General features: G+C 39.8%; 1 long non-coding RNA gene across 2 annotated transcripts; it reads left to right on the forward strand.

Moving 5' to 3' along the window:
• The first annotated feature begins 6,717 nt into the window (after window positions 1-6,717).
• Window positions 6,718-38,952, forward strand: LOC113913036. Of its 2 annotated transcripts, none has more exons than XR_003517073.1 (4): window positions 6,718-7,119; window positions 20,664-20,800; window positions 35,669-35,733; window positions 38,193-38,952. It is a non-coding gene; the product is annotated as an uncharacterized LOC113913036 (long non-coding RNA). The 2 variants fall into 2 exon arrangements; XR_003517074.1 differs by lacking the exon at window positions 38,193-38,952 and adding an exon at window positions 37,973-38,152.
• Window positions 38,953-72,089: the final 33,137 nt, after the last annotated feature.

The following is a 72,089-nucleotide window of genomic DNA, read 5'->3' on the forward strand; positions in this document are numbered from 1 at the left end:
AGACGCAGAGGCAGCTGCCCAGCTGGGGCCAGCTTCAAGTGCGGACCCACAGAGTATAGGTCACATACTTGGTTACTTTAAGCCATTAAATTTGGAGGTAGTTTGTTACACGGTAATTAACAGAATATGCTACCCATGAGAAGTTGCCCATATCATAGGTAGCTATAGATCAGTTAATTACATAGTGGACATATTTGAGCCTTCTAGGATAGATCTTACTGTATTATTAAAAGTGTTCTAATACTGTAGTATCTTACTGGGCTATTATATTGAATTATTATAGATCCTTTTTCAGAGTGCACAGATATTCCTGGGGAAGCCAGGTCAGTGGTGGGGATAAAGTGGCAAGGAAGTCATTACACCTAGATGCACACTGAGTCAGAACACATGGTTCCTTCTAGCAGCCAGGGCTTGCTGCGCAGTCCAGCCCACCTTGCTAAACTTCATCCTCTCACAATTTTTCTCCAAGTTCCTCCTGTCCGGCTTTTACTAAGGCTCCAGTTCTTTCACATGTATCTTTCTATACTTTTATCACTTAGGAGGCCTACAGATGTAAGCACCTAAATTGGCTATTGATAGCACGAAAACGTATTTTCTCATATACCAAGAAATCCAGATGTGGAGTTCCAGGTTTGCTTAGTTCAGCAGCTCTAAAATATCACCAGGAATTTATCTTTCCACACAACTGTTTAAGACATCGGCTTGGTCCTCAGAATAGCTCCCAGGCACCAAACAGTTGCCACGAATACAGACCTCAGATCTAGACATGGTGACCGCTCTTCCCAAGTACATCTTTTTAAGAGCCAGAAAGTGTTTCCCAGAAGTCCACTGGGAGAACTCCTCTCAGATCCTATTGGCTAGAATTGTGTCCCATGCCTTTTTCTAAACTAGTCATTGGCACCCGGTATGGTATAATCATGATTAGCTCCAGTGAGCATTAACCCCGTTAGCAGTGTTTACTAAAATACTTAACCCCTCTGTAGGCATGATCTCAAATCATCTTTGTGGTGTTCAGAGGCTCTCTGAATTTGGCACATTTGGCCTAAAAGCCTGCTTTCTGCTCATTTGAGGACTTTGGGGACAAAATTTCTCCCTTCTCTGCATCCACACAGACAGTATTCCCTATTATGTGTGGCTTTAGAGAAGCACTACTCTGTGATTGGGGTCAGATCCCCACAATTTCACTCCCCGGTTCTACTCTTCTAACTCAAATTCAGCTCAAATTTGGTCCCTGGACCAGCAGCATCAGCAACACCTGGATTTTTTTTTTTTTTTTTTTAGGGCCCCATCAAAAAATCCGAGGGTAAGACCCAGCTGTATTTAACAAGTCTTTCAAGTCCTTCAGATGTTCCCTAAAAGTGAGAACCACTGCCTATGTATTAGCAATGTGGCTTTGGGTAAGACACTTAGCCTCAGACTGTCCATCTTTAAAATGGGGTAGTAAGATCTCTTGAAGGGTTATTGCAAAAATTAAACTATATATAAAATACTTAGCACAGTGTCTGACATGGACATGTAAGTACGGTGCCAACACATACAAACAGAATAGATGTTAGCACATCTTCACATAAAGCTTTGTATTTAGATCTATATACAGCCCTAAAGAAGGTGTGTAAATACATTAAATGCATTATAGATTTAATATATACATGTTATTTTGATTTTCTAGCTTTTTAGTTTTATTCATACAGTGCATAGGTCAAAAACAGAAAAACCTTATAAAATAGCAGCTCCTCACCACTTAGCTATGTTTTAGCTAACTTATTTTCATATCAGACACACGGGATTTCTTAATTTCAGACAATCCTATCATGAGGATGAGGATTTCATTTTCTATAGTATCATCTCCAGTTCCTATTGCTTCACCTTCTTAGTCTTGTCTCCTTATATAGCTAATATTCTTCATACCAGGACTCTGTAAACGTAGTTATTTAAAAAAAAATTTACCATGACAATGTTTGTTCTATACTTCCTTTGGAGGCTATAATTGCTCAATATTCCACAGTTCAACTGATTCAACAGCTTGGGAAAATGCTTCTCAATACTTCCTATGCAAATACAGCAGATAAACTATCTGTTCCCTTTTTCCCTAGAGAACACCCTCCTGGAGTTTGAATCAATTGCTGAGATTCCCCCCAATTCTTACCGTGTGTTGGAGGGACTCTTTCCTGACCCTCAGCTCGTTGTCTTCACTTGATGCTATAGGTCTTCCAACAGCTTCCTGAGAAAGTGGACAGCAGAGGTAAAGGGTTGGAGTTCTTGCACATTTAAAGATTTTTCACACTTGAGGGTCCACTTGATTGTGACTAGAATCCCAGATTAAAAATCATTTCTCATCAGAATTAGAAGGTATCTCTTGCACTTACTACCTTCTAGGGTAGAATTCTAGGTTTTCCCCCCAGTTCACTATACTTGCCCTTAGTTTTCTGTAAGTTTTCATCTTTGGTGTTACTACTGAGCGATAGGTTTTCATAGGAGTCTTTTATTCACTGTAACAAGCACTCTGAGGACTCTTCCCTTTTGGGAAGTTTTCTAGCATTTGGGAATTCTCTCTCCTCTGGTTTTTGTTGCTATCTCAACATTTCCCCCTCCTTTTTAAAATTATCAGATCACAAATTTGTCTTTCAGGTTTTTTTTAAAAAATGTTCTCAGCATTGCTCCTACCTCCAATTTTCTCCTGTGTTTCTTTTGGTTGGTTTTCATGTTGGAGGCTTTCTTCAAATAGCTCATGGTCCTTTGATAGCCTTATATAATTTAGAATGAGGCAGTAATATAATGCTATTTTGGTGGGCTTTGGCCAATTTTTGAGACTTTGGATTTTACTTGTAAGACCATCAGAATGACAGCTGGAGAATTCTTTGTAGACAATCCAAGCGTCAACAGCTGTTTCCTATGGCGTTTCTTAGGTGGGAAAAAATTTTTAAATCTTCCAATTTTCTGCCCAGGTGTACAGGTTCCAAAAAAAAAAACAGATGAAGGGAATACCTAAAACTAATGTAACCGTGTGTGTCAACTCTACTTCAATTAAGATGCACGCCCCCCCCAAAATTAGATGGAGCTAGAAAAGCCGCCATTCAGTATGTAAATTTATACTTAATCTCCAACTGTTCAAGACAAAAACCATCAAGAAGATTGCCCATTGCACAGAAGTGTGACCAATATTCTGTACTGACCCACGTTACACAAGCTACTTTGGGATTTGGAAAAATCTTTGATTTCCTTAGCACATCTAATAGCACCTGTTATGTACTGAATGGTCTTCTCCCAAAATTCCTATGTTGAAGTCCTAACCTCCAGGACTCAGAACTGAACAGTATCTGGAGAGAGGGCCTTTAAAGAATTAAGGTAAGAGGAGGTGTTTAGGGTGAGCCTGAATCCAATCTGTTTTTAACAAAGGAGAAACATTAGGGATTCTCCCGCACAAATGAAAAGCCACCTGAGGACACACGGAGAACATGGCCATCTGCAGGCCAAAGGGAAAAGCCTCAGGAAAAACCAACCCTGCCAATACCTTGATATTGGACTTCCAGCCTCTAAAGCTGTGAGGAAGTTTGTTTTTAATTCACCCAGTCTGTAATGTTTGGTTATGGCAGCCCTGGCAAACTATTATGGTACCCACCTGTACATAAGGTACTAATCGGTATTCATTACTGAATAACTGATTTGACTGATTGGTGCCCTGCCCATATGCTCTCATCTACTATGATGTTATCATCTACAAAGTGCTCCCATACATAATAATAGCTTCCCTCATCCCTGGAGGCCAAGGGAGTGAGGAGGGCAGGCAACAGTTCATGCTCCTGGGGCCATACTCAACCAAGGGACCACAGTGATGGTCTGGCTTCCTCACCCCTAAATGGAACAATTCCAGCATGTGTCTCTCAGATTCCCAGCACAGCTGAGCACCCGTTGCCCACTACTCTCTCACTGTTGGATCTTAAAGCTGAACATTACATGGGGAGAAATCCAAAGGAAGAAAAATGCAACACTGATTATTTCAAAATACATTATCCTTTATCCCTACTAGATTAATTAAATTTTGATCTGCAGCTGCTCCTGCCTTTTCTAACAGGTGTCAGCTGTAAAGGGCTGCTCTCAAATCAGACTTAAGTCACATAGAAGGTTTGCATAAGGGCTTGAAAAGAATTAGAAATATATTCATTTTATTATACAGTAAAATATTAAAGTTTCCACTATCTTATTAGATTTAGAAATTTAAATTTTATCAGCATAAGACATTTTGTTACACCAGTGACTCATATCTGTTAAGGTGGTTGTGGAGTGCCATTCTTCTAATAATTCGAAACATGAAGCCTGTACGATTAGCATGGATTTTTGTACAACTACAGGTTACAGAGAGGACACTACTATCAGGAAGGTATGGCAACGAGAGGACATAAAGTTCAAAGAAAACAGTATCACGATGGGAATTTTAATTCCACTTAGGCTGAATCTATAATCTCCTTCAATCTAGAAATTCTTGCTCCTGGTAATTCACTGTTCTTATACCTGGTGTCTTAGTTTCAGTTGCCTCTAAAGCAAATTGAATTCAAGTAGCTATTTGGGAAGCTAGAAGTATTCCAGTGGAATAAAAAGGGTAATCCAGATCTTCCAAAGATGGGATATTTCCATAAGAGACCACGTTTAAAGAGTATTAAACAAGAAGAGACCAAGATCTAATAGGCAAGACATTACACAGGTGTATACACTAGTAGAAAAATTATAACCAAGAACAAAGTTTCACACCACTAAATGTGGTCTGAGAACAGAAGTCTAAAGTGGTGCAGGAAGGAAGAGAACTTGAGACGTCCAAGGGCAGGCTTGGTGCCTTGTGTTCAATGCTGTACACTCCATGCCTACAAAAGTGCCTGAGACAAAGGAGTCAACAGGAATCTACAGGAGAGATGATTCGATAGAATAAGGACAGAGTTCCCAACAACCTCTTCATTAGGAAGTTAAAAATTAAAAACCAGATCTTTTTGAAACTGACAGACGTGGCAAGAACAAATTGGCAATATATCCAGTACAAGCAGTCCTCAAAAAGGTCATGGGTATGTGAGTGCACAAGAGTATTTCTGGGGGCACCTGGGTGGCTCAGTCATTAAGCGTCTGCCTTCGGCTCAGGTCATGATCCCAGGGTCCTGGGATCGAGCCCCATGTTGGGCTCCCTGCTTGGCAGGAAGCCTGCTTCTCCCTCTCCCCCTGGTGTGTTCCCTCTCTCGCTGTCTATCAAATAAAGTCTTTAAAAAAATTCTGAATAGGAAAAAAAAAAAGGGCAGGGGAATCCCCCACTCTGAAATGTGAAAAATAATGTGAGAATACCAAGTAAAGTATTACTGGAGAACAACTTATTTTTGTTAATATTTGGAAGCTAAGTCTTTTTAGTCCACTACGGTCCCACTCTAAAATTAGAACATTAACAGATTTTAATTACATACTAATTAAAAGCATAAGTCGGCTTGTATATAAAGGAGAAGCCCTATATTTGGATAAAGCAACAAAATTCTGGAATCGGAACATTCAAAATGACTGGGGTCTTTAAGGACCCACTCCTGGAGTCTGAATGCCCAGGTTTGGAACCCAGCTCCACAACGCATTAGCTGAATAACCTGGTGCAAGTTCCCTAACATTTCTGTGGCTCCATTTTCTCATCTGTAGAATGGGAATAATAGCCCTTCACCACCAGGTTATCATTAGGATAAGAGGGGATTCTTGTAAAGCATGTAGTAAATGTCTGACACATGGAAGTATGAGACAGGTGTCTCCCATTCACAACGGGGACTTTCCCTAGTTGAGATCCAACTCAGTAGCAGCTGATAATTTAGCATTTACTTTGGAGCTGGTCACTGCGCAAAGTGCTTTGTGTGTATTAACCAATTCTAATATGTACTACATATCAAAATGCCTAAAATGCCATCATTTTCTTTGACAGCCATATGTTGAACAAAGAACGCAAGCAATATCATTAGTTTTTAGGATTTTTTAAAATAGGAGTTGCTATCTTCAGGTTTCTCAATGCTATTTTTGAAATGGGTGCTTTTCTTTAACATATGTGCAGGCAAATATATTTAGTTGTGATTAATTTCATGTTCTTAGTCCTGAACCATCATTGCAGCTAACTTGGGTCTGTTTTCTATCAGCAGTCTTCCAAAATATTAAAAAGCATTTGCAACTCTGGGTTGAAGAATACTGAAAGCAAAACTGAAATCCAATGGTTTACTATCAGTAACCTTCCAGTTAACCTATAAACCAATTGTTTTAATGTCTTATAGACCTTAAACTTACCCAGCTGACCAGTCACTTAAAATCTTTCAGCTTAAAAATGACATCTACAAAACGGGTAGTCTTACAGTATTGTAAGGATTAGGTGAAGATATGTTAAAAATACTGAGTATTATACTCTGCTAGTAGTGGGCACTCAAAAGCTAGCTTTCCTTTCTCTCATTCAATTAATAGTGATGTGTGTTTGGCTTGCTGGCTGGGGCCCCCTCGCCCCATGACTTTGTCATGATGCTTTCACTTCCCTCAATAGGCTGGGGCCTAATTACCTGAAACCTACAGGCAAAAGCGCAAGCCGGTTATGATACATCAGTTTAGGTCACAATGCCCTGGTAGAAACATAAAAGTGTGACTGGCTTTTACCTCAGTACTTCAAAAGGATCAGCGTGTTACTCGCGCTTAAGCAACAATTCCCAGCGTGCAGGGCCGTGAGACCGACCCCGACGTGCACACCCGAGGACCTAAGACACGGCTCCTACACCTGCCGCGTGCGACACCCCCGCACGGAAATCCCGCTCCTCGGCTGACCTGGTGACACAGGCCGTCACCCCTACCCCCACTTCCCCCCCTCCACCCCACTCTCTGCGTTGCTTCCGTGAGGTCAGCACTCACCTTCCCTGCAGGGATGAAAAGGGCAATTCGCGCCTCCCGCCAGCCAAGGAGTCTGCCCTTTCTTCCCCCACGCCGGGCGCTTAGAGAAGAGGAAGGACAGCAAGCTTGCTTTTGCTTTACCCTTACCTTATAAAGCACCGCTCTCGTGGTTCTGACTCAGAAGACCCCGGGGGCCCAATAAGCCAGGCCTGAGCAGCAAGCAAGCGAGGCCCGAGCAACAAGCGAGTGGTAAGTTGGTCTCAGGTGTGGCCCTGGGTAGTGTAGTCATGGTTAGAAGGCTATTGTGGTGTCCCGCGAGCATTGAAATCCATGGCTTCAGGCGGCCGACAGCCTGCTCCGAACTCCACCTCTGGACCTACCGAGTAACTCCTCATTCAGAGAAGGGTTCCTGCTCCTTCTTCTGCTCCTCTTTTTCTTTCGCTCACCCCGCAGACTCGAGGAACCTGCGGCGTCTCAGCAGTTTCTTATGAGTGTTAATGGGGGCGAGGGTTCTACTGAGTTCTTTCTGCTTACCATACCCTTAACTAACCCCCTCTCCTAAACTTGACTCCACGCTGGAGCAAAGCTAAGCACCAGCTTGAATCATTAGCATTTAATTGTCATAAACTCAGTTAATTCGATTTCACAGAGAGAAAGCAAGATATCAGTTCAGCTGGTTGCGTCCGGTATATGTGCAAAAATAGAACCATTTTCTAAATGACTTCTTTTCTTACAACTGTCAGTTTTGGCAACATGCACATATAACTCCACAAACACCTCAATTTTTTTTTTCACCAAAACATAACAACTGAAAATATCACCCAAAAATATTTCCTCGGAGGCCAGTTTGAACAACCCAGGCCCCATTTTTAAAATATTATTTATGAATCGGTGGATTAAAGAACAGCCATGGACATGCTATTCTTTCTTCATTCTCAAAGAACACTCTATATGTATTTTTTCAAGAAATATCTGAGAAATAAAATGAAATGGTACATTTTTTTTTTCCAAAGAGAAATGATTTGGTAAACAGCATTATCTTGAAAGCAACTAGTTCTTTTTAATGCTTATCATGCTTTCCTTGTATTCAGTTTAAATGTCACACATCACCATCTATAGGTGGGCTATTGTCAGTGACCTTTATATTATGTTGAAAAAGCACCAGGAATTTTTTTTTTTTTTTGGTCCCTGTATTTTCAAAGAAATGGGAAAAAAACCTTCAGCTCCACTCTTTCACTGCCAGAAATGTGTGCGGAACTAGGGTTCCCTGTTGTATGACATCACAATTGTAATCAATAAATATTGATGACAACTTCAACAGAATTCCTTGGATCCCTTCAGCTAACATCCAAATGCAGGAGAAGGGGTGGGGGCTTTTCTTAATAAGTTTTGTGTGTGCTTCTGCCTCTGCACAAGATGGTAACCTTAACCTAAGCTCCCATGGATTCATAAATAATGCAAGAGAAGTATTTATGCCAGGACATAAACTTGGGTCCTAAAGGGCTTTTTTAAAAACGTGTGTGTGTGTGTGTGTTTGTGTATACATATATACACATATATACATTTATTTATATTTATATCAAGAATTTACCTTGCATTGTAAACTAACAATAGAAATTGTTAGACAATTAAATGCTAATGATTCAAGCTGGGTGCTTATGTTTTGAATTACTTAATAGGGTTAGCATTTAAATGGTCAGTTTTGAAGTTAACAAACAGCCATTAAGATGCATCAGGGGATTTGGCAGGGCTGTGGGGGGGGGCGGTTAGCAGCTATTGTTTTAATCTGGCTGACTACAGACTCACCAAAACGGCAGAAATGGGACTCACATTAGTGAAGGCTATTTTTGTTAGTGGGAGGGACGAAATCTTTTCTTCAAAATAAATTAATAAAAGGGATGGTCTTATGAGACTCACATGTGGGAAAAACTAAATCTTCCATCCAGTCTCTGCCAGCCTGGAGATTTGCATTGTCATTCCTTCTTTGCCCTCGAAGGCTTCTATGCAAATATTTTAGTTCCCAAGCATTTGCCTTGCATGTTGCTCACGGCACCTCGGCCCCTCTCAAAGGATTCCTTGGATACTGAGCCAACTGTCTGTGAGATTCATTATTCTGGACTTTCTGGGGTTAATACCCAAATCGTCTCCCATGCCAGTACAAGTCAGAGGAGGAATGGAAGGGGAAAATTACATGAAAATTCCTAAAGGCATTGTCTGTTGAAAAGAGGGCAATAATTAAGAGATAATGTGAAAGGGGAGAGAACATTCTCATAGGATAATGGTCTCCTGCTGCTAAAAGAATGCCAACGCAAAGCCAGCACCATTTATGGAAAATAAATGTCATGGCAAGGGAGGTTAAGACATTTACTTTCAAATCAGAAGAGCCTGCCCCTTGACAGAGTCTTGTTATTCCAAATTATCAAAGCTGATTGTTTTATCCAATAGGTGACCGTGTAGCACAGGGCTGCTCACTAAGTCATTAGCAGACTACAGAATTAGAGGCCCTCTGATAGATGGATGGATAGATAGATAGGTAGATAGAAAGATAGATAAATAGATAAAACAATGGTTGTCTTGGGCTGGTTAAGAGAGGTGCAAGCACAGCGTAATTTTTAACAAGGTCTTCACCAAGCTGTGCTCAGAGTGATTCCAGCTGCTTAGCATCAGCATGCATTCTATAAAAGCTTTCTAAGAGCGATGCCCTTTCCTTTGCTAAATGAGAATAAAATTGCTCCAGAGGTGCAAACTGAAGGATAAAGGATCTGGGTAAAGGTAGGGAGGAGGCAGTCTTTAGAGTGGAAATATTTTAGGGCAAGCAGGGGCATTTCAGTACCCTCAAATCACACCCATAAGACTAATTGCCGCACCATTGTTCACAGAATGAATGCCAAAGGAATTGTAAGGTTGTTTCAAATGACTAGAGATGAAACTCAGACTACAACATGGTTAAGTGTTTTTGGCCATTGATGGAATGGCACATGGATGTATTGCTTCAAAAAAAACCCCATTAATACAGGCGAATTTTTTCATATAAATGATGCACAAGTTTTATTCAGTCATGTCAAAGAATCATAACAATATCACTTGTTCTGCACTTGTGTGATATTCTGTGATCAGATTCACCATAAACAAAGTTGAAAAGTTATATAAAAACTATATAAAGATATAAAGTTATATAAAACTATAAAGTTATATAAAATATTTGGTAAATGTCTTCTATATACAGAGTTTACATTGGATATCTCTGGACACATAAATATGAACAAGGTACCCTCAAGCTATTTGTAACCAAGGGAAAGGAGAAGGAAAATTGTATCTATTTTTATCAAAAATAAGGGAAGTGTGCCAATCCAAAAGAAACACTAAGAAAACCCAGGAGGGATCAATCAATTCTAGTTAATAAAACTGTGGACAGCTTCATGGAGAGGCATGTGGCTGCCAGGAGGGTGAACAAATCAGGACCTTAACGCCATTCAAAACCCCAGGTGGCTTCCCACACCACTCAGGGTAAAAGCCAAAGTCCTTCCTGTAACCTAGGAGGGCCTACATTGATATCCTACCATTCTTTTCTTATTCATTCGAGATATGCTGGCCTCCCCAGGACCTTTACACCTGCTCATGCCTAAGCCTCAAAGACTCTTTCCCAGATAGACTCAACTCCATGGCTTGCTTCATCACTCTTCTCAGGTCTTAACTCATAATGTTCCCCTTCTCAGTAGGATCTTTCTTGGCCACGATTCTTGACATTGGAATTTCTCTCTGCCCACCCCACCCCCCAACTCCCGTTCTGTGCTCTTTTCTTCTTTTTACTATTTACCATATTCTATGCTACTACATATTTTGCTTATTTTCTGCTCCTTCAGTTAGAATGTAAGGGCTATATAATCTAATCAAAGAGGCAAAGGATCTGTACTCAGAAAACTATAAAATACTCATGAAAGAAATTGAAGAAGACACAAAGAAATGGAAAAACGTTCCATGCTCATGGATTGGGAGAATCAACATTGTGAAGATGTAAATGCTACCTAGAGCAATCTACACATTCAATGCAATCCCCATCAAAATACCATCCACTTTTTTCAAAGAAATGGAACAAATAATCCTAAAATTTGTATGGAACCAGAAGAGACCCAGAATAGCCAGAGGAATACTGAAAAAGAAAAGCAAAGCTGGCGGCATCACAATTCCGGACTTCCAGCTCTATTACAAAGCTGTCATCATCAAGACAGTATGGTACTGGCACAAAAACAGACACATAGATCAATGGAACAGAATCGAGAGCCCAGAAATGGACCCTCAACTCTATGGTCAACTTATCTTTGACAAAGCAGGAAAGAATGTCCAATGGCAAAAAGACAGTCTCTTCAACAAATGGTGTTGGGAAAATTGGACAGCCACATGCAGAAGAATGAAACTGGACCATTTCCTTACACCACACACAAAAATAGACTCCAAATGGTTGAAAGACCTAAACGTGAGACAGGAGTCCATCAAAATCCTAAAGGAGAACACAGGTAGCAACCTTTTCGACCTTAGCCGCAGCAACTTCTTCCTAGAAACATCGCCAAAGGCACGGGAAGCCAGGGCAAAAATGAACTATTGGGATTTCCTCAAGATAAAAAGCTTTTGCACAGCAAAAGAAACAGTCCACAAAACCAACAGACAACTGACAGAATGGGAGAAAATATTTGCAAATGACATATCAGATAAAGGGCTAGTATCCAAAATCTATAAAGAACTTATCAAACTCAACACCCAAAGAACAAATAATCCAATCAAGAAATGGGCAGAAGACATGAACAGACATTTCTCCAAAGAAGACATCCAAATGGCCAACAGGCACATGAAAAAGTGTTCAACATCACTCGGCATCAGGGAAATCCAAATCAAAACCTCAATGAGATACCACCTCACACCCGTCAGAATGGCTAAAATTAACAAGTCAGGGAATGACAGATGTTGGCGGGGATGTGGAGAAAGGGGAACCCTCCTACACTGTTGGTGGGAATGCAAGCTGGTGCAACCCCTCTGGAAAACAGTATGGAGGTTCCTCAAACAGTTGAAATTAGAGCTACCGTTCGATCCAGCAATTGCACTACTGGGTATTTACCCCAAAGATACAAATGTAGGGACCCGAAGGGGTACGTGTACCCCAATGTTTATAGCAGCAATGTCCACCATAGCCAAACTGTGGAAAGAGCCAAGATGCCCATCGACAGATGAATGGATAAAGAAGAAGTGGTATATATACACAATGGAATATTATGCAGCCATCAAAAGGAATGAGATCTTGCCATTTGCAACGACGTGGATGGAATTGGAGGGTGTTATGCTGAGTGAAATAAGTCAATCAGAGAAAGACATGTATCACATGACCTCACTGATATGAGGAATTCTTAATCTCAGGAAAGAAACTGAGTGTTACTGGAGTGGTTGGGGGTGGGAGGGATGGGGTGGCTGGGTGATAGACATTGGGGAGGGTATGTGCTACGGTGAGCGCTGTGAATTGTGCAAGACTGTTGAATCACAGTTCTGTACTTCTGAAACAAATAACGCAACATATTTTAAGAAAAAAGAAAAAGAAGAAGATAACAGGAGAGGAAGAAAAAGGGAGTATGTCAGAGGGGGAGACGAACCATGAGAGATGATGGACTCTGAAAAACAAACTGAGGGTTCTAGAGGGGAGGGGGGTAGGGGGATGGGTTAGCCTGGTGATGGGTATTGAGGAGGGCACGTTCTGCATGGAGCACTGGGTGTTATGAACAAACAATGAATCATGGAACACTGCACCAAAAACTAATGATGTAATATATGGTGATTAACATAACAATAAAAAAATAAAAAAAAAAAAAGGAGGGCACATATTGCATGGAGCACTGGGTGTTATACGCAAACAATGAATCATGGAACACTACATCAAAAACTAATGATGTAATGTATGGTGACTAGCATAACATAATAAAATAAAATTTAAAAAAAATTTTTAAAGTTAAAAAAAAAAAGAATGTAAGGGCTATAAGGATAGAAATGTTTTTATACTTTATGCTATAGACCTTAGAAGGTCTATAGTAGGTATTCTTTTTTTTTTAAGATTTTATTTATTTATTTGACAGAGAGAGACAGCAAGAGAGGGAACACAAGCAGGGGGGTGGGAGAAGGAGAAGCAGGCTTCCCACTGAGCAGGGAGCCTGATGCAGGACTCAATCCCAGGACACTTAACGACTGAGCCACCCAGGCGCCCCTGTAGTAGGTATTCTTAATTGAATTCTTACATGAACAGTTTCATTGTTTTCACATTTCATGGGAGGATTTTATTGTAGGAGCTCTACTTCTATACCTGGCAAAGTAATGCTGTTCCTATAAAATGTCTCCTTGGAACATGATAAAATGTCTTTAAGCAATATGGTTTCTCTGAACTATTCCATCAGACTAAAATAGAAACTGTCTCATAATATAAATAAATCATTGAATTTTCCCATCTGAAAATAAAGGTATTCAACTAATGATAATCATAATTTGAATAATATCAACCATTTAATCAGCACATACTATGTGCAAGGCACAGTAGTCAATCAACAATGAAGCAATTACTTACGGAGTTTTTAATATATGCTAGCCACTGGAAGGATATAGTGAATAAGAAATACAAATTATGTTGTTTGTCTCTTATGTCCCTCCGATAATCTGGTCCACCTACGTATTCAATTACCAAATATCTCTTGAGCACCTACTATGTGTCAGGTATGGTGCAATGTATCTTCCCTTTCCTACAGTATTTTCTTCCACTTTGCAAAGTGAGCTTTCAAAAATTAGCTTTCTCATGTCCTTTTAAGTTTCCATTCATTCCCATAGCTGCTGGTGCTCTTCTTCCTGGCAATTTGTCTTCTTTACTTGTTTTTTTGCCCCTTCTGAGAGGTGTCCCAGTTTCACACAGTCTGATCTCCTTTCTTGAGCCACCTTAATCCTAAATTCATTTTAGCCCTTAATACATCCTCCTGCATGCCATCTTGCCAGTCTTCCTCTGTACTTGACTTCACATCAGAATCACCTGGAAAGACTTTTCTTAATAATAAATTATTCCCAGAAGTGACCCAAGAATCACTAATTTAGACCCAAAGTTGAAAACAAATACCTTTATTCAAATAATAAGCCTAAATTTAATAGGGATGTTGATATCATTTGCTTCACATTACAATGTTGAGTATAACAGGAGGGGATCATTCGACAAAGTGGCACTTTTCATCTTAAATATTTGTTGGCCACCCATTTAGACAAAACCCTGGGAATATTAGCTAAAACTATGTCAAATGTCTGTTAAAGGTTTTCACTCCCTGTTTGTACTACAAGATAATGAACTACATGATACATGAGTACCCACTCACCTATTTCATTCATACTTCCGTTATTTTTGGATGGCAAAGACTTTTAAATTAAGTTAAAGGCACATAATGAATAGGGACTTTTAGCTGTAACTTGCTACCTTTCCTCCAGTGTGGCAGGTTTTTCATGAAAATGATCAGAGTTTGAGGAACTTATGACCTTTAAGTCTTAATTTTTATAGCTGTCCTAAGGATTTCTGGATGAATAGATGTCTTTTCTGTTAAAAATGTTTTTCTTTGTGTCCTCTGCAATTTCTTTCATAAGTGTTCTATAGTTTTATCAAACTCAACACCCAAAAATCAAATAACCCAGTTAAGAAATGGGTAGAAGACATGAATAGATACTTTTCCCAAAAAAAACCCCACCTAGACAGCTAACAGACACATAAAAAGGTTCTCAACATCACTCATCATCAGGGAACTACAAATCAAAACCATGATGAGATATTATCTCACATCTGTCAGGATGGCTAAAATTAACAACACAAGAAGCTACCGGTGTTGGTGAGGATGTGGAGAAAGGGGAACCCTCTTGCACTGCTGGTTAGAATGCAAACTGGTGCAGCCACTCTGGAGAACAGTATGGAGGTTCCTCAAAATGTTAAAAATAGGACTACCCTATGATCCAGCAATTGCACTACTAGGTATTTACACAAAGGATACAAAAATACAGATTTAAAGGAATACATGCACCCTGGTGTTTATAGCAGGATTATCCACAATAACCAAACTATGGAGAGAGCCCAAATGTCCATCAACTGATGAATGAATAAAGAAGAGGTGGTATATAAATACAAGGGGGAAAAGAAAAAAAGGAGAGAGGGAAACAAGGCATAAGAGCCTCTTAAAGATAGAGAACAAAATGAAGGTTGATGGAGGGAGGTGGTTGGGGATGGGCTAGATGGGATGGGTATTAAGGAGGGCACTTGTTATGAGGAGCACTGGGTTTTGTATGTAATTGATGAATCACTGAATTCTACTCCAATATTGCACTGCATGTTAACTACCTAAAATTTATATTTAAAAAAATAATAAAAGTTGGGAGAGGAAAAAAAATAAAGCTATTCTTTTTATAGACAAATGAAAAAAGGTTTTAGAACAATTGGAAGATTTAGGTTATTTTTAAAGTAACCATTACCTTTAAAAAATAAGTATTTTTCTTTGAACAGAGGAAATTCTAGACTCCCAAGTCCAACTATATTCTTAGACACCATCATGTAATAGACTAATTGAGAAGAAGGAAGAGGAAAAGTCAGGGAGGTTGGCAGTTTAAGGGATGACATTATTCGCAGAACGTGGTGTAGGAAATCCCAGTTTCTAATCAAAATCCTGGGTCATAACTAAACCTCCCTCATGATCCTATCATGAAGATTCAAAGAATTTATGAGAAGGTACCTGAACTTAAAAGTTACTCAAAATGGTTTCTTCTCTCATTTTTTGTTCACCCTCTCTCCACTTGACCCACAGCTTTTCCCCTTACATTTCCTGCTTATGAACCACAATTGTTACCTAGTAAATTTTTTACATGAGGGACCCTTTATATTTAGAATGTGGTAGGCATTCAGAAATACTATAAAATGATACATTAGTAAAACCAATTTTGATTTTAAAAAAATCTTACTGATTTACCCTGCAGTAACATGAAATTAAATGTATTTGTACTTCTTTATCCATCTGCACAGAAGTGGGTGTAACGGAAGTGTTCTAATACATAATTTTTGTGCCATGGTTTCTTCACGCTCCAGGGGCAGATCGTGAATCCCCGTAAGTGTCCCTGAAAGTTGATATTCACTCTACCATCTCCAAAACAAAAACAACGGGAAATTAGATCTAAACTGACATTCCCACTTGGCTTTCTGTCTTACGGTGTCTTCTATGCATTGATTCTTTTAGCAACAGAAAAATCGCAAAACATTTATCTTAAGAAGTCTAACACATGCTCAATTTATTCCTGACATGTAGAAATATGAGGAGATCTGACATTAAAACCTGAAATTTCTCCTATTAAGAAAGAATCTGTGAAAATTATACTGTATGTGTGCATATAAGGATGTTTGAATGTTCTATTCAAATCTCTTACTAGAAATGAAAGTATTATGTAACCTCCTCTTAGGAAAAAATGGCCTCTGAGTCTACACAGCTTTCTGCCCTCTCTGTTAGGTTTTAAATTCTTAACCCAAAAAGTCCGGTCACTCTCAAATTCCTACATCACTGTCTTGCCACACTGCCTGACATTTCTGATACCAGCATCATTCCTTAAGGACCTTTAGAAAACTTGGTCATTTTAACTTGTTTTAGGCATTGTTAAGTTCTTGGGTGCTTTGGTCTGTGAAGCAAGGAATTTGTTAGAATTCTTTTGTCCCATTAAACCAGTATCACTAACTCTCATAAAAGAAAGCATGGTTCTGCAGGAACAAAGTCCAAAAGCCATGTAATTCTATCTGGAGGGAGAACAGGGAAAGGGGAAGTTAGGTTGTCTGTGAAAGACCCTTTTGGGTTGGGTAGCACACAGCAGGATGGAGTGGGATGGGATGGGTGGCACACAACCGCACAACACTGAAGCAGAAAATAGACTTTCCCATTTTGCCCAGGCATGACTACCTCTGCTCCCTTACAAACGGTAGTTGGGCACCAATTATGTGCTGTGAGTTTCTACTGCCTTTGCATTTTGTTTAAAATACTTCAGCTTCCATGAAGGCACATGTTGACCTAAAAAAGGCATTCATAAATTCTGCCTTCATGTTGGAAAAACCATCATGTAGATAGTCACTGCTACTCAAGAGCTTTGAAGGTTTTTTTATTTTTTAAACAATATTCTGCCTGCAGCAAATTGATAAGATGGCATCTCATTATATGAAATTAATTTCTACCTAGAGAGACCTCCTAGTCCTTGTGTCTGTTATCTTTAAGGCTGCCCCTCCTGATACCAACCACTGAATGGGACCATAGAAACATCTAGGAGCCTATACATGGTCTCTCAGAGACCATATCTAAGCCTGTGTCAAGTTCAAATTTTCCTTTCCTCTATTTTTTTTTTTCCATTCATCACTCAACCAGTATTTATGCAGTGCTTTACAGTGTGCCTACCACTGTTCCAGAACACCGGGATATGGCAGCGAGCAAAACAGACCGAAGTCTTTGCTTACACTCTAATGGGGGGAAAAAGACAAGTTCAATGTGGTAGTTGGCAGTGATGAAGAGGACAGGTTGCACAGGGGTTGGGAGCAAAGGGGATTCAGATTAGGGGAATGAGGCATGACATGAGGTTCTCAGCTTCTTGTGGCAACTGATGTAAACAGGGATGGGGGACATAATGAAGTGATCATGTTTTCAAAGCAAATGCTGTTGTAAGGCTGGAAGGGAGAAATGTCACCCAAGCAGTGTGGAACTACAACCTAGGAGCCTCTTCTTTACTCTTACAAACAATGACACAGAGACAAAGGAGGGGACAGGAAAGTGGACTTCTTATCTGGAGTCAGGGAGCTAGAGGGCTCCCTCCTGCCTCCTTTGCTCATTGACAGACTCTTTCCTAAGTTCCCCTCTGGGTTCTTATCCAGATCGTTGTCATCTAGAGATATTAAAATAGAAAATTTCTTCTTTAAAATCCCTGAAGAAATTACTATAAATACACCTGCGACATTTTTGCACGAAGTTAAGAAAGCACAAATGCAAAAATTCTGATGGCTTGTGTCCTCCCAAGGAAATTAAATAATATCCATAACTAACTTTACTCGTTTTTTTTTCATTCATTTCCAAGTGGAAAAGAAGAAAAAGTACCAATTATTTCTGTTCCTGGCATACTCTGATTCAACTGTGTGTCTCTAACTAGAAGCTACCTACTCAAATTGAGGGGAAAAAAATGTATTTAGCTTTCAAAACATAACAGACACCACAAAATTATAACTAAGTCCCAGGGAGCAGTGGCATGAAAGGAACTGACTGGGTACATCAACGAAGGAAAAGTGTCCTTAATAATGTGATTACTGGCCGCCACACACTTCAGCTAGGGACTTTTCTACATGGACGCCTCTGTGGACTCTGGGGAGGCAGCATTTGGAGGGAGCTCGGCCTTGGACATTGACTAACTGATTTTCTGGCTCTAAGTAGGAAAAAGCATGTATCCTGAGGAGAGTAATGACTGTGGCTGAGCACAGAGGACAAACTGAGTGGAGTGTACACGAACAGCTTTTTCTTTCTTTCTTTCTCTTTCTTTCTTTCTTTCTTTCTTTCTTTCTTTCTTTCTTTCTTTCTTTCTTTCTTTCTTTCTTTCTTTCTTTCTTTCTTTCTTTCTTTCTTTCCCTCTCTTTCTCTCTCTCTTTCTTTCTTTCTTTCTAAGATTTTATTTATTTGACAGAGAGAGAGAGACAGAGAGAACACAAGCATGGAGGGCAGAAGAGGCAGAGGGAAAAGCAGGCTCCCCGCTGGGCAGGGAGCCCGACGTGGGGCTTGATCCCAGGACCCCGGGATCATAAACTGAGCCGAAGGCAGACGCTTAATCGACTGAGCCATCCAGGCGACCCATGAATAGCTTTTTCTAAGTGTGCATAGAGCAGGCTGTCTAGATCGAATTTTGTTGTGTATCTTTGTACACGTTGTGAGTTCATGTGGGGACTAACATGGAGCCCTCCGTTTCCTATTCAACAAGCTGCTCGCTCCAGTAAGGGGTCACGTCCTTCATCCACTGGGGAAGACACTTGTCTTGACATTGTATAGGCTCTTGGAGGTTATGTGTGAATATGAGTGTGTGTGTGTGTGTGTGGTCCACTTTTCACTCTCTGCCATATATTCAAACTCTTCCTTTCTATTGGATATTTCCCCTTTGCCAGGAAGCATTCTGTAAAGTACGTACACATTTAAAACTTAACCCTTTTCTTATTAATTCCTCAAGCCATTGTTTCTGTCTTTAGTTCTTCATTTACTGTCTGCAACACATACCCATTCTTTACAGTCTCCAGTCTGCGTCCAGCCACCCTGCTCACACACACAGCTTTTCTGCTGCTTCCATAATCCACCATCACGTCGATTGTATTCTCTTTCTGCAACATCACACTGCTGATCAGCATCCTTCCTCCTAAATCTCTACTCCCTGGCACTGTTCATCTGTTTGTTTTTTCCTAGAATTACTTCTTCCCTGACCTCACCTCTGCTCTCCTTCCTGGACCCGGCCCCAGAGTTCTCTATTTAGCCTCCATCTCCCCTCTCTGTCTTCCAGGAAAGTGTACTTGCTCTCATCCCTTCCATGCCCATCTCTAAGCAGAGGACTTCCAAATAGCTGTGGAGAGTTCTGACTTTTCTCTTGAGCTCTAATCCTAAATATTTCGGTGCATGCCAGACCAATTGGCAAAACCAAACAGATGCAGCTTGCCACTGGGCCTCGCAAAGATTCTTTTCTCCAACTGGATTAAAAGCTGAAGCAGCCACAACCTCACTTCCTTTTTGGACTCTGCAGGAAAAAAAGTGAAAGAGGGAGATTGGGAAAGGAGAGCCGATGGGGAGGAAAGCGAGAGACAAGGTAGCCTGGGTGGGCTTTGGCCTCTTCTCCGCCTTCAAAGGGTGGTTTCCTACTAGCAGCTCAAGTAAATCTTGAAGATTGGCACTCTTTCTTCTCCATCCCATGTTTAAATTCTTCTCACTTGGTATCTTGTTCCTGTCTATGTCAGATCACCTTTGATTTGTCTGAGTTCAAAACATCGACACTAGTTCCTTTCCATTTTTGCTTCTCCAATATTTTTTCTATTTCGTATCTTTTCTCCATCCCCACTGCCTTCCCCTTGGTTCCGTTTCCTGCTGCATCCCACCTAGCCTGTGACAGTAGGGCTGCCTGAACTTTCCCCTACCCCAAAACCCTGCTCCAGTATCCCATCCTCGGAGAGCTAACCTTACTCCAAAGAGTCCCTGGTTATATGGGTAGATTTTAATAAAAGACGCCAATTCCAAAAAGCCTCAAGATGAATAATTAAGAACACAATGGCTGAAAATAACATAATGAAGTTCATAAATTCTGACTGGTAGGCAATCTCGTAAAGTAAGGTCAAGCTCTGTTTCTGTGAGCTGGCACCAACAGAGAAGTAGCAGAAATATTCTTCTTTCTGTTGAATAGTGCACTTCTCTTGGCTGTAAACAAGGACCATTTGTTAATATTACACATAATTTATGTTTAAAAATGTAGTTGTGAATATTTTTTTGTGATCTAGGAGAGAAAGATTGGAAAAAAGCCCACCAGGGGGTAGAAGATTGTATATATTTGGGAAGTAAAAAGTGTACCAACTGAAGAAAGTCTCAGTAAGCCAAGAGAACATGTTATTCTGTAAAGTGAGGCAAGGCTCGATGTGAGAAAACAAATATAGGAAAGACTATGCATGCGTGTGTGCATTTGTGTGTCCCCAGCTAAACAGAAAAACTCTGTTTCCTCAGAACGACCAACTTGGAGTGGGAAGAGACCAGACTTAAAGCACTGAACAGGAATTCTGAAACCTAAGAAGTCAATGTTAAGGCTAGTTTCCCTAACTTACAAGGCTGGACAATACTCTTCACCATTTCATGTGGCCCAGGTATGGTGGGTGATGATGAAGTGTCCTGAAAGGAGGAGGGCCATGGGGGTCAGTCCTGTGGATTCCCAGGACTCTTCCACATTCTTTGAGAGTCACCACAACCCTATTTACATCGAATATAGGGTGAAATGTCCTCCTGGGGTTGTGTAAAGTGACCTATTAATGAGGAGTTGCTATCATTGGCCACTTCCCCAATTCCCCCATAGCCCCTATGCCCAAAAAGAACCAGGAGATACCCCCAAAATAAACCATTATAAAAACAGAAGCTTCCCACTGGGAAGAGAGATGCAGGGCAGCAGTGTGTAGGGTCGTGTGTATTTTGCCACATGTTTTGATGATCCTGGTGATCCAATATCATCTTCTTTTTCTCACCACCCCCTCCTTAGTCTGTTGGTTCATAGCTCATCCTTTAGCTCCTCCTGCCCACCCTACACCACCATGCTACACTACCATCTCCTGAAGGCAACATATGTCTTACTTACCTTCGTATCTGCCGTGTGTGTCATAATATGTACGTGAATCAATAAATCAAGAGCAACTGTAACCCAAAGCGATGGTTCTCAAATAACGAGGTTAAAATATGAAAACGTAGTACATAATTGGACATAAGAAACCTTATCTGTATAAAAAATATTGCTCTAAATACATTTCTTTTGGGAAATTCCCAAATTATAAGTTTCACCCAAAATTAATTAGGAAAAGACCTACACCTAGCTACATTCATTTCTTTCTACCGGATGATACCTAGATGGCTCCTGCCTACACTTAGGCCACTTCTCCCAAATTTCCTTCTTGCTTTTTAAACCCAGCCTTTTTTAAAAAATATTTTATTTATTTATTTATTTATTTATTTGGAGCGAGAGCGTGTGCACAAGTTGGGGGGGGGGGGCAGAGGGAGAGAGAATCCCAAGAGCCTGACACAGGGCTCAATCTCAGGATCCTGAGATCATGACCTGAACTGAAATCAAGAGTCAGGCGCTTAACCAACTGAACCACACAGGCACCCCTAAACTCAGCCTTTAGACATTGTAGGAGCTCACAGCCGGCTTCCCCAAAATGTACCACATGGCATTTTGATTATTTTGAATTAAAGCTACTTGGTAGATAGCCAGTGCAAGGACCCTTAGACCCCCCCTCTGTCCCCTTGAAAGCAAGAGACAAATCTCGCATATGAAAAATGCCCTCTCTATACTAAGAAGTAAAAGACATCCATATCACCAGAGATAAGGGACTTTAAAGTCAAGAAAACTGTAGAAATAAACCTTGCTACTTTCTTACTCATCTACTACCTCAGCCCACTTAGAATTCCTTACTAATTAAAGCTCCTGTTTTCTTTGTCCTGTGAATTCCTCACAAACGTATTGTCTTTGTCTAAAATGTATAAAAACCTCCTGCCTCGGTCATTTCTTTGGATCTCAATTTCATTACTGGACCTCCATGCACACATAAAAAACTTTGGGTTTTTTGTTTTTGTTTTTTAAAGATTTTTTATTTATTTGACAGAGAGAGACATAGTGAGAGAGGGAAAACAAATGGAGGAGTGGGAGAGGGAAAAAACAGGCTTCCCGCGGAGCAGGGAGCCCAACGCGGGTCTCGATCCCACGACCCTGGGATCATGACCTGAGCTGAAGGCAGACACTTAATGACTGAGCCACCCAGGTGCCCCAAAACTTTGGGGTTTTTATTCCTGTTAATCTGTTTTATGTCAATTGAATTCTTAGTCCAGCTGGAAGATTTGGAAGGGTAGAGGAAGAATTCTCCCCTCCAACAACACCTTCCATTTCCTCTAGTGCACCACGATCTCATTGGCCTTTGTGACGTTACATATGAGGCTTTCTCTTCCCAGAAATTGGCCCTTTTCACATTCTCTTCATTCAGGTGTCTACTCAGAGGTGCTGTCCTCAGGGAGGCCATTTCTGACACTCAGGTTTGGTTAAGTCTCTGACGTACTTTCTGTGCAAAGAGGCCACAGGAGTCCCCCCTAATCTTTCCTGGTTTCAGTTACCCACAGTCAAACACAGGTCCGGAAGCAGATGACCCTCCTTCTGACACATCATCAGGTCAATAGTAGTCTAACACTAGGTGGCGAAGCCTACGTCACTCACCTCGCTTCATCTTGTCACATAGGCATTTTATCACCTCACATCCTCACAAGAGAAAGGGTGAGCACAGTACAGTAACATATTTTGAGTGTGAGAGAGAAACCACATTCATGTAACTTCGTTACCATATATACTTATAATTGCTCTATTGTATTATTATTTATTATTAATCTCTCACTGTGCCTAATTTATAAGTTAAACTTCATCCTAGGCAGGTATGTTTAAGAAAAAACATAGTATACATAGGGTTTGGTACTATCCACGGTTACAGGCATCCACTGGCGGGGGTCTTGAAATGTATCCCCCGTGGATAAGGGGAGGGTACAATACTTAGAAATATCCTACATTGTCTAAAGCTATTTAACTGCATAACCTCGCTCAGTGCTTTGTAAGTGGAGATATGTTTCCAAAAAAAAATTGTCTAAAAATAAAATTGTATTTTCCAAGTGAAGAGCATTGTCATTTCAAGGATTACATTCTTTTCATTTTTATTGAAACTCAATTGGCAGTAGTTCTTCACACTTTATGTTTCTGTGCTCCAGAATCTTTCTCTCAATTCATTAATTATACATAAACCAAGCTTAAAAGTGTTGGAGGCATATCTATTTAAATAAATATTTAAGTGACTCCTTTTATTTTAGTGAATGACACATTATTTAACCTTTGTGTAATAATTCTTACTAAACAGCCCACACATATCTGGGACGTAATGTGCCCTTTCACTGAGAATGTTCAATCAACGTTTCCTTCTTGCAATGACATTCAAATTCAGTTTTCCCTTTTTAATTTTCTTTTTCACTCTTACATTGCCAATATTGGAATTGCCACTAACAGATTTTTCAGGAGTGAGGATGAAATGATGTGTGAGAGGAAAAAAAAATATGTGATAGGGAAGTTTGACAAAGTGTTTTAACTAAGCAGGAGCTGAAATTAGAACCTGGTTACATGATACATAGAGCTAAGAAGACGTGACATCAAATATGCAGTGACATGATGAAACCCTGTTCGAATAATAGATCAGCACAAGTAAAGGTATAGGGGTTATAGTTAAGTATTTTTACCATGAAAAATAAAATTAAAATTAAAACATCAGAAACTTTCTTAGATTGAACCAGCATAATACGTTCACAGTTGGAAGAAAGGGCAGGTGAATGGGGATTTACATAGCCCCAGCATGAGCTCTGTGTGCAAAAAAAGAAAAGAAAGATAAACCAGGAGAGCAAACTTGCATTTTTATGCCTGTTTCTAAATCCAATGATCAACAGTTTTTATTACCTATATTAAGGAAGATTCTTTCATTCACCTTTAAACTCTACCATTTCCCTAGAGAAATAAAAAGTAGTCATGACACATCTTTGTAGTTACAAGCAAGAGGAGAATATGACTAAATAATTTATTTCCATGACAAGTGATGCGAAAAATAGGTGTATTTTATTTGGGGGAGGAATAAGCAACCCATCCAAGAATATGGGTAAGAGCAGAAGTCATTTTTGTGGACCATGTAGAATGAAGCTGGGTAAAGAGAAGAACCCATTAAAAGGCAACCTCTTGTCTCCTACTGGGTACTGATTTATTATCGGTGCAAAAGGAGGAGTGCTATTTGGATTCCTGGCACTACTTACTGAGTCTCCCCAGGAGATTCTGCATCTACTATCCAGGAACTGGCTTGTTCTGCACTTGCTGTATTTAGGAGATCCAATGAGATTGTTCTCAAACTGATATGACTACAGGGTTCCTAACCCTCGGCACACAACACTCAGATATGTCTTTTTCACCAAAGACATGAGCAGCTCATCTGGGGGTTTCTCTCTGTGTCCATGCCCTGGAGGCCAGAGTGAGCCAAGGTGATATGATTCTCCTAATACTTATATAATTTAGTTGGCATTGATAGGATGGCAAGAACCTCAAGACAGAACCTCACCACAGCCCATGACTTTGTCTATAGGATGACATAACTAGCTATAAATTAGAAAATTTAGTTGGCTTGTATTTTGACTGTTCCTCAGTCAATCAGTACAGCTAATCATTGTCACTAAAATGAATGAGTTCTCCAGTGACCTCAACACAGCACTTGTCTAAATCATGAGGTTTCTTTTTCTTTTTTTAAAGATTTTATTTATTTATTTGAGAGAGAGAATGAAGATAGAAAGCACAAGAGGGAAGAGGGTCAGAGGGAGAAGCAGACTCCCTGCTGAGCAGGAAGCCCGATGTGGGACTCGATCCCGGGACTCCAGGATCACGACCTGAGCCGAAGGCAGTCGCTTAACCAACTGAGCCACCCAGGCACCCTAAATCATGAGGTTTCAAAAGCCTAAGAGTAGCTGCCTGGCTGATGGTTGGTACTAATGTGCAATGCCTCTGTCATGTGCTGAGATGCTTAAAGGCCTCTAGTTTCAAATCAGTGCTGACTGGCTTACACCTGGGAAAAACCTGATGAAACAGTTTCAAAGGCCAAAGCAGAAGAAAAACTCTAAGCATCCTCAGAAGGACAGGGTCAATACAAAGTAACTAAACACAAATGAAGCAAGCAATGCTACCTTTTAGAACTCTTAAAATCCACAAATGACAGTTATGCATTATTCTTATCTGGGCCTTTCCACTCTGTTGATCACAGCATGGCTTTGAAAAAGCAGAAATTCTTGTTTACTACTTGAGCAGGACTTGAATCTACCACATGGGCAGGGAAACATGGCAAATGTGGGCCTGGACTCTCTAACACACCCTGGATACTCTCCAAAGGACCTCTTTATGGAAAGGCTTTCTTGGTTGTCTTCATATACCAGAAGATAGCCATGATGTGCTGCCACCCATTTGCTTCTGAGTCACATATGCATAGGAGAATCGTGGGCCACTAGCCTATTCCCAAGGATATAGCAAGGACCTGTGTCTCAGCTCTGTAATCTCTTCTAGGGCAGTAGTACAGAAACCTACTAGAATCCAACCTACATAAACCATATACATAAGAGATTCTTTGCCCAAACTAAATACAAACCAGATTCAAAAGTTCTAGAGACAGCATACAAAGTTAGCTAATCTAGTTCAGATCCAACCCAAATATATGGTTATTGTCGGAAATGTGCCTATTATTTTTCACGTCTCCACAATAAACTTGTGGGGTCGCTCCTATTGTCTCCAGATAAAAGAAGGGGCTGAGAAAAGTTCGTCTCACTCAGTGAGTCAGGTGGAGGTGAGACACCAACCCAGAGCTGTCTGCCTCTAGAGATTTGTCCTCCCATTAGGAGCTGTTATTTCTCCCATGAAAGGGAATTGTAAAGATGACGGGCAGAATAAGGGTGGCCATGGTAATGGAAGCGCTAATTACCATTCTCCTCACCATTGCTCAAACTCATTCTCCACTCCACCTCTGTGGTCATGGTGCTCAATTTTTTATTTTTTTAATCAGCATCCGAAAAAAAAAATTGAGACCCCCCCCAAAAAAAAACAAAAACCAAACAGAAAGATCTTCCCGAATCTATGAATAAGTCACTGACAATTTTGTCACTCTGATTCCATCACTGAATCTCTTCTTCTCTCAATATCCTAATTAGTAAAAGGAGATACATTATCGTCTCTCTTTCTGTTCCAGGGTCAGGGAAGGAGCCACGAAAGGGACGCACATCCTGGTTTCTCTGACTAAATGTTTTATTGACAAAATCATATTATGTTTACATGCTTGATTTAAAACTAGGACAGGAAAAAAAAACAACTCAAGAAGGGCAGGAGGGGAAAAAAAAGAAAGAAGGGGAGGAGGGATGTGGAAAAAGCAACCCACTTTCTGTGTCCTCAAGGAAAAGGAACAATGACATCGATTCATTGGAGGTAAAACTTTGAAAGTCCAAGAACTATGACATTGACTGTTTAAATCTGCTCCCTACTCTGATTTGTCTGCCTTTGGCCATTTAGCATAGAGACTGCACTATAAAACATGAACCAGGATGGAGGGCCGGGGTGCAGAACTATGAGAGAGCCACACAACCCAAAACATTCAATTACATTCTTTACTTCTGGTTCACAGAAAGGAACTGGCTGGGTGTGCTGATTACCCTGAGATTTGCTGAGCCTGCTGCCAGGAGTGATAGGAACGTATTCCTAATTTACCCCCCTGGACAAATCTGGAAGCTTCTACTTCATTCTTCCCATTATAGAGGAAGTGAACACATATTGTGCCCATAGCAAAGTCATTCTAACAAGTGTCCATCAGTGGGTATAACTAAGCAGTGGGTATAACAATCTGAAATTTAAGAAACACAGTACCCAGGGGCGCCTTGGTGCTTCAGTCGGTTAAGTGTCTACCTTCACCTCAGGTCGTGATCTCAAGGTCCTGCGATCGAGCCCCATGTCGGGCTCCCTGCTCAGTGAGGAGTCTGCTTCTCCCTCTCCTCTGCTCCTCCCCCATGCTCCTGCACACACACACACACACACACACACACACACACACACTCTCTCTCTCTCTCTCTCTAAAAAATAAAATCTTTAAAAAAAAAATAAAAGAAACATAGTACCTAAACTAACAATGAGTAGACAGCATATGATTTTTTTTTAAACTCCCAATTTGCTCATCTGTAAATGGGAATTTTAATATTGCTATTATAAAACCCAGAGGAGAGGGGCACCTGGCTCAGTTGGTTAAGAAACTCTTGGTTTCTGCTCAGGCCATGATCTCCTGGTCGTGGGATTGAGTCCCGTGTTGGGCTCCATGTTCAGCATGGAGTCTGCTTGTCCCTCTCCCCTGCTCACTCTCTTTCTCTCTCTCCCAAATAAATAAATAAATAAATAATAAAAGTCTTTAAAAAAAAACCACAACAAACAATCCTGAGAAGAATCTAATGAAACTATGTATAGATCTCCAGCATTAAGTGATTGTCCCTCCTCCTTCTTGAAATTCTTTGGCAGTATCCAGAGATTGTACATTCTAGGAAGTTAACATTTTAATTCTCCTGACTTTACTAGATCCAGTGACAAGTGGAACCAGAGGCAACCACAGCATCCCATTTTGCACAACTCTGCTTTTAATGCCTGACATTCCTGCTCAAGAGACTCATCACTTTCCCCTTCTCTCCCAATGCCTGCTATCAAATCTGTTTTTATGCATTTTTTGACCCCTGCTTAAATCATAGAATCAGAAAATTTAAAAGCAGAAACAAATCTAAGAATGTAATTGAATTTTTCCCTCCCCTGGCATTTGATTCCCAGTGTGAATCCAAAGAATGACATTCTTGCAAGCAGAATTTTTGTATTAGCCGCTCCAGTCATAAGAACCTTGTGGTTGCATATTTGGAAGGAATGGTGGTAACGAAAGGGTAGGGAGTGAGGGGCCTTGAAATCTCTCTGTTCACGCATCATTTCCTTAAAGTTGCCAATTGGATTGGTTCCATATTGTAAGTGATCAATTATTTTAACTAAAACACACCAAATTCCTTAACACCCCAGATATAGCTAGGTCCTAATGGACCCTGTCTCCCCTCCCACTCCCATTAGCCCATTGAAACAGTTCTTGTTGGGGTTACCAGAGAGTTCCGTGTTTGTAAGGGTTGTCATCTTACCTGACTTCTCAGCATTTCCATGATTCTGCCCTTTGCCTGAAATTTTCTTTTCTCTAAGTTTTCATGACTCAACAATCTCTGCTCTTCTCATGTCTCTCTGGATGCCATTGTTCCACCAGCCAGTAAATATTATGGTTCTTCAATGCCTTTTTTTCTTGATTCTTTCCCAAGAAGTATCATCCACATGTACTTCCATGACCACTTATATTCAAATAAGTTTAAATATATATGCCGAGAGCTCAGATCTCTCCTCTGATGTCCAGTCTCACAGATCCAGTTGCCCACCTCCTTTCTCTGCTTGGATATCTTAAAGACCCCAAACCTCCAGTGCCCATTTGAATTTACAACCTTCTCTGAGTTTGTCAGGGCTTTCTAGAGAACCAGAACTAACAGAATATATGCAGATATATAGAAAGAAATCTATTATGAAAGATTGGCTCATACAATTTATGGAGGCTGAGAAGTCCCATGGTCTATTTTCTATGAGCTGGAGGTCCAGGAAAACTGGTGGTATAATTCCAGTCAAACCAGAAGGCCTGAGAACCAGGAGTGCTGATGTCCCACATCAGAAGGATACCCCAGCTCAAGCAGAGAGGGAAAATTTACTCAGCCTCTAGGTTTTGTTGTCATTGTTGTTGTTCCATTCAGGCCTTCAGTGGGTTAGATGATGCCCATTAACAATAATGAGAGCAATCATCACTCAGTCTACAAATTGAAATGTGACTCTCTTCCAGAAACACCCTCACAGACGCACCCAGAGTTGTTTTGCCAGCTATCTGGGCCTCCCTTAGCCCAGTCAAGTTGACGCATAATATTATCCATCACATTCCCCAAGAAATACAGGGCTTTATTGTCACAGGTGTCCCTATCATCCCTAGAAAGAATATTCTTGATACTTCAGTCTCGTTACCTTTACCATCATATCGTACGTGTAGCCAAGTCCTATAGATTTCTTCTTCCAAATATCTCTTGGATTTCTCCTGGATTTTAATGCCCCGACTTTGGACTATAGCCATCAATAGCCTTCTATCCAGTCTCCTAGCTACTCTTGGCTCCCTCCAACTCATTCTCCATGATAAAGCCAAAGTGATGTGCTAGAAGATAAGCATGATCTTGTCATTTCCTACTTAAAACTTTCCTACTTAAAACATTTCACTGGCTCCCCACTGCTCTTAGAAGAAAGACCACTGTGTCTTAACAAACCTTCAAAGTTGAGAATTCTCTGCTCCTGTCTACGGCTCTAGCTCCATCTTCTCCTGCTCTAGCCACAGTCACTATGCTGTTTCTAAACAACATTGTATTCAGTCCCCAAACAACTTTTATTTATACCTCCCTCCTCTGCATAGTAAACCCTCATTATCTCCCCAACCCCTTCACTTCCTCTATTCATTTCTTGGGGCTGAAATAACAAATTACCACAAACATAGTGACTTGCAACAGATGAAACCTTATTATCCCACAGTTTGGAGGCTAGAGGTCCAAAGCCAAGGTGATGGCAGAGCCATGCCTCTTCTGAAGCCTCCAGAGGAGAATTCTTGGCCTCTTCCAACTTCTGGTGGCTCCAGGCAATCCTTGACCATCTTCACCTGGTGACTGCATAACCCCAAACTCTGCCTCTCACCTCCATTTGCCTGGCCTTTCAGCTCCATTTTCCGTGATTTTCCTATTTTTGTGCCTTCTCCTCTTCTTACAGTGTCAATTTTCATTGGATTCAGAGCCCATCATTTCTTCTCTACATGACATTTACAATGATCTTTCCTTTTTCAAATCAGGTCACTTGAAACTCATGTCACCCCCTTGCTTAAAATACTTCAACAGCTTTCCCCCAGACTTAGAATATTTTCCAAGCAGTTTACTACTCTAGCCCCTATATTGTATGACCCCACTACATCATACTAATCCCTCCATCACTTCTTTCTATTCCTTAAAAATACTAAGTGTGCCCCCATTTTAGGGCCTTTCCAGAAACTGTTGTCCTTTCTGGAATACTGCTTCTCTGGGACCTTGTATAGCCAGCTCCTTATAATTTAAGTTTAAGATAAAAAGACAGCTACTGTCTTATCTACAATAAACCTCTCAAATCACTATCACAGCATCTTATTTTATCTTCTTCATAGCAGTTGTCTTAGCTCAGGCTACTGTAACAAAATACTGAAACTGGGGGGTTGGTAAACAACAGACATTTATTTCTCACAGTTGCCGTGAGACCTGCTTGCTCACAGACAGCTATATTGTCACTGTAACCTCACGTGTCAGAAGGAGGCAACCAAGCATTCTGAGGTCTCTTTTATAAGGCACTAATCCCCTTCAGGAGGGCTCTACTCTCATGACTGAAGCACCCCCAAAGGCCCCACCTCCTAATGCCAAGACATCAGGCATTAGGCTTCAACATATAAATTCTGAAGGGACACAAATATTCAGCACATAGCAGCAATTACCTCTATCTGAATGTATCTTGCCTCCTTATTATTTGTTTCCTAGACCCCCTCAGGAAAATGTAAGCTTCACGAGACAGAGTTGGTCCACAATAAACATTTAGTGAATAAACAAATGCTTGGCTCCACTAACTCTGCTATACACACATCTTGTAGCCTTAGACAAACAGTATGCCAGCAGCCAAGATTGAACCATAAGGATGTTCATCTACCTCTTCTCTCCTAAAGTTTTTTTTTTTCTCTTCTTGTTTTTCCTTTCTTTACCCAGAAGTGGAAACTCTCCCTGAGAACCCAAGTCACTTGGAGGCTTGGGTTCAAGTCTTTACTCCATTCTGTGAGTACGGCCAATGGCCTTGGAGCCATTTTATTGTTGTTACTCTAAACATCTGCCAAGGTCCAGAACAATGATATCACTATCCCCTTCCCTTATGGCAAAGGCATAAAGAAATTCACCCTACCAGTCCCTCTCTGCTGGAAAAAGAGCTTCTATGGTCGACTTCAAGCAAGATTCTTCTTTCTAATTCCTTAATTCCCAGCCCATCTCTAGATTTAACCTCCTGCTTCTTTCCAAGGCAGGAAGGACTATGCCTTACTCATCTTTGTATACCAAGATATACCATAGAAGTGAACATGTAGTAAATATTCTATAATATTTATTGAAAAAAAATGAATATGTTTCAAAAATTATTAAACTAAAGGAGAGAGACTAAAAAGAAAAACGAGTCCCTCCCCCAGGAGGAAAATAACTCTCTTAGATGGAATGAGATTTACTGAATCAAAATATATATAACAAGTTAGACAGAAAAAACTCTCCACAAGATCAAAATCATCTTCCAAAGGATGTAATGAATGTTTCCATATTTGAGTCACTTCAAACTATACTGAGCAATCTAAAACATGTAATTATTACGTCCTGTAAAAATAAAAATCTGTGTTCCAAAGGAAAGATGCTGAGCTCCTGATTTAAATCTAAGATGGACCAGCATCCACTGCATGTTTATCTCCTTTACCCTCAGTTTCCACATCTGATAGCAGTTACCCGGCTCCCAAGGCTGTCAGGAAGCTAATGAGCTTGTGTCTGCAATGCACATGAAGACCTTTACACGAAAGGTGTTACAAAAGGCCAAGAAATTCATCCTGGCATTCATTCCAATTGGAAAATTCCTTCAATTATTATAGGAAAAAATTCCACAACTGACTCACCAGGTTTTGACCCTGTGTAAATTTTAAAATCAAAAGATCTTTTAGCTTTAAAATGTAAATCTAATTATAGATAAAGGTTATAGAAAATTCTGCAGCACCATATAAGGCTAAGGGGCTCTGGTAATGGCCAACCTTAAACACAGACATATATTGTCTCTAGTTGCTCTGAAGGGAGGATCACCTGTTTATTCTTTGCAATGGTTTGGAGGCAAAGGGGATCAGTGCTTACATTACAGCATAATCATCACCAGCTCTCCTACAGAATCCACGAAACACACTTCAAGAAACACTTAGTCTGAGACTCCAAAGCAGATGCACATGATTAACTCTGTCATTTATATTATCTGCTCTATTTGACTGATGGGAACCAATCTTACCTTTAAAAGAATATTATTATGAGGAAGTTTTTCAAGTCGTCTTCGATTTCACGTTGGAAAAAAAAATAATGCTGTCATTCTATCTTCTCCTTCTGAGTCTGTTTCTCTGGGAAGAACAAGGCCATAAATCATTTAAGCATATGTACAGAGAGAATAGAGCTTTGTTACGATCAAAATAAAAAAGGTTTGTTTTTTTTTAAATAGCTTCTTTTCTGTTTGTGATACATAAAAGAAGATATAAAAATTGTTTTTGAAATTTTTTCAAAGAATATATTTTCTACAGAAGAGCATGCTTGCATAACATTTTTATTAGTGACAAGAAGGCAGTAGTGAGATAATGAGAAAAGCCAGAATAAAGGCCTGGAACCCAAATACTTGGATTCTATCTCAGCCGCACCCCAAATATGGAATTTTGGTCAAGTTACAATGTCCCTTAGTTTTCTCATTTTTTTTAAGGAGAATATATTTGGGCTGCTCATTTAACAGGGTTGTTATGAAGATTAAATAAAGTAATGCATTTGACAACATTCGAAAAGTGTAATTTATAATATTTCTAAGCCAAATATTATAGGTAGCATTAATATGGCTAACATCTAGATCACATCACTGAATAATTATTATTGTCGTAATAGTCAGAAAACTTGTATCTGGTTAACTACAATCATCCCATCCTATCTTACTTTTCTTGTTGTTCAATATTTTAATGTTCTTTTTATTTTTATCCCCAAATTTGATATTATTATTGTTTTACTTAGTTAATATTGGGTTTAGGTTAACCTAAAGTTTATCAAATTATTTGAACAAGATTTCATTTGATGTCTCAGCCCCTCCCTCAGAAATGCTTTTTCTCCTACTTTATGTACTGCCTCCAGAGCGGGGCTTCTCCAATCCGAGTCACATCTGATCACCAGGCGAGCCTGATCTGCACTGTGGCATTTCTAACTCACGGGTTTGGGCGGCGCCCAAACAGCTGCATTTCTCACATATTCCCAGGTGATGCTGATGCTGCTGGCGCCCATACTTTGAGAATCACTAGAAGACCTCTGAGTGAGAGTTGGTCATAAACTCTGTTTCTGCTTATCTGAAAAATGACTTTATTTGTCCTTTCCTCTTGAAGGGTAGTTTCAATGGATGCATGACAGTTCAGATAGATGGCTGACTGGATTTTTTCCTTTCTCTCTTAACATTGGAAAATATTATTCCATATCCATTGGTACTGTTGAGGATTCTAAAATCAATTTTATTGTTGGATTTTGTTTTTTGTTTTTCGCTTTTGTAGGTAAATTTTTCTTCTCTTGCTGATTTTAAGATCTTCCCTTTCTTTGATAATATGTGGTTTTCCAAGATTTCTTTTCTCTCTGTGCCTCTCTTCCTTCCTTCCTTCCTTGGGTATGGTTTCCCTAATCTGTGAGTTCATGTCCTTCATTAGGTGTTGGAACATTCTCTGCCATTATCTTTTCAAATATTGCTTCACCCCTTTACTTTCTGTTCTTATTCTTGCTATTCAGGGAGATATTTTCTTTCTTTTTAAGATTTATTCATTTGCGGGGGAGGAGCAAAGGGAGAAGGAGAGAATCTCAAGCAGACTCCCCAACATGGGGCTTGATGCAGGGCTCAACTCCATGACTCTGAGATCATAACCAGAGCTGAAATCAAGAGTTGGATGCTCAACCGACTGAGCCACCCAGGCACCCCTCAGGGAGATATTTTCTACCTCTTTGTCTCACTGGGCCACATTTTTCAAATCTACCTTCTAGTTCCTTGCTCCTCAAGTGTGGGCATCACCTGAGAACTTACTAGAAATGCGGTCTTTTGGGTCCCACTCCAGACCTAGAGAATCAGGACCTGAATTTAACTAGCTCCCTAGGTCATTGCCCTGTACATTGAAGGCTGAAAGGCATGGCTCTGATTCACTCAGTCCCTTTCTTCACGTGTGTCTAATGTGCTGCTAACCTCATTTATTAATATTATCATTGTAATGAGTGCATTGTTTAATTTATAGACTTCTTTTGGTCTTTTTCCAACTTTTTTGATCATATTTATAGTCTCTCCTTAGTTCTGCTTTCCCTCCCTTTTAAACTTTTTTTACATTTTTAAAATTCTATGTGTTTCATAATTATTATATCATCTAAAGTCCTTGGGGGGCCACAATGGCTCATTTACTTGTGTGTTCAATGACTTTGGACTATGAATTTATATTTGACTGATATGACTCTGGATTTGGAGGACACTGGGCTGATAGACTATTCTTTCAGTATGAATCTGGGTTCCTCTAAGTGCCCTTGGACATGACAATTGAAGCCCACTTGAAATTACTTTCTTGTCTCAAGATTTTTCATAGCACCAAAATAGGGTTATTTAATCTCCAAACTTGTGTGAGGGGCTCATGCCTGATTATAAATCCTTTGGGACAGACAAGTATCGCTGTCATTTGCCTTAGCCAGGAGGCAATTTTTTCTCACCACCCCCTCCCTGAGGATGTGGCCCTATGAGGGTCCTAGCTTTCTGCGATATCTCATTCCTAACTCTCTCTGCCGCAAAGGTCCAAAACCTTGTCGCTTGGCCTCACCAGCTGGCGATGCCGATGGCTTCAGGTTCCTCATGCAGATAAATATGCTAAGAGCAACTGCAGCTTTGCTTGTCATTCTGATCTTTAGCTCCTTCAGTTTTTGTCCAGAGATCTATCTTAATATCTCCTGAGCTCGAGGGGAGAGGGGGGAAGAGGAGAGGAAAAAGTGAGAGGTAAAGGGAAACAGGAACAAGCAGGGGGGAAACGAGAGGAGAAAGAGAATGCAGGAGGGAAATAAAGGCAAGGGGGAGGAAGAAAGGTTTAAAGAAGGAGGAGGGTATATTTATTCATCCAGCCTCAGTTATTTTGTAACAGACTGGATTTTCCATTTTTACCATATTGTCCAACACTCTGCAGGAACCCTACATTTTACAGAATTTATCTCTATCATTGGACCACATGCTCTTTCACCTTTGGGCCTTTGCTCATGTCTGCTTGGAACAGTCTGTCCTTGTTTAATTTCCCCAGCTTCCCTTTACCTGGTTTATGGATCTTTCAGACGCAAGTTAAGAAAGCTCCAAAAGAACAATGGTTTAATCAATAAGTAGATTTAATTAGCTCACCTGGCAGAAAACCTGGACATAAAATATCCAGCAAGCCAGTGATGTCAAGGTTTGTGTCTTCCCCTCCTGCCACCAGATAGCTGGAACAGCTCCAGTCACCAGACCTCACACCAATGTCGCAAGCAAGAAGGAAAAGCAGAGGTAAACACTTTCTCCTCCTCTTGATCAGCCCCACCAGCATGTACCCCTTTCTATCTTCTCAGTCAGAACACTCCCACCTTGTGTCCCGGGCTTCAGGAAAATGAGCATGTGGCCCAGTGAGCATGGATAATTGTGACTAACGCTAAGCATGCACAGCCTTCCCTTCCCTGATTTCAGATCATCTCCATCCACTACCTGAACAAAAAAGTGAGATTCACTTAGAAAGGCACATTGTCAAGCACGGAAAGTGTCTTCTTCCCCTTGGAAGCTCACTGAGGTCTTCATTAAATTGTTAGTATCCCAATATATGTCAGTCCTCCTGTTACACTCTATTCACGGCACTAAATTAGGTCCCCTTGTAACTTGCTTTGGGGACCTTCTTCTTACCTTGTTGGAGCACCCCTCACACTTGACACGATTTGTGTGATGTCTGCCTTCCCTGCTCTATTGTAAACTCTGTAAGGGCAAAGGTCATGACCATTTTTATTCAACTCTTAATCCACATAACAAACATCGAACATATATTTGTTGAAAAAAAAATAGAACAATAGAAGCCAAATATAATAGGTCTCTACCCATAATTTTATTCCCGAACTCTCCTCTGAGAATCAAACCCAAATGTACAGTAGTCTACTAGACATCTCCATTCTGGGATTTTAATATAGTCCTAAGGTAAAATTCTCTTGGAGTACAATTTTATGATGGGGTTAGCTTCTAAAGTAAGGACAGAGGCCATAATCCAATGCAGACAAAAGTGCCCTTAGGAATACATGAAGCACATTGATACTCAGAGACATGGTCTCTCAAGCAGACCAACACAGCATCTAAGGCTTACTATGAAACTTCGTATATAGCAGGTACCAAAACCAATAATTGGTTATTGAATATATGAAGTTAGAGGTTTGGATGTGGTCAGGTCAGCAGGGCACACCAGAGAAAAATAATTGTGTGGCCCAAAAGGAAGCATTCCAAATTCCTCATGCCTTCTAATCATGCCCGTCTAGAAAAAAGCTCTCATCAAACCTAAAATGCTGATTTAAATCCTAATTATGCATTTACTAAACCCAACAACACAACATGGATATTTCTTGGTTTTTTTTCTTTGGACTTAAACGATACATTCTCCATTAAACAATTAGAGATGCAAACCACTACAACAAAGCTGCTTCCAGGAAAACAAATACTCAGGGACAACCTGTCAATTTTGGAGACTTGTATTTAACTATGAATGTTGCCTTCTATTACTGGAAACCACTTGAGGATCCTCTAAAGTGGTCACTTAAGAAGAGGGCCCTTCCTCTTAGAAACAAGTCTGTGATTCCTAACTCTTCAAGGTTCTCTTGAAAGACTTTGACCAAGCCCCTAAGTGTTTTCCTGGTTATGGCATAGAGGGCAGAAGATATGGCAAAACATCATTGACCTGACCCTGGAAGCTGGGACGTCAGGAGGAGCATCTTGTATTTATCCAAAATGACTAAGTTGCCCTCATGGGATTCTTTTATTCAATAGATTTAAGCGCCAGCATTTTTCCAGGCACCGGGTCTGGGGAGACAAAAAGAATAAATGGGTACAAGAGTATATTACTCTCTAGTGGAGAAGAAAGAAAATAACCTTATGGGTTATAACAGACTTTGCAGGATATGCACAGAGATAGGCATATACAAACATTGTAGCAAAAAAAGAGAGGTAACCACGGCATACCAGCAGCATGAAAGAAAGAATTTTTCATTTCTTTCCCTGTTTCTACCTTCATCTGAAGATATTTCTTCCCAAAAAATGTCTAAGATGTCTATCCTCAAACACAGATAAGAGTCGGATGATGACCACTGTCGGGCCTACCATGTAAGAATGCTGTGGGTGTACACTGTACAAAGGTGGCCATTCCAATCATGGCCATATCCTGACCTAGACAGGTAGGGAGGCTGTGTCCTAACCGTATTCAGGGGTGTCTCAAGTCACTTCTTTCCTGGGCTTCTACTTGCAAAGCCTAATTCCTGTCATCCAGTTAGACTCCCCATCTAATAGGGTCGCTTCACCAGGAAGTCAGCCCATTCCACCTCCTCAGCCCCTCCACGCCTGTCCTGCCCAGGCTGTTAGCGGTCTAGAATGTCCTGGGTATGTGTGGGCAGGCACGGATACAGGCACATGTGTGCGTCCGGCAAGTATCACTGTGAGGCTCCGGGAAAAGTGCCCCGCGCACAGAGATATTCAAGATATGCTAATTTTTTAATCCTTACAGACCAAGAAACTACTTGTAATTCTCAAATCGGTACCAGCAGCTGCCATGGGCCCGCTTCACTTTCACACAAAACAAAACAAACGAGAAAGCACGTATCTTTCCTTTGGCTTTGTGTAAGCTCCTTGACAAAAGATAATGACAAGATGGCCGAGAATTCGGCATCTGACCAGCACCGCATGTTATGCTGTCCGCACTAAAACCCTTTGATCTGCCCCTGCAGCTGCTCTTTCCAGAGCTCAGCACGACACTGAGGAACTCCTGGGCAGCCAGAACTTTCACTCTTGGAAAGCCACGTCCTTCCTGATGGCAGCCTGCCAGGCTGGTTCAGCAGCTTCCGCGGCTTCCCAGCTGCCCACAACTCTGTTCCAAGCCGGGCAGCCCCACGCCTTCCCAGTGCTCCTCTCCCTGCCCTGCCTGCGACTGCAGCCCGGGGGGCGATTCACTGCGCTGCAAGGAGCCACAACAACTCTTTTGGCATATTTCTTGTTGCTTATCCCTCTAGGGGCCTGGGGGCCGGGGCGGGGGGGCGTTAAACTGGCACAGGTAAAAATGAGAGTTTTGTTTTACAAGCATCTTTGTAGGATGCAGGATTTCTGTCTTCCGAGGGACCTCCCTTGACACAAAATCCTTAAAACACCAACCAAGGAAACAACAGTGTGTAATTTTATGAATCCCTCAAACGCATATAATAAAAGATTGGGAACAGGTGACCTTTGCCACCTAAAGCAAGAATAATCTTCATGACTCAGAGGACTACCTCATCCCAATCCTGACCCTGGATCCTCAGTGATCAGAAACCCCAATCCACATCAATTGCGCAGCACTGGAAAATGGGAGAAAGGAGAAGAGTATCACCCATGACCTGGATTAGGAAGATCTTAAGCCACCTTGCTTCTCTGATTTCAGGATGGCTACTGCTGCATGAGCTGCCCGCAATAGCAAAAGTATTTGAAAAACTATCCCTTTAAGGTACAATTGATTTAGCCATAAATAAATCCTGGAGGGAACGTTCTGCTCTCTGCCAGGACGGCCAGTGCGCACGATGTGCATGTTCTTTCACACAGCGATATTTGATAGACCCCGGCATTGGCTGGAAAATGTAATTTGCTCAGTGAAGCATGCCCATCCCTTCCCCCTGATTACTTCCTGTTCCTTTAACAAATGCACCAGCCCCTTGCCACTCAATATCCATCGGGGCTTATCTTATCCTGATAGCAAATATTTATCAGATCAGTGATTATTTTTGTTATAAAGCAAATACACAGGCCATGTTGCTTCAATTACAGAAATTATATCTCCCTCCCCCCCGTAATTCCTAATTGAGTAATTAGAAGGCTTACAGGGTTCATTGAGACTTTCCTGAATGCAAACGATGCAATACTCCCCTGTGAACCGTTTTTCTTGATATTTCTACTATGAGCAAAGGTTAATCTAGATCAGCAAAGTTTCAACTGAAAGGACATTTGTGCTCATCAATGTTACCACTCTGGTGAGTCTGGTTTTCTTTTCTTTCTTTTTTTTTTTTAAGATTTATTTATTTATTTATTTATTTATTTGACAGAGAGAGAGAGAGACAGCGAGAGAGGAGACAGAAGCGGGGGGGGGTGGGAGAAGGAGAAGCAGACTCCCCACTAAGCAGGGAGCCCAACGACTGAGCCACCCAGGCACCCCCCGGTGAGTCTGGTTTTCATCAAGAGCTTTAAAATGAGCAGCGCTGGGTTTTCTAAAAACATCAAAATGTATTGACGGGCACTATCTCTGAGTGGGTCAGGGATAGAAGTGAGTTTCCGTTCCCCTGACCGCCACTGTTCTTTCGCTTGCTGCTCCTACCTTAGGTTCTAGTTCTGAAGGTTTGCGTCCCGTAGGCAAAGGGACTAGCCATTCTTAACTCCACAGGAGTGGAGTACAGTTGGGTTCCTTCAAATAGATAACAAGTGCAAATGATGATAATTCCTCTAGATTCAAATTTAATCTTTGCTGTATATTAAGTGCATGATGAACACAATTCTTTGCTGCTCCAACTGGAGACCGGAGTATCTCTGCAAAGCCCTAGAAAAATGTCAATAATATATAATGGTCCATGAAGAGCACCTGTTTTCAGGAAGGAGCAAGAGAAAAAGATACAAACTGTGACATAAATTGCCCCCATCAAATCCTCAGAAATTCAGTGCATCAGGGTAGACAATTTCTGTTACTATCTTCTGCTAAGGAATATTGTAAGAAACAAATTTGGGGGGCGCCTGGGTGGCTCAGTCGTTGGGCGTCTGCCTTCGGCTCAAGTCATGATCCCAGGGTCCTGGGATCGAGCCCTGCATCGGGCTCCCTGCTCGGCGGGAAGCCTGCTTCTCCCTCTCCCACTCCCCCTGCTTGTGTTCCCTCTCTTGCTGTGTCTCTCTCTGTCAAATAAATAAATAAAATCTTAAAAAAAAAAAGAAACAAATTTGGACAGGACTTGAGTAGCAAATGAAGGGGATGGTTTGTGAGGAAGTGTGAGATGCAAAGAGCCTGATCTTAAAGCTCTAGGTACCAACACTATTACGTGCTCTCCTCAGCAGCCATAAGGGCCACTTTTAGCAACTTTCCCTCTACTTCCATATTAACTTCTTTAACTATTAAAAAAATATTAACTTGCTAAGGTAGCTATAACTAAGTACCACAAACTAGGTAACTTAGCATAAATGTATCATCTCACATTCTAGAAACTAGAAGTCTGAAGTGAAGATGTCAGTAGGGCTGATTCCTTCTGAAGGTTGTGAAGGAAGACTATTCCAGGCCTTTCCCCTTGGCTTGTAGATGGCTGTCCTCTCCCTGTGTCTTCACATCATGTCCCTCTGTGTGTGTCTGTGTCCAAACTTCTTTTTTTTTTAAGATTTCATTTATTTATTAGAGAGAGAGCACGCAAGAGAGAGAGAGCATGGGAGGGGGTGAAGGGAAGAGGGAGAAGGAGAAGCAGACTCCGCACTGAGCAGGGAGCCCAACATGGGGCTCCATCCCAGGACCCTGGGTTCATGACCTGAGCCAAAGGCAGATGCTTAACCAACTGAGCCACCGAGGTGTCCCCAAACTTCCTCTTTTTATAAGGACACCAGTCATATGGAATTAAGACCCAACCTAATGACCTCATCTTAACTAACTACATCTGTAACAACCCTATTTTCAAATAAGTCACATTCTGAGATATGGGGGGTTAGGATTTCATCATGTAAAATTTGGGGGATGCAATTCAACCCATAATAGTTGGATTGGTAAACATCTATAAGTTCTGACTCAGATCCAAAATTACATGGATTTTCTCTTAATAATTCAGGGGGAAAAAAAATCCTCACAATTGTTTCTTGAAGCCAAAAATGATAGGTAGGTCAGATCAAATGTTATTAATTAATTACTTGTAATCATGAAATGATCCGTGTAATGCCTCTACTCTATGCCGCTCTCCTTAAGGATATATAAAGCGCCAGCCGATTCACTCTCCCGTCTGTCAGAGCTGCTCCTTTGAGTGATGCAGGAACAGCTGGGAAATGTCCCCCAGCCCAGCTCTCTCTGCCGCCCTTCCCAAGTTAGAGCCTGCTACCGGAGACACCAGGGACTTCATTTTATTTTACTTATTTTTTACAAGCCTTGAATCCCTTTCCTAGATGTTTTTATTGCCTGTGTGGTTTTTTTCTTGGACTCCGGAAACTCCAGAGCAGGCTTATAAAGCACACAGGAAATGGTTGAAAATTATGTGGTGGCTGACTTAGGTGGTTAAACTTTCTATCGTGCAACTAATTGCTTTACTCAGGCACTGAGTGCTTTGGAAGCTTTTGTAAGTTCCAGGAGTTAACACTGAGCGTGTGTGAAGTACTATATATCTAATACACACAAATAAACTCTAGGTTCTCAGTAGTTGATGTGGTCAGATGGGGAGAGGCAGGAGGTGCTTTCCTAGGTGGGCAGAGACATTGGCGAGGAAAAGCTGTTAGAATTAACTTAGACTTGAACTTTGGTTCATCGTCCTTCCAACCAAAAATGTATCTGTCCTAGAAGTGGAAAACATGTTATTTTGAAAGGCGTTTGGTATTATTAAAAATATTTATCTTTAAATGAAATTTGGTAGTATACCCAACTCCTTCAAAGAGAAAAATAAGGCTTCTTTATATAGGCTGAGCCAAAGCCTCAAATCGTCCATCTATCTTCATTCTGTTTGGAGTCCCCTGCAAAGAAGATCTTAGTGAGGAAAGATGAACACAACTTTGAGTATTTTGAATGTTCACTTTTCCTCGACGCTGGGAAATAGCTTTTATTCAGTCTGATTGAAAAGTTACAGTGACCCAGCAAGAATTGGATATTTATTTTATTTTTGGATGAGAAATGTAGTACCAAGACATTTCATTACAGTCATGGTCCTAGACTCATTCTTTTTTTGTTGTTGTTATGTTAATCACCATACATTACATCATTAGTTTTTGATGTAGTGTTCCGTGATTCATTGTTTGCGTATAACACCCAGTGCTCCACGTTCTGTGCCCTCTTTAACACCCATCACCAGGCTAACCCATCCCCCCACCCCCCTACCCTCTAGAGCCCTCAGTTTGTTTCCCAGAGTCCATAGACCCTCATGGTTCGTTTCCCCCTCCAATTCCCCCCCCTTCATTTTTCCCTTCCTACTATCTTCTTTTTTTTTAACATATAATGTATTATTTGTTTCAGAGGTACAGGTCTGTGATTCAACAGTCCTACACAATTCACAGTGCTCACCATAGCACATACCCTCCCCAATGTCTGTCACCCAGCCACCCCATCCCTCCCACCCCCCACCACTCCAGCAGCCCTCAGTTTGTTTCCTGAGATTAAAATTCCTCATACCAGTGAGATCATATGATACATGTCTTTCTCTGATTGACTTATTTCGCTCAGCATAACACCCTCCAGTTCCATCCACATCATTACAAATGGCAAGATTTCATTCCTTTTGATGGCTGCATAATATTCCATTGTGTGTGTGTGTGTGTGTGTGTGTGCGCGCGTGTGTGTATCACATCTTCTTTATCCATTCATCGATGGACATCTTGGCTTTTTCCATAGTTTGGCTATTGTGGACATTGCTGATATAAATAAACATCGGGGTCCACGTACCCCTTTGGATCACTACACTCATTCTTAACATGAATTCTCTGATTGGTTTTTCTATGAGCACAAGGCCCCAGTGCCTTTTTCCACACACACCAGATGGATGAGCACTCTTTCCTCCCAGAGAAAATTCATCAAAGAGTTTTCAGTGACTCCTGGTCTGAAGATGGCTATTCCTGAGCTACAGTTTGAAAGCATCTGAGAAAGAATTCAAGTTCATGTCGGATTAGAGAGTAACTTTTAAATCCACAAGTATTGCTATTTTGGAGTGGAGCCCAATAGATCGCTAAGTAAATCCTACAGTCGGGAAGAGATCTAAAGCATAGGAAAGGAGATAATTGTATTATGTTTCCCACCTGAGATAGAACTTACAACTATGTGACTACTACATGTAGAATCTTCTTATTTATTTTTTTAAAGATTTTATTTATTTATTTGACAGAGAGAGAGAGAGAGAGAGAGCAAGCACAGAAGTAGGCAGAATAGTAGAGGCAGAGGGAGAAGCAGGCTTCCCGCCGGGCAGGGAGCCCAATGCAGGGCTCGATCCCAGGACCCTGGGATCATGACCTGAGCCGAAGGCAGACGCTTAACCGACTGAGCCACCCAGGCACCCTACATGTAGAATCTTCTTTAAAAGAATATGTGGACTCACACTTAGTATGCTTAGTACTAATGCCTGAATTCTAAAGATGGTAAGTTAAAAGTGAAAAGAAAATAAATGATGTATCAATATATAATAAAGTCATTTATGAAATCATCTCTGAATGCAGGTAAATCTATTTTTTTATTTAATCCACCTAAAGCTCCAGAAAGATAATCCTCCAGGTGTTTCTCCAAAACTGAAAAATAAAATAATCATGGTAAAAAAAAAATCCTGCCTGTCACTTTTTAAATGAAGCAATCATATTATTTCATAATTTAATAAATACACTATAGGGACACTGAATTTTGTACTTAAAAAGATTAGGGTCCTCTAATCCTATTCTGTTATTCTATAGGGAATCCAGGATGAGTTACTTTACATTTTTAAATTGAAGTAAAACATACATACACAAAAATATTCAGCAAAATGAATTATGAACTTTTTTGAACATGTAATCAATCTTTAAATAGGGAGAAATTACCTTAAAATAAGTAAGGCTCAGCTTTCTCTCCTAAGAAATGGAAGTCAGGATAGAGGTTACCTTGGGGCAGAAGAAAGGGGTAGGGATACTGGTAATTTTATAATATTAGAGATTAACTTTGTGCATTTTTGAATTTTGTATGAATCAATGACTGTATATATCATTTTTGTCTGAGTTCTTTCATCTAACATCGTATCTATATGATTTATTTATATTGTTGCACTTAGCAATGATTTATTTATTCTAATTGTTGTAGAGTATCTTATTGCAGGATTTATTTATTTATTTACTTACTTACTTACTTACTTTTCTATACTACAGTGGATAGATAATGGGTTGTTTCCCACTTGTAACTATTGAAAAGAATTCTAAAGATAAAAATATGAATTATCATGCATATATTTTTGTACATATATATATACTTCTGTTGCATATACGCTTAAGATTTGAATTGCTAATATGTGGGGAATTAATAAATTCAATTTTAATAGAAAATGGCAATTTTCCACCAATAATGTAGGAGGACTCTCCTTGCTCCAAATCTTCATCAAGACTTAAGGAATGCAGCTAAAGTTATGCTTAGAGGCAGATTTATTGTCACTTATGCATTAATTACAAAAGAAGATAGGTTGAAAATTAATCATAAGTGTCCATTTTATGGAGTAAGTTAAACTACATATTAATCACAAAGAATATAGAACGATAGAAATAAATAATAAGAGAAGAGAGTCATGAAAGAGAAAAATGAAATACAACAGAGGGAATCAACATTCTAAAAGTTCTGAAAACCAGTTAAGAAAAAAGAGAGAGGGCCACCATATCAGAAATGAAAAGGGGGTCCTTACTATAAATTCTACATGTCTTAAAAAAATATGGGGGCGCCTGGGTGGCACAGTCAGTTAAGCAGCCCACTCTTGGTTTCAGCCCAGGTTGTGATATCAGGGTGGGTGGTGAGATCGAGTTCCGCACCCAGCTCTGTGCTCAGCGAGGAGTCTGCCTAAGACTCTCGCTCCCTTTCCTTCTGCCCTCCTGCCACTCTCTCTCTCTCTAATAGGTAAATAAATCTTTTTTTAATAAAAGATAATAGGAAGATGTTATAAACAACTTTATGCCGATATCTTAAAAATCGTCAATGTAATGTAAGAATTCTTAGAAAAACACAACTTACCAAAGTAGACACAAAAGAAATGGAAACTGTCAATAGTCTTAAATCTATTATCTATCTACTTGCTGATACGCAAAATTATAACATAGCACGTCAAACACTATACAGCTAGGTCATGGGATAACTAGGTCTAAAATGTAAGCTCCTTTGATGCCCTAATCCCCAGATCCAATACCCACATAAAAGGCAGGATAGAGTAGAATCGAGTTGCATGAGCTCAGGAGTTAGAATGTCTAAGTACTTACTTTGGGTCACACTAGACAATTACTTCAACCTTTCTCAATTTCAGTTTCCTCAACTGTAAATGGATAAAATAATAGTACATACTCTCTAGAAATACTTTGACCAAATGAGATAAAAAGTTCTTAGCACATTGCCTGGGTATGCAAATAAGGAATAATACATGAAAAATGCTTAGTCATTATTTTTGTTGTTATTTAAGAATAAGACAGAAAAACATGACCTATCCCTTCTCATCGGTCAGTTTTAGATACTGTCATATCATCTATAGCCCCACCAGTAAATATGATATTTACCAATATCTTTGGTTTTCGTAGGTCTTAGTAAATATTATATTAATATTAGTAAATATTATTTTTATTCTAATAAACAAAGACTAGTCCCTAAAATAGAGATTCCACATGCATTATTAGTGTAGCAGTTTTTAAGATATCTTCTTACTCTAAAATCCTCTACCTTCGGGCGCCTGGGTGGCTCAGTTGGTTAAATGACTGCCTTCAGCTCAGGTCAGGATCCTGGAGTCCCGGGATCGAGTCCCACATCATTGGGCTCCCTGCTCAGTGGAGAGTCTGCTTCTCCCTCTGACCCTCCCCCCTCTCATGTGCTCTCTCTCTCTCTCTCATTCTCTCTCTCAAATAAATAAATAAAATCTTAAAAAAATAAAAATAAAATAAAATCCTCTACCTTCACTAGCAAATTTTGTATTTCTAAGTTAATGTCTTAAAGAATATAGGTTTTTCTCTCAGATTTCACTGTAACTTACATAGATCTCTACTAAAGCATTAAGCAAATACTAGCTCATATGTCATTGCTTCCAAAATCTTCCATAAATTGGGGTGTGAGCACCCCAAAAATCAAGCAGTGACATATTTAAAAACCCTATGCTACTTTTCTACTTTCTTTCTCTGTGGTTTCAGAAGGGAGTTATTTCTATGAGTAAATAGAAATACGTCTGCTTTAGTCAAGGTAGCAGAGAGAAATGATTATTTTTTTTAAAATTTTTTATTGTTATGTTAATCACCATATATTACATCATTAGTTTTTGATGTAGTGTTCCATGATTCATTGTTTGTGCATAACACCCAGTGCTCCATGCAGAATGTGCCCTCTTTAATACCCATCACCAGGCTAACCCATCCCCCTACCCTCCTCCCCTCTAGAACCCTCAGTTTGTTTTTCAGAGTCCATCGTCTCTCATGGTTCGTCTCCCCCTCTGACTTAATCCCCTTCATTCTTCCCCTCCTGCTATCTTCTTCTTTTTCTTTTTTCTTAACATATGTTGCATTATTTGTTTCAGAAGTACAGATCTGTGATTCAACAGTCTTGCACAATTCACAGTGCTCACCATAGCACATACCCTCCCCAATGTCTATCACCGAGCCACCCCATCCCTCCTACCCCCCACCACTCCAGCAACACTCAGTTTGTTTCCTGAGATTAAGAATTCTTCATATCAGTGAGGTCATATGATACATGTCTTTCTCTGATTGACTTATTTCACTCAGCATAACACCCTCCAGTTCCATCCACGTCATTGCAAATGGCAAGATCTCATTCCTTTTGATGGCTGCATAATACTCCAAGGTGTATATATACCACATCTTCTTTATCCATTCATCTGTCGATGGACATCTTGGCTCTTTCCACAGTTTGGCTATTGTGGACATTGCTGCTATAAACATTGGGGTGCACATACCCCTTTGGATCCCTACATTTGTATCTTTGGGGTAAATACCCAGTAGTGCAATTGCTGGATTGTATGGTAGCTCTATTTTCAACTGTTTGAGGAACCTCCATACTGTTTTCCAGAGGGGTTGCACCAGCTTGCATTCCCACCAACAGTGTAGGAGGGTTCCCCTTTCTCCACATCCCCGCCAACATACCTGTTAGGTACCCATGTCGTTTCCTGACTTGTTAATTTTAGCCAGAGAGAAATGATTAATTTTGAGAATGTGATAAACATTGCAAATATAAGCTCCAACCACATGAATTCATAGGCCAAATATGTTGTGCTATTCTCTTGATCCTTGAAAACTACTACACTGAGAGCCAAAATGGTCTTTTACATATTCATGATATATATATGATTCCTAAAGTTATGACCTTCAGTAGAAAATGTTAGAATGCCCAAAGGGAGATTCTAACTTTGGGGGGGAAAAAACCCTCAAAAACGCAAATATAATTTGTGATCTTGCATTAATGAGCAGATGATTTTTAATGTGATAAGAACTTCTAAAATTTACAGAGGCTTTTAAATTCCCATATAATTACAATAAAAACATAGCTGTGTTAAATTGTTAATTAGTGATGGGATGCATCAAAATCATAGCCATAAAATAATGTATGTGTACGTTCTTTAGAAAAAATTAGCAAATTGATGTTCTTAAAAGGATATTGTCAGTGCCAATCACTATGACACTCAAAAAAATTCAATATTAATTTCCAAATGATCACATTATTATTTTTCTCTACCAAGAAAAATATCTAAGAATTATGATATTATTTTTAATATACATGGTGAATGCCACAACTTTTCTTTCGGATAGTCGTATTTTTATTTTGTGATGCTCTTAACATAATCTTGGCAGTAGAAGTCTTCCAGGTGCACCTGCAGAGAGCAGATGGCTTTGAGCAGCTCTGCTTGGGGGTAGGTCTCGGTTCCCTGCATGTACTCACCCTTTCCTAGGAGCAAAGCACCAGGTGTTGCAAAAGCTCCATTTATATTCCATACACACCTCATGCTCTTTTGCTTCCAAACTTGCACAAAACTCTTCTTCCCTCATTTTGTATTGATAAAGTTTGGTTATTCTTCAGATGAATTATGTGATCCTGAGAAAAGTTAGTGGGCAGCAATGACTGAAAGTTTGCACTCTTGACTAATGGACAGCGCTACCTGGAGTGGAATGGAGGAATTTCCACCAGCTTACCCCATAACTCAGAGGGGTATGAAAGAAGTTTTAAGGCAGAAGATATTAAAGGAAAAAAGAACAAGTTTACTATTTCCTGTTCTTCTCAGTTCTTGTCCCACGTGCCAACTTCATACAGATTAGTAACATTACCAGCACATGCATTGATAAAGGATATGAATATGTTCACCACACAAGGGGAGATAGGTTGTAAGCAAACTTTGGAAAAATAGTAACCTCATCTTTTCAACAATATGAAAATTAAAATGGCATATCACTATCTATCTATTAAAGTACTAAAACTTGAAAATAATCATACCCAACCCTGTTAGGTACTCATGCATTGATCGTAGCAGTTCACATAACTATGGTAGAGAGTAAAGAATACATCTCAAATTTTTAAATAATGTTTCTACTATTTTGCAAGATTTCCAAGTTGTTGGAATGTATCATTTAAAGAAACTTTGTAGAAAGGATAATACCAACAGGCATCAAGATATTCAATGAAAGTCATTATAGTAACATTAAATTGGAAAAATAAAGACCTATATTTTTGGGCGCCTGGGTGGCTCAGTCAGTTAAGTGGCTGCCTTTGGCTCGGGTCCTAATCCCAGGGTCCTGGGATGGAGTCCCACATTGGGCTCCCTGCTCAGTGGGGAGCCTGCTTTTCCCTCTCTGTCTACCCCTCCTCCCTGCTCATGCTCTCTCTCTCTTTCAAATAAATGAATAAAACCTTAAAAAAAAAAAAAAAGACCGGGGCACCTGGGTGGCTCAGTCGTTAAGTGTGGGCCTTCGGCTCAGGTCATGATCCCAGGGTCCTGGGATCGAGCCCCACATCAGGCTCCCTGCTCCGTGGGAAGCCTGCCTCTCCCTCTCCCCCTCCCCCTGCTTGTGTTCCCTCTCTCGCTGTTTTCTCTCTCTGTCAAATAAATAAATAAATAAAATCTTTAAAAAAAGAAAAAGACCTATATGTTCAGTAAGAGAATAGTTAAATCCACTGCAGACCATCAACTTAATAGACTTATAATGCTGTTGAATAACTCATTAACATAATATAGCAACATGGAAATATATTTATTATATAATAGTTCATACCATAAATTATCTCTATTATGATTATATTTATGCAAAATTATTAATTAAAACACAGGTATATGAAAGCAGTTTGGATGATAGAGAAATGTGATTCTTTTTTTTTTTCTTTTACTATGACTTTTATTATAATGTTGTTTGGTGTTTTCAAGTTCATGATACTAACTAATATCCTTCTCTCACAAAGCCAGTCTAACCTACAACAGCTCAATTCAGTCAAAATCTTCCTGATTATCACCAAAATTCAACAGTGTAGCTGATAGAGTGAGGAATACTGCCTCTTGCTCCATGATTTTGGTAACAGGTTCATGTTAGAATGCTATCCTTGGTAGTTAAACTGAAATAAAATAACTCAGGCAATATGCACAATTTAAAACTCAATTTGGCTTAGCTTCTTGGGAAGCTTCACTATGACCTTTCTTATTGACTCTGGCAACTTCCCAGATTTCAAACTATCATTAAAAACTATAAGGAAAAAAACTACGCATGTCAGGCATAACTTTGTCAAAATTAAGCTGAAAGCCCATCTGGTTCCGTTGTCTTATTAAATTTGTCACATTTTATAGGTAGTTGAGTTTCATTTCTAATAATCAACCTGTCCAAAGGATGACAAGAATTACTTCATTGTGTAAGTAAACTGCTACAGTTGGTTACCTCAACATGACATCTTCTCCCCCAGGACTTCATTGCTTATATAAATTTCTAAATTTTTATTTTGAAGATCCAGTTTTTAAATCCCCAGCAGCCCTTCAAGGATTCATTTTACCTTTATCATCACCCTTCCAGCCACCATCACATCTTACCCTGAATCTCAAATAGCCTCCTGATCGTCTTGCATAAACTATACTTCCCACTTCAATCTGTCCTCACTTTGGAGCCAGAGTGATATTTTCAAAACCCAATTTGGATCATATCACCATTACCACAAACTCTATCTTCTATCCTTCCCCACACCTGGCCTCTTAAGATATCTCAATGGCCTCCTGTTAATATGGCGCCTGATCTCACCCTCACCTACCCCTCCTGCTTATCTCATGCCATCCTTTCACTGTTCTTGGTGCTTCATTCACATTGTTTCATTCTTCTCCAGAAATCATGTCGTCTCCTTCCCTACCCCAGCCAACCCACACAGCATCATAGCTCTTGATCATGCTACTCATGCTTTGCCTGAATGTCCATTTGCATGCTATCCCTCACTGAGTGAGCTCCGCTCACATTTGGATCTCAGTTCAAGGAAGCCTTTCCTGATCCTCCAGCATAGGTCAAAACCACCTCTGGACTCACAATCAGCATCCTCATCTTTTTCCTCACGCTTATCACTAGTTTATGTATTTGTGTACTTATGTGATTAATGTCTTAATCTCCACTATTCGTGAAGCGCCAGTGGAGCATGGACTACATTAGATTTTCTCATCATTAGGTCCTCAGCATTCAGTGGAGTTCTGCTCATAAAAAGAACACTCAGTGAATGAATGAATGAAAGCCAAGAGCACATTATGTTTTCTCTTTGTTCCTTTACCTTTCTGGGCTTTTTCCCCCCTAAAAGCCAACATGATATTCTTGTTATCTATTTTAGGAATTTTAGAGATTGCCCTGATGTTACTTTAAGTGGTAGAAATTGGCATTATTTGTCAACATGAAATGTTTGATATACGGTAGGCCCTCAAAAAAAACTTTGATAAGCAACAGAAATGTCTAAATACCTGGCTAGCGGGGCACCTGGGTGGCTCAGTCGGTTAAGCGTCTGCCTTTGGCTCAGGTCATGATCTCAGGGTCCTGGGATCGAGCCCCGCTGGGGCTCCTTGCGCATCAGGGAGTCTGCTTTTCCCTCTGCCCCTCCCCCCTGCTCGTGCTCTCTCTCTCTCAAATAAATAAATAAAATCTTAAATAAATAAATAAATAAATACCTGGCTAGCAAGGCAAATGCGGGCAGGGGTACAATGTAAACATCTCACCTCACTGTATTTCAACTATTGAGGGGAGTGGTCTAACCCACCAGAAATAGCCCTTATCTTTGCCTCCTACCTTGCAGGCAGTCTTCACACACCAGACACCACATGGCTGGGAAACACCAGCAAAATAAGCCCAATCCCTGCCCTCAAGGAGCTCTTTGCCTCCCATTGCTCTACCACACCCCCACAGCACGGAGAACTCTTCCTAAATTGGTAGTCTTGCAATCTGACATTTCAAACAGGAAGCACTTTCTCTGCTTCTATATTCTAACAGAAATGTATTCAGTTTTACAAATAGACTGATAACCTTTGTTTTCATGATAAGAAGAATTTTTAAAATATATAAGGGCTCAATAAATATCTGCTGAATATATTGAATAAGTTATCTATTGATCCATCTAGGCGTACATCTCTCCCTCCAACCCTTCATCCCTCCATCCATCCCTCCATCCATCCATCCATCTATCCAAGTTTTATAGCAACTTTAAAGCAAAATTTTATTATCCCTTTCTTTCACCCTCTTTAGCTGACCTGAAGATGCTTCACAAAAGATAGGAGCTTGTACCAGTAGTGGAGGACAGATGTCTCTCAACTGCGCTCAGGTCTGCTTATGGTTATGAGAAACATACAGCGTGGATCAGAACATCTCAGCTGAAGACCTGGTGCCCAAGTTGCTAATAGCCTTTAGAAAACTCAAGATACCTTGAAATACAGGAAAAAAGATTGGCAACTTCAGACTAGAAGCAAATAGCAACAGGAGTCTAAGCCAGTAAACCAGGCATGAACTAGTTCAAGGATCTAAGAGTCCAGGAATGAAAAATTCTACTGAGAAATCCTTCGTCAGCTGTAAAATGGAACAATAATTGTGCCTTCTTCAAGGTTTTTCATTAATCTTTGAAAAGTGCTTGGGGTGCCTGGGTGGCTCAGTCGGTTGGGTGGCTGCCTTCGGCTCAGGTCATGATCCTGGGGTCCTGGAATCGAGCCCCACGTCCGGCTCCCTGCTTGGTGGGGAGCCTGCTTCTCCCTCTCCCTCTGCCTGCCTCTCTGCCTACTTGTGCTCTCTCTCTATCTCTCTGTCAAATAAATAAATAAAATCTTTGACAAAAATCTTTGAAAAGTGCTTTAATCTGGTATTAAAAAGTTGTTATGAAAGAAAAAAATTGTGTGATGTGTGGGTATGGGTGTAGGTTGTGGGTATGTGTTGGTTATTCTCAACAAACATCCAGTCACAGCTTTTTGAGAAAATAGAAATTCAAAGGGAATTTATTTTCAAAGCTTATTTTAAAAGTGAGAAAAGGTTTGCGTGATTATGTTTTTCATAGAACATTCCTTGAGCTATTTATCAAGGCACAGAATTGAAGAAACCTGATAACAGCTGGTACTGGCTAGGAATTACTGTACTTAATTAAAAATTAGATGTAGATACTGGCAGCTTTGGTTTCACAAGATACCTGTCCAACCCACTGAGGGGAATTTAAATTCCACTTAGTACAATCAGTACATCAATACATAGAAGTGTGTTGTAAGCAGATACTCTGCAGGGAGATAGAAGACCAGCCATAGCCGACTAGGAAAACAGATGCAGAGTTGTAATTATTTTTATTTAGATTATTTAAGTTGTGTTGGTTTTGGCTGTCAAAAATAAGTGTTCATTTTCATATTCAGAGAATTAAGAAAAGTATAGGGCATATATAAGACCAACTCCTAGAGCTACAACGGTGCTACAAAACATTGTTAAAATGATACTGCATTTCCTTCCCATTTTATGTGTGCATATATACATTTAAATTCTCCTTATGAAATTGTGGTTATGATTATATTATATACTCAGTTTGAGGCAAGGGTTAAATTTAGAATTGGGTTTATGGATAGATTCAAGGTCAAGGTCACTGCTATAAAAAGTTTATTTTATTGTAAATATTTTTATGAAGCATGTTTTTAATAGCTGTACAATATTTAATTATATAGTTATTGTGTTTTAAACCATTCCCCCATTGTAGATATTTCGATGGTTTTCATGTCTATTTGTTTATTTGTTTGTTTTTCTCTTATGCATTGTTAGCTATCTCTAATTAGTAAGACAAATTTCTGAAAGTAAACTTTTGGAGTCAAAACATTTAAATGCCATGAAGGCTTTTTTACGTACATGACAAAATTGTTTAAAGGACATAAAAAATATATTAAAGTATCCATTTCTTCACAAACTTAATATAATTAAACATTAAAAATCTTATCTCTCTGCCGAATTCATGAAAAAACATAAAATTTTATTATTGTAACGTGTATTTTTATTACACAATAAGGTTGCAGAGTTTCGTATGTATACTTTATTTCTGAGAATTTTTTCATCAATGATTGCTTATTTTTTAAGAGAGATGTTACTGTCTTTCTCATTTATCTATAAACACAGTAGATACCAAATATATGTGATAACTTTTTAAATATTTCCCCAACTTTAATTTCTATTTTAATTTTGTTCAGAGTGCCTTTTGACATTCATTCATGAAGTAATTACTGAAAGCTTGCTGTGGGCTGCATTCAGTTCTGAGCCCTGTGATATAGGAAGGAACAAAACAATCAAAAGTCTGGACCTTTGTGAAACTTGAAGAAAATAGTTAAAGATCCTGTTCTTCATGAAGTTTGTATTCTAGCTGAAGGAGGACAACAACAAACAGAAATTAATTGATATTATGTTAGGTGATAATACCATGGATCAAAGTGATACAGAAGATATAAAAGATCCGATTTTTAGTACAGTTCAGGAAGGATGACACTTGAGCAAAAACTTGAAGGAGGTGTGGGAATAGCCAGGCAGAAGAAATAGCAAGTGCAAAGTTGACAGGTGAGATATGCCAGTTACGTTTAAGGAAGAGTAAAGGAAATACTAGTGTGGACTGGAATTGATTGAGGTTGGGAAGCTATAATGGAGGTTATGGGAACCTCGATCATGAAAAGCCTGGTGCACCATTGTTAGACTTTGGCATTCACTTTGAATGAGAAATGGATCACTGGAAAATTCTACATACATAAGTGCATTTGACTTATGGGCTTATTCTGGGTGTCATATTGGGAATAAGTGGAAGCAGGTACCTAGTTAGGAGGCTACTGCAATAATCCAAACAACAGATAGAACAGGGTGTTAATAATACAGCATGGTCAGACTCGAGATATACACTGAGGAAGACTTGATAAGATCTACTCAAGGCAAGTTTCTGGAAGATGCAAATGAGTCAATGATGACTCTAAGATTTTTGGCCTGAGCCAAAGGATGGAATGTTCATGAAGATGATCAGTAGTCAATTGGGAAAAAAGCGACTTAAAGAGAGAAGTTAGAGTTAGAGATACTCATTTGGGAGTTATCACACATGAGTAATGCATGAAGCCAGGAGATGAGATTGAGGAATGACTGTAGATATTAAAGAGAAGAGAAACAATGTCTGAGTTCTGGAGAATACCAAAGAGCAGAAAAGTCAAAGTCGCCATTTGGGAGGAGGAAAGCTAGAAGATTCCTCAAATATAGGGGAAAAGTTCAAAGAAGAGAGAATAATCAATGGGGTTAAATGCCAGTGTTAGATTTGGGCAAGATGGAGACTGAGATTCAGACGTGTCACGCATACAACGACATGAAAGTTATGGATCACCTTGACCGTAAGAGTTTGGGTGAAGTCCTCTTCAAATGGGTTTGAGAGAACAATAGGAGGAAAGGAGTTGGAGATGGCAAATAAAGACAATGCTTGGGTTGAGCTTCGCTGCAAAGGGGAACAGTGGTAGCTAGAGGGAAGGTGAATGAGAAAGGCATTTATTTTAGATAGAGTAACAGGGCTTGTTTGTATGTTGATGAGAAAGACCTAGAGAGAGGGAAAAGACTCGAAATAGAGAAGATTCAATGCAGCAGTGTACTGAGTCAGAAAGAGACCTGGGGATTTACTAGACCAATGGAAGGTTTGATTTGAGATAGAAATATAGATAGTTTATCCATAGTGACATGGGGGGAGATAGATAAGGACATGGATGCTGGTAGATGGGTAGATATACTGGTAAAAACTTGAAAGTTTCCTTCTGATTGGCTTCTGTTTTCTTACTAAATTGGAAGGCAAGTTCATCAGCTAAGAGTGACACATGCTTTGTTTTTTTATAAGGGCAAATCTGTTGAGCCTTCTTTGTTGGCAATTTCTCCTACTGCTTTTCATTTTGGGAGTCCTTTCCCATATTGAGGTCAGTTTAAAAATCGCCATATTTTCGGGGCACCTGGGTGGCTCTGTCGTCAAACATCTGCCTTCGACTCAGGTCATGATCCCAGAGTCCTGGGATCAAGCCTCACATTGGGCTCCCTGCTCAGTGTGGAGTCTGCTTCCCCCTCTTCCACTCCCCCTGTTTGTGTTCCTTCTCTCGCTGTCTCTTTCAATGGCAAATAAATAAATAAAATCTTTTTTAAAAATCTCCATATTTTCTTCAAGGTTTTTAATGTATGAGTTTATACTTTTATTAATTTTTAAATTTTTTAAGGAAAAATAATCAGATAAACAAGCTTATTTAAATAAGACATCAAGCATGGAACCCCTAAATTGATAAATTATATTATTTAACTATTTATGAATGGCAAAAATTTACTATAAGTCAGGTTAAAAGACCAGTCTAAAACTAATACTGGGTCGGCTGGGCTGCACTTGTGACTTATAAAATGTGATAGTGTACCAGTTTTAATCCTAGGCCTTGAGAGTCCTTGCATGCTTCCCTTCCATCTTCTGGAACTTGGCAGGTACCATGTGAACAACCCTGTATTAGGGATGATGAGAGACTACTTGGAAGATAACTCAGTGACTCTATATGGGACACATGAGAGAGCCCACTGTCTACAGCCTGCAGCCATGAGAGCGGGCCCAACAAAGACCAGAAAAACCACCCACTTCAGCCCAGTCTAAGTCATTAATCTGCAGACCTGTGAGCTAAATAAATGGTTATGCTGTTTTAAGCCATTGAATTTTGGTGGGCTTGTTATGCAGACATAGCTAACTCATACACTTCTTGTGAGTATTTCTTTCTGTCCTGAGAAGATAGAGGGGGCTTACATAACATCCTCTCTTGTCCCCAGGAAGAGTTAATTCTATAATACTAAGAGCAATTAGTAACTTAAACTGATGTTAATTTTAAGGGCAAATGTGAGCTTACCACACCCTTTCCCGAATTGTCTTCATCCAGGCAAGAGTCCTACTAGATGCTCACAAAAAGAGAAATCACTGAGGTGAAATCATTTTAAGAAAGGGTGCATACTACATTCTACTATCAGAACTTCACAATGTGCATTAGCACACACAGCCTCTATGAAGTTGTGAGTTCATGGTCTAAAACCTAGTAAATACTCAACAAATGCTCATCATTGTCATCATTATCATCATCACCATCATCCTTTTTTTTAAGATTGATTGATTGATTGATTGATTGATTGATTGATTTTAGAAGGAGAGAGAGCACGAGCAGGGGGACTGGCAGAGAGAGAGAGGGAGACAAGCAGACTCCCCACTGAGCGTGGAGCCCGACGCAGGGCTTGATCGCAGGACCCTGAGATCATGACCTGAACTGAAACCAGGAGTCAGATGCTCAATATACTGAGCCACCCAGGCACCCCACCATCATCACCCTTATTATTTGCTAGCTACAAATTAAATTTGTCTGTTCAGATCCTTGAAACTTTGTAGTTCATTGTTCTATCTCTCAGATTCTTCCAGCCAGTTGGCTTTTAATGTTAAATTAGATTAAAAAGTAATTTTAAAATAATTTGATAAAGTTCTAAAACTTTTGATTTTGGAAATTTTGGTTGTTAAAATAAAAATGTGGACCTTTACTGGTTTGATGTTAGTTATATGACACAAATTTCTCAAAAGTGAGTTCTAAGTAGGAAGATGCAATTTCTATTAATAGTCTGTGGAACTGGAGTTTTGTAAAACACTTTGGGATTCACTACTCCAAGGTGATGATGGCTAAATGGAAAATGTCACAGGTGAAATACTCTCTGCTCTTTTAAAGACTGCACAAGTAAAAGGCAGATAAAAGTTAATTATCTTACTTCCCACCAAAGAAATAAAGAACCATGAAACAAAGTTTTCAGAGAACTCTGGAAAGTCCCCTTGAAAATCCAGCTGTGATGAATGCTGGTGGTCATGCATTGTAATAATGAATCCTCACAGGGCCGAGCAAGGGAGAGTACGTTCTCAGAGTTCAATTTGTTCTACAAAAGCAATGACTTTTCTTGAAACAAATGATAACAAAAACAACTCTCCGGGCACCTTGGTGTCTCAGTTGGTTAAAGTGACTGCCTTCGGCTCAGGTCATGATCCCTGGGTCCTGGGATCAAGCCCTGCATTGGGCTTCGGGCTTGGCTGAAGCCTGCTTCTTCCTCTTCCACTCCCCCTGCTTGTGTTCCCTCTCAAGCTGTCTCTCTCTCTCTCTCTCTCTCTCTCTGTCAATTAAATAAATAAATAAAATCTTAAAAAAAACCAAAACAACTCTCATCTCATGTCTTCTCATTAAGCATTTCTCATTTGTTAAATTCTTCCTTTTTGGCATTTGATTCTCATTGATGACTCAGTGTATTATGTTGTTTTTTTTTCCCTTAGTAATCAATTGTTATGAATCCATTAATTTTTACCTTACAGCCATTTTTTTTTATTTGATCTAAGCACCAGTCTTTACTGGTCAACAGACATTTAAAAAAAAAGTGGCCTAGGGGCGCCTGGGTGGCTCAGTGTTTAAGCGTCTGCCTTCAGCTCAGGTCATGATCCCAGGGTCCTGGGATCTAGCCCCACATTGGGCTCCCTGCTCAGCGGGAAGCCTGCTTCTCCCTCTCCCTGCTTGTGTTCCCTCTCTCGCTGTCTCTCTCTGTCAAAAAATAAATAAAAGCTTAAAAAAAAAGTGGCCTAGATTTTATTGTTTGCATGTTTCCACTAAGTTGCGAGAGCTCAGAATGCAACTAACTTAACATATCTGAGTAATAACAATTGAACCCAGTTAGATATAATCTCCAGTCGATGCAAGTCATTGGGATTGTGGAATGAATTTATTCCACGTGTTAATTTAAACCCTTATTTTAGCAAATAACCTTTTTATCGACTTCGATATTATTTGCTAGGGCTGCTGTAACAAAGTACCACACACCGGGTTCACAACATAATTTACATAATAAAATTTAATTTCTCACAATTCTGGAGGCTGGAAGTCTGAGATCAAGCTGTCAGCAAGGTCACCTCCTCTGCGGCCTTGTTCCGTGGCTTGTAGATGATCATCTTTGCCCCATGTCTTCACATGGTCTTCCCTCCATGCCCCTCTGTGTCTAAATTTCCTCTTCATATAAAGACACCAGTCATATTGGATTGGAGCCCAATTTAATGACCTCTTTAAAGACCTTATCTCCAAATACAACCACATTCTGAGGTACTGGTGGATAGGACTTAAACATAATAGATTTTGAGGAGACATAACTCAGCACATAACAGCTTCCTTCTTTGTCTTCCTCCCTAGCCTTATGACGTAAATACTGTTCTCTGTCATTAAAAAGGGGATAATAAAACATTTAGAACAAGACTGGGAGCACAATAAAGACTCAGTAAGTATTAGCTGATACGATCATAGGCCATCTATTATGATGCTCTGGATCTGTGAAATGGAGAGTTTAACAGGATTATCAGGGTAGATAATGAACTGGAGAAAATGAGACCAAGACTACAAACACACTAGTCTGTAGCCTAGCAGTTAACAGAACAAATTCTAGAGTCATATTAAAATGCAACCCTGCCACTTATAAGCCACACAATGTCATTAACATTTTCTATTGCTCATAAATCCATATTGCTCATACGGTTGTTGAAAGGTTTACATGAGATCATGTGAGGAGAGTGCCATGAAGGTCCTTGGCACGCTGTGGTGCTGGACAACCAGTAGTCATCATTATGAACCACCTCCAGGTAATAAAAGAGTTCATCGTAGCCCCACTTAGCTCTCACTTGCTTTGTATCTAGCCCAAAGCTGTGGATGTGAGTATTTATTCAACCAAACACTATATTATATCCTTTTCACTTAGGAAAAGGTATGAGAACTCTTTAAATACTCTGTTTTGTAAAGAGTTCTTAGGTTTAATTAAGGCCCAGTCTTTAGCTCTGCAGGCTATTTCTTAGGTTAGGCACGCAATTACTAAAAGTTCAGCAAGAAACCTCAAAAAAAAAAAAAAAAGATCAATGGATCCAGGGGCACCCGGCTGGCTCAGTTGGAGGAATGTGTGTCTCTTCATCTCAGGGTCGTGAGTTTGAGCCCCATGTTGGGTGAAGAGATGACATAAACAAACAAACAAACAAACAATTTTAAAATATCAATCGATCCAAGTTTCTCTCACAAAACAATAAATTGGTCCCTCAACAGGTTTTCCAAATAATTCCATATATTAGATAGCAGAAAAGCTTTATGAAATAACCAAAAAATTGTAGTTTTGAAATGTAGCTATTGAGAAAAATATTTATAATTTTATTTCTACACTAGTTTGTTAATATCCATGACCAAAGCAAATCATATGGACAAAATAAATTTTTCACATATGATAAATTTTAATTTATAATAAAATTGACTTTAGAAAGTATCTTGTCATCCCTTTATTTCATTTTATAATATAAAGGGACAAAAGGAAAAATATTTCTGAGCTGCTATAAAGAAAGCTACTACTAAGTTATCTACCAAAATAGAAAGAATTACATCTAAGAGTGTATATTTTGGATATTTCATTTGCCTTTCGATTTCTAAGCACAATAATGCCGTTTGCTTTTACCTAACTTCTGTTGAATTGACATGATATTTATGATAAAGTAAAGCTCACTCTAGAGGCAATACAATAGTTCTCAGAAATGTGAAATCATTCCTTTTCTTTGTGCTTGGACACCTTTAAAAAGCTTCAATTTGCAATTTACTCATCTTTTTAAAAGTAGAGACTTTGGGGAATGAATGAAAATAATTGTGTGTCTAGTGAAAAAATTGGGCAAGAGGTATTGAATTGTCATGTTTTATTTACTCAGTTATATAGACAATTTCCTTTATCAAAACTTCTCTGGACAAATGGGGGGAATTAGAATGGCTACCCAGCACATTCCCTATGAACTTCTCCACTTTGGCATTAAGCAGAGACTTGTCATGAAAATAAATCTATGGCTCCACAGGTTTAGTGTTCCGCAAACAGAGTAAGGAGCATGAAATGAAAGAGATGACTCCAAAGTAATATGTTAAATTTATATCTCTATCAGAGTATTTGTTGTTTCCAAGATCAAAAATATCATTCTTTGTTAGGAAAAAAAAGAATTCTATGTATCTTTTTTAAAGATAAAGTATTCATAGCCCCTTAAATGAAGACTTTCTGTAATCATACCTACTTAAATGAGCCTTACTGAATACAGCAATGTCAGCATGTTATCTTATAAAGAAAGATAAAATTATGCATCCTACTTACTGAATTATTTATAATGTTGAATTTCTCCAACATTTGCTTTTGATTTAAGGGTCATAACCAGAATTGCATTTGCTAATTCACAAGAACAAAAATGGAAGAATTAGCCAATGCTCTTCAGTCTCTATATCCAACCAATTGCTCTACTTTAAGGGCCTATTTCAAAGTATGTTTTTCAGAAAACTTTGGGGAATGAAAAGAGTGGCTTTGAGTTTTTAATGCAAAGTGGTAAAGAAGAAATGATGCTTTGAGGACACCGAAGAATAGAACAAAATCCTTTCAAGTGCACACAATCACATTTCAGAAATATACTGGCCACGCCAAAGTTCACCAGAAGGGGTAGTCAGAATTTTATACTGGGTTTCAATCTATAGACTTAAAATGAATATTAGAATGTTTCTCAAGGTGCCCAAAGCAATCTTTTCATTTCTGGCACTGAAGTTGCTTTAACTAAAGAAATAAAAGAATATGAGGACCATGTCATAGAAAAGAAAGAAAAAAAAAAAGTAGTCCGACATAACAAATCAGCAATAGAACTTTCTCTTGAAAATGTAGTTTTCCATAAAAATCTTAGCTGTCAGGAGACTTCACTTCACCTCTCTATTCCTGCAATTGTATATGCAAAATGGTTCCGTTTAAAAGAGTAATAGTTGACTAATTTAAGCCCAAAAGGAGGGGATTAATTGGAACCTACAGGGGTTCAATGAGTCAAAAGAAGCGCAAACAGGCCTCAGGGAAGCTGGGTGCTGGGGTAGCTTTGAAGATCTCAACAGCAAGAGCCACAGACCAGCCTGCAGACTCCCAGGGTGAGAATATTAAACTACAGTCTCCTTTGTTCCCTTGTGTGTCCCTGTTCAAAATTCATATTATTGGGAAAGAGTCCATCACCTCTCACTTAGGACATGGGCATATATCTTTGTGGCAAGCTTGAGGGGTAAAGTATTAGAACAGGACTAGGGAAGGGAACAAAGGGGTGAGTCGTATGTGGGATACCAGTGTGGCAGACCCCCAGATCACATGGAAGGAGGCAGAGTGTTCTTTCACTGAAAGAAGGAAGGAGACACTGGATGGACCCTGCTCCCCCACAAAAAGCTAAAACAGTAGGTAAACTATCAGCATAGTTACAAGAACATAGTACCTAATAGACATTAATTGTAATGATGTATTGGTATACATTCTGGATTATTAGTAGGCGCAGAATAAAACAAAGTCAACTCGAGAACACATTTAATCTAGAAAATGTCTTTTTTATACTCCCCAGAACACTCTTTTAAACATTTCTACCTTAATTATTTTTCAGTTTTTCCATGGCTCTTGGAAAAAAAAAAAAGATCTAATTTTCCGCTTTAACTGGAAATGAGTAGCAAGGACTTCCTTCTGAGCAGGGTCAAAGTTAGGCAGAGACGTACTTGATGTCATCTTCATCTTCAGGGCACAAGCTGCTCAAAATCTTCTGGGATCGCTCCACAGATAACTCTCTTTAATAACCGCCCCTCACGGACAGTGGTTTCCTGCTTTCATCATGCAACCCTGACCAAAACCCCTCTTGGGTGCTTCCTTTGGACTATTTACATTTTAACACAAATAAAAATCTCAAGGAAATGGAAGGAAGCTCTGACCTCAGAATTCCAACAGTTCTCCTGAATGGCTGAGGTTGGACAGGTGAAGGCTCTAGCTGGATGCTCCATTAGGTTGTCCCCTTTGGGGACACAGGGACTTTCTAGGAGAACAGCACACAGGACACAGAGAAGAGCCTGCACTGATACAAGCCGTTCCCCTTGCCCATGCGATCTGTAGCAGATGAAGTCCTCCCAAGCAATTGTTGTGAACTGTTGCTCTACCAGCCCCATTCATAGAGCCCACTCGCTGGATGGCGGCACTCAGTCTGAATTCTGCGGCCAGGCGACTCTGGGCCCTGTCTGCTCCCCTCCCCGTGTTTGTTCTCTTATATTTCAGTGTTGTTTGCCCCTTTGGTACCTCCTTTCTTCCATACCATCCTCCTTCCCTCCCTCTCTCCTTCCTTCTTTCTAACTGGGCACAGAGAAATGCTATACAAAATCTACATGTAATAAGGATGCAGTAGAATGTGATAAAAACCACAGGTATTTTAAGGAGGTAAGATTTACAGTTTCTCTATCTGAGTCCGTTGGTAACTAGCTGGGGGATGAGAACAAATCTCCTAACCTTCCTGAGGTTCGGTTTTCTCCCCTCTAAATAGAGAGGATTGTTTCAAGCAACAACCCACAAATGCCCCCACTCCCACCCGCTAGGCAATTCTGTGCCAAGCAGTGTCTCAGAATGTCCTGCATGGCGTTGGTGGCAGGCTGGTCTTTTAAAACGATGCAAGTCCTCTCTTACCCTGCAAGGTCGTCTAAAGCCCTGCTCTGTGCTCTCTTCGGAAGAATCACTCCACTAGTCACCACCCTCCATGTTACTGATGGAGTGTGTACTCTCTTCAGGGGCCCTGGGGCAAAGTTAGGGCTGGGAACCACTGGTCTGGACCACCTCAAAAGTCCCTTCTGGCTCTGACAAGGATTATAAGTAGGTTCAAGTTGGTCATGTTCTTTCATCTCTCAGCATGAGTCTTCTCATTCCAAAAGAATATACGCCAAGGACATATGATGAGGCTATTTTACTAAGGGGTATAGCTTTTCGAGGGGAAATGAATAGTACAGGTCTGGGGCAACCCCTTCTTAGACACGTATCATATGACCTCACCGATATGAGGAATTCTTAATCCCAGGAAACAAACTGAGTGTTGCTGGAGTGGTGGGGGGTGGGAGGGATGGGGTGGCTGGGTGATAGACACTGGGGAGGGTATGTGCTATGGTGAGCGCTGTGAATTGTGCAAGACTGTTGAATCACAGATCTGTACTTCTGAAACAAATAATGCAATATATGTTAAGAAAAAAAAGAGAAGAAGAAGATAGCAGGAGGGGAAGAATGAAGGGGAGTAAGTCAGAGGGGGAGACGAACCATGAGAGACGATGGACTCTGAAAAACAAACTGAGGGTTCTAGAGGGGAGGGGGGTGGGGGGATGGGTTAGCCTGGTGATGGGTATTAAAGAGGGCACGTTCTGCGTGGAGCACTGGGTGTTATGCACAAACAATGAATCATGGACCACTACATCAAAAACTAATGATGTAATGTATGGTGATTAACATAACAATAAAAAATTTAAAAAAATAAAAATTGCTTTCTTCACATAGTTGCTGTTCTTCCTTTTCTTCTCTCCCATGTAGCCAGTAGAGTAGAAGCCTTCTCTGTTGGAAAGTGGAGTGAAAACAGAGAAGGGGCCAGAAGAAAGAAGGCAGGGGCTAGGTTTCTCATGTCTGCTCTTAACAAAGTGGGCTTTTATACTGCACCCATGGGGAAACAGAGCTCAGCAGAGTAAGGGCCCTGTCAGAGGTTCAGGGATGAAACTCGGGCAAGTATAAAGATTATGCATCTGTCTTGTGTGCATTTTCTGCATGTATTCCCTGGGAACCTAAGGAGCACACCAATAGTTAAATGGGGTCAAGGATTGAGTAACCCAAATAACCTAGGAAACACAACTTAACAATGGAATACTATTAGCTGGCTCTGATTTTTAACTACTAGAATCATGGCTACTTAAAAGTAAGAGTATTTAAATCATGAGAAAGGGACTGCATCATTTGGATTCCCTGACAATATTCAGGTATTACAATTCTTATAAAAAAAAGTCTACGGTGGATAAAAGAACTTAGGATGTTTTTTTCCCACGGACGATATGTAAACATGACACTAAATCTTCCATAAAAATGGGACTATTTAATAACAGCAAACTATTTGCTGTTTATTACTTATTCTGATTTTTTTCACTGCTAGTTCTAGAATTGTAGAAGTAATTATGCTTGGAATCGAGGCTGTATTTTCAACAAAGATCTGTCTGGAGAGAAAAATACGTTTGATTTTGGCAAATACCAGCTTATTTTGAAAACTACTGTTTAGGAAGTAGTTGGTGTCATTGGTCTGTGTTAAATATTCTTTTCCTCCAAAATAATTTACGCGGATAATCAATTAAGTTTAAACAACATTTACATTACACCCACTATGGATGAGGTATGGCAATCAAGATATATTGATTACCTTGAAGGAATTTAGACTATGGCAAGAGAAACCAAGTTAAACCATAAAACATGTATCATATATCTTATGATAGGAGTATAGATAAACATTTTGGAGTCACTCTAATGCTGGGAATGGCCTATCTTAAGCATAAAATATAATATTTTAATGTTAATGTTCAAGTCATTTGCGTAACATAAACAGTTGTCTTTCATCTAGCTCATACATACATTTCCAATCACTTCCTCTTGTTTCAATGTACAACCCAGGAATAATTAATAATAATTTCTAAAGATGGGTCATGTTCTCTCCTGCCTCCGTTCGTGCCTGTTTGTTTGTTTCTGTGTCAATTTCCTGATTAGACTCTGAGAGCCTTGCAGGGAAGCTTTAGAGGCCCTCCGAGCCCTCGAACCTGCACAGAGCCTGGCATATAATTGGCATCTGTAAAGATATACGAAATTGAGCTGAGTGGATGATTTATTCTCCATGAGATCTTGCAAGCAGAAATTACTGCTTCTCTTTAGTGCTCTGGCGATATTTTGTTCTTTATACCATGTTCTTCTTTCTTCTCTTGGTCCCGTAACCACAGAAGGCTAAGGTGGGTGCCCTTTTCTTCTTGTTTTCTTTCACCCTCTCCTTGCACAGCGCTTACCACATGCTGGGGTCAAATACATTAATTAAATTAATTACTAATAGATGAGGGGCTGATCAAACAACTCAGCCGATAATAGCAACAGAGGGCAATTTCAGGATTTTTCCTAATTGCCATTTTTTAGTACTCCTAAGATTTCAGACCCTTTATTTGATGCCATGCAATGTAGAGTCTCATATTAAGGATTGTGAAGGTTTATTCTAGAAAGAAAAGCAGCACGCATTAAAATAGTCAATTATTTAAAAAACTGAACAACAAAGATATACGAGGGGGTTTTTTGTTGTTGTTGTGTGTTTTGTTTTTGTTTTTTTAAAGCGCTTCATCAAGTGGTTTTCTCAGAAATGCAATTCATCAGGATTATACTTTCTGGAGCTTATGTGTTGCTTGTGAAGGTGACCGCAGGCCTGAATGGTGGCAGATAAAGCATCACCAGGCGCCTCGCTGCAGCCCAGCAAGCATGCCCGTGTCGGGTACTGCCGCTCCTTCCCTCCTGTCCCAGGCAGCTCACGTAGATGCCAGTTTCCACGGAAGTGCCTGGGCCGGCCCCCCCAGAGCAGGCAGGCAATGCTGCCCCCTGTCCTTTAAGCTAAACTCCAGAGGACCGTTAAACTGTGAAGTGAGTCAGAGTTTTTCCAGGAATTGTACAGAGATAAATACCCCCAAACTGACCAGATTCCAGGTACCCTCACCTCATGAGGGTGTCAGTTATACCAGGAATAAATGTACAAGTTATACTAGAAATAATAAATGTCTGTTGTCCTAGGAATAAGTATGTTTAAATTTTCAGGCGTTTCAGACACTGAAGTTAGAAGCCAAAATATTCAAACATGCAAAGCTCAAGTATCATGAAATCTATTCTGAATCTAATCTAATCCATGATTTGGTGACTCTAGAGCCTGAGACTTCCCTAGTATTGAATAGTTAAAGGGAAGGGGAGGCCAAGCGTTGGTGGGAGGTGCGGAGGGTGACTAAGGGGTGGGGGAGCAACAAGTCAAATTGGGAGATAAGAAGGCAAAGAAATTCTTTACGTGTGTTTGTTACGGAAAATAGCTTTTGCTTTGAAGAGGGTGTTGGGTATTTTCTTCTTCTGGTTGCTCCCATTTTCCACCACCCAAATCACTGTAAAATTTATGAACATCTAAAAAGGAAAAATGAACAGAAGCATTTGAATGTTACCTCCTACTTTCTATCATGCTTTTTAATCAAACAAACATAAAAATTATAATTAGCTAGCTTTTTGTGATAGGCTTTTTGAAAGGTAGTTTTTATCCACCACTTAATTGACATAAACTATTCGAAATTTTCTATTTGGTAAGCACTCCGGAATATTTCCCTTCAAATTCTTGCCTTAGCACACTATTCAGGTGATTACCAAACCTAGGAATGCCAAAGAATATCAAGCCCTTCCTTTTTGAAAGACTTGATAACAGCAAGGCAAAGATCTGCCTCATTTTTTGTTGTTGTTATTTGCTTGTTTGTTTGACTGATTTGTATTTGTGTATGTGGTTTTATCCAGTATCTGACAGTATAACACGTACTTGGGCACAAAGACTTATGTCTTTCCTCTGAGTAACTTACAAACTACCCAATACTAAAACCCGAGTTGTGATTCAGTGACAAAAACATATTTTAAAAATCTGCCTTCTCCCTATTTGGAAAGATTTCAGGCTGAACTACTGGGCTTTGTAATGATTATGTGGAGCTCTTCAATAAATTGCTTGTGGCCTCTGTTTTGAAGACATTGTGATTAAATTAAGGAGGAAATATTTACTATTCATCTATTTTTCAGTGTGGAGGAAAGACTCATTAGGTCAGTCATATCTATATTACGCTCTGAGCAATCTGGTAGACGAGAAACATTTTGTTACAACTTCATTAATCATTTATCATTGCCCATATTAGAATGTCCACATAATTTTGACATTCAAAATAAACCATTCTGGGGTTGAAATCAAGCTGTAAACATCTAGTGGTGTATATCCTGAAGCAAATTCTGCTGGTTTATTCTTGAAGAAAAGACAATTCAGCTGATCATGGCAGCATAACTTTAAAACATACTGCATTTCGCTGAAGACTTTCTCTCTCAAATTCACTACTGAGTCCAAACTAAGCAAGATAAATTGTATACCCAAAGGTGTTATTCTGAGAAAATTATTAAGGAATGAAAAATAGAGGTTGGCTAGCCATGGCCTCAGCAACTTTAACTGGAGCATCACTGCTCCTACCCCTTAAATTAGATTTTCGGCGAGATCTGTTACTGCTCTTCAGGGTTTGGCCTTGGTTCATCATGTGCCGTGGAATTGTGGCAGAACCAACAATTAGATCAGCTCAGGCGAATGTGAGATTCTGTTCTAAAGTTGCTAAGAGTTTGAACTACAAATAGTGTTAAATAGTAGATCATACCTTGATCCTCAATCTGATTTCTTTAAAGTACTCTATTTCATTTTGGTTTAGAGGCAGTGTTGCATCTCTGGAGTAGTTCTTGGGGAATTAAGAACTGGGTCAAATGAGAATCACCTGGGGAGTTTTTAAAGCATATAAATACTCATACTTCTGATTCAACTTCCCATTCCAGTTCTCTAACTTTCTTCACCCCAGGTGTGTGTAATTTGAAAAAAAAATCAGTCGATGTTTTTGATACCCAGCACCGTCCAATATCACAAATTATGGGGAATGCTGGGCTGGGTTTTATGCTGCCAAACTTGGAGCTGAAATAACCTGGGGTTCCTCACTCAACAAAAATAACAGGAAAGGGAAATCTTTTTACCCCCAGTGATAGAGGAGAACTACAGAGGGTTGTGGGACACAAAGAATCAGGGTTGTTCATGTCCCAGGATTGCTGGTGTCCATGGCAGAAACCACACCCCTAAAAAGTTAGCCTAGGAGTAGATAGCTAGTGCCTTCGAGGATGGAAAGTATTCGCTTCCCATCTATATCAACCATCACTGCTCTCTGAAACAACATCCAAGAAAAACCAGCGTAATAAATAGTGTTATCCATAAACTTTTTCTTCATGCTATTATATCATTAGATTCTTTTCTGTTGGAAAATGGGAAAAATGTGAGCAACTGTAAAAATATTCTAGTGTCCCTAAGAGACCACTTACTAAAATGGAGGAGGACCTGGAAAATGAGTAAGCCTGAAATGCCTATTTGAAACCCAGAGGCAATCACAGAGTTACCAGAATTTGGCATTTGATTTTATTTATTTAACTTCATGAGCTCATGATGGTGACTCTTTCACTGATATTTTTATAACATCCGTATCTCTCCGACCCAGTGTAGGGATGAGACATGGAAAAGGCACAAGGAGAAAATGGAACCCTGAAGACAAATGAAAGGAAAGAGAAGGTGATGATGGAAATGCCCTCTAGCCAAAGACCACCAGGAACACACCTACAGTTGAATAAGTTGAATGACTCCTTGAGACAAAGGAAAATGCACACCATGGGGGAGGGAACTGGCAAAGGACGTCTCAGTAAGACAGTGCTAAAAAGGATTGGGTTTCATGTGATGTAATTTGGAGGAGGTTTGCAGGACTCAGGTCTTTGCTCTGAACTGGATACTCTCAGGAAGTGGCACTACTGTCATGATTAGACAGCTTAACAAACCTCTAGAAAGAGGGAAAACTAGACCAAGAATAAAGTTGTAAATAAGGAACTTCTTACAACTTTTATATTAGCCAGTCATCCATAGTAGCCAGGATGGGACAGTGTGAGGTCATTTTTGATGTGTGGTTACTCTTCATGTGTTTGTCTGTATTCATACATGTTTATGTGGACTCATTTTACTTTTGTCTTGGTCCGATATGGTCAGAGTGACTGTCTGGTCTTGGTGTTCTGTGAAATTGCTTATACCCAACAGGAGAAGGCCTAATTGTGAGTGTCAGGCTAGCTCCTAGATGCCAGGCAATGCTCTTCTATCTTTTGGTACTCTACTTGTCTTGATTTGTCACATGGAGACACTCAGTCATGAAAAGCACAAGTTCCTTGTCCAGAGTCATAGCGTTATTAGGTTATAGAACTGGCCAGTCTTCCTTCAAAGCCTAGGTCCTAAAACACAGTATTATGCTTCCACCAACAAATGAATAAACATTTCTGTTCCAACGATCAGCTTCAACATTTTGAATAAGAACTTTCTTTTGTGGTTGATTATCATCCAAGGGCCTTGCTTTCCTCTCTGATGCTCATCTGAACATCTACTTTTCTCTATCACCAAAGCATTTTACAATTTGTACCCTCTCCACAGTGTCTAAAAAAGAGGAAAACCAATTTGGGTGATTCTGCTATATAAAAAGTAGCCTGAAAAGTATGGTTACTGAATTTAATGCATACGTGTGTGCACGCGTGCGTGTGCGCGGGCACATGCACACACACACACACACACATACACACACAGGATGATGTCTAGTTAACTTTGAATTTCAGATAGTGAATACCACATTTTGGATAGGTATGCCCCAAGTACTACCTGGAACATACTTATCCTAAAAAATTATTTGTTGTTTACCTGAAATTCAAATTTAACTAAGTGTCCCATATTTTAATTGGCAATCCGACCCAAAAAGTTTAGTGAAAATTTAACATTTTCAACCATGAAATCAATTTCCTTTTGCCTCTTGCTGTCCATGATAAAAAGGAAATCATTTCCTTCTCCTTGGAGGCTGAACATTGTACCATATTTATTTCTGTGTCTCATTCAGTGAGCATAATCTATAGATATTTTTTAACTAAAGAAACTGCAATCTGAAGTCTTCATGCATGTATACATCAACACAACCATTTGATAGCTAAGACAAACACATGAGTATATGAAGTTACAAAAGAATACCCAGTATTATATTCTTTTAAGACTAAAGATGTCCTGTTCCTCATTGACTCAGTAGTCTTATGGTACCTCAACTATGTGCCAGGCTCTATCAGGCACTGGGGATACAAAGAGAACCCCACAGTTTAATGAAAGCTAATGGAAAAGGAGAAAAGATTAGCTCATCTAGTGGACATTTTCCTATCCTCTTGTCTTCATATGTCTTACACAACTTTAATAGAACATTTACCCTTTGGTTTTGTGAAACAAATATACTTTAGTGGTTTGTTTGGGAGAACACGTAATTAATTTTATCCTTGGCCTCTGCTAGACTCACATGGATGTCTGCACTATTATTGGCTGCTGCCTGTTATGGGATTTTGGTATGAGTTTAGCAAACAAGTTTTTTTCTAATTACTACTGCATCTCACACAGACCTGAATCATAGACTGGGTATATAAGTATTTTGATTTCTATACCACTAGGGATCATTTACTATACCAAAGAATATTTTAAGGTTTGGTTATCACAGGATAGACTGATAACCTTAACAATGAGAAACTATGTGATCTGAAATCATTTGTTGGAAAAAGAGAATAGCTGTGCTTTGTAAGAGTCTCACTGGCAACTTTATGCCAAAACAAAAGCTACAATCCTCTGTTAAAGAAGAACAAAAGAGAAAAAAATGAGCTTAAATGTAACCCACTATTTATTTTTCCCAGAAATCACTAACTGAATGTAGCAAGGTGTATAACTCAAGATTTATTTTCCTAGTTATGGCACATATGCATAGCATCATTCTGTTGAGTACTGAATGATATTTGACTGCCTGGAACATCTTTGATTAATTAAAGAAAAAAACTTCCAACAGTTGCCTTTCATGGAGTTCAAGGAGTGCTTAAAAGATTCTCTGGATCAGCAGAAGCACCCAGGGTAATGATCTGAAATATGGTGGGGGAAATTACAGTCCACAGTGAGAAACTCAGTTGAAAGTGACTAGCATCATACCCTGTATTTGGCATGTGTGAAAAGAACACTAAATACTGAATGAACAGTACAATGACTAAGAACAGTCCACGGATACACCTCTGTGTTGGATAAGCAGGGATGCAACATGATAAAAAAAAGTTGAGTTAGATTTATTCAAAATGTCTGCAGGTTGGTTCTCATATCCTTCATACTGTTCTGGGATTAGGAGATCTATACTCACTATTGCTTCAAGAAGAAAGGAAAGACTATCCAAGGACACGGGACTCTTCTGTGTTGCTGTCCTAAAAGCTGCACAATCAGACCTTTGCCTTCATTTGCTAACATCATCTGCCCATCTTATTAGCCTGGAAATGTTGCATGGTCCCTCCCAGCAATGTTTGCAAACGCGGTCACTCCTCGTAGGTACTGCTAGCTCTTTGGAAAGACTCACATACTCTTAGGTTTTAGGAACTTATGACTGTGACTTTGGATCATTTGATGAACAAACTACACCAGGATTATAAATGGTCAGGTT

Source organism: Zalophus californianus, chromosome 14 (genome assembly GCF_009762305.2).
Source record: "Zalophus californianus isolate mZalCal1 chromosome 14, mZalCal1.pri.v2, whole genome shotgun sequence".
Classification (NCBI taxonomy): Eukaryota; Metazoa; Chordata; class Mammalia; order Carnivora; family Otariidae; genus Zalophus; species Zalophus californianus.